The sequence below is a fragment of the Rhinolophus ferrumequinum genome, chromosome 10, assembly GCF_004115265.2.
Source record: "Rhinolophus ferrumequinum isolate MPI-CBG mRhiFer1 chromosome 10, mRhiFer1_v1.p, whole genome shotgun sequence".
Classification (NCBI taxonomy): domain Eukaryota; kingdom Metazoa; phylum Chordata; class Mammalia; order Chiroptera; family Rhinolophidae; genus Rhinolophus; species Rhinolophus ferrumequinum.
Window position 1 is genome coordinate 58930793 of NC_046293.1, and position 72089 is coordinate 59002881.

The 72089-nt window shown below is 32.6% G+C and overlaps 1 pseudogene; it reads left to right on the forward strand.

Annotated features, from left to right (window-relative positions):
* Window positions 1-39905: 39905 nt before the first annotated feature.
* On the forward strand, window positions 39906-42530 carry LOC117028840 (serine/threonine-protein phosphatase 2A regulatory subunit B'' subunit gamma-like; annotated as a pseudogene).
* The last annotated feature ends 29559 nt before the right edge of the window (window positions 42531-72089 follow it).

Genomic DNA, 72089 nt, shown 5'->3' on the forward strand with positions numbered 1-72089 from the left:
CATAAAACTTGTCAATATATATTCTCCCATTCAGAAAGCACCAAAATATATAAAGCAACTACAAACAGAACTAGAGGGAGAGAGTGACAAAAACACAATTACAGTACGGGAGCTAAATATGCCATTGATAGCTAGGAATAGATTAAGCAGAAAATCAATAATAAAATATCAGCCTTAAGTGACACATTAGACCAAATGGACATAATTGCTATTTACAGGACCTTTCCTCCTAGAACACCAGACTATATATTCTTTTCTAGTTTACATGGAACATTCTCAAGGGTAGACCATACGTTGGGACACAAAACTAACCTCAGCAAATTTAAGAAGATTGAAATTATGCCAAGCGTATTCTCTGACCACAGTGCTTTGATTGGAGATGAACTGCAAAATGAAAGCAGGGAAAAACCAAAAATATGTGGAGATTAAATAACATGCTATTAAAGAATTACTTGGTCGAAGAAGAAATAAAAGAAGCGATCACAAGATTCATAGAAACAAATGAAAATGAAAATACATCGTATCAAAATTATTGGGATACTGCAAAAGCAGTATTATGAGGGAAATTTATGTCATTACAAGCCTATCTCAAGAAACAAGAAAAATCCCAAATAAACAACCTATCATTACATCTTAAAGAACCAGAGAAAGAAGAATAAATGAAACCACAAGTTACCAGGAGGAGAAAAATAATAAAAATTAGAGCAGAACTAAATGAAATAGAGAACACAAAATAGGAAAAAGTTAATGCAACAAAGAGCTGGTTCTTTGAAAAGATTAATAAAATTAGCAAACCCCTGGCTGGACTCATTAAGGAAAAAGACAAACAAAATCAGAAATGAAATAGGGGAAGTTACCACAGATACCACAGAAATACAAAGGATCATATTAGAATACTATGAAGGACTATACGCAACCAAATTCAGTAAGCTAAAAGAAATGGACAAGTTCTTAGAAATATATGACCTTCCTAGGCTGAATCACGAAGAACTCAAAAATCTAAATAGACCAATAAACAGTAAATAAATTGAAACAATCATTTAAAACCTCCCTAAAAGCAAAGTCCAGGACCAGATGGCCTCACTAGTGGATTCTACTGAACATTCAAAGATGCTTTCATTCATTAAATTGCTTGTCTTCCCCAAGCTTTTCTAAAACGTTGAAGAAGAGGCAATACTTCATAATTCATTTTATAAGGCCAACATTACCCTGATACCAAAACATGGTAAAGATAACAAAAAAGAATATCTGTGATGAGCACATTTGCAAAAGTCCCAAACAAAATACTAGCAAATCAAATACAACAATATATTAAAAGATTATACATCACAATCAAATGAGGTTCATTTCAGGGGCACAAGGATGGTTCAACATATGCAAATCAATCAATATGATACACCACATAAACAAAATAAAGGATAAAAACCATTTGATCATATTAATAGATGCAGAAAAAGCTTGGACAAGATACAACATCCATTTATGATTAAAACACTTAACAAAATGTGTATAGAAGGAAAGCACCTCAACATAATAAAGGTCATATGTGACAAATCCTCAGCTAATATCGTAGTTAATGTTGAAAAACTGAGGGGTTTTCTTCTACGATCAACATCAAGACAGGGATGCCCCCTCTCACCACTGTTACTCAACATAATATTGGAACTTCGAGCCAGAGCAGTCAGGGAAGAGTAAGAAATAAAAGGCATCCAAATTGGGATTAAAAAAGTTAAATTGTCAGTTTTTCAGACATGATTTTTATGTAAAAAATCCTAAAGACTACCAAAAAAAACTATTAGAAACAATAAAATACAGTAACGTTGCAGGATACAAAATCAATGTACAAAAATCCATTGCATTTCTATATACTAACAATGAGATTTCAAGAAAGAAATGAAAAAAAAATCCTTTTGCAATTGTAACAAAAAGTAGAAAATACCTAGGAATAAAGTCAAAGGATGTGAAGGACATATACACTGAAAACTAGAAGACATTCTTAAAGTGAAGAAGACAAAGAAATGGAAAGATATCTTGTGTTCATGTATTATTCATGGTGGCCAAAACATGAAAACAATCAAAGTATACTTTGATAGATGATTGGATAAAGATGTGGTATATATGCTTTCATATATACATTGGGATACTACTCAGCCATAAGCAAAGATGAAATACTGCCATTTGGGACAACATGGATGGATATTGAAATTTTCATGCTAAGCAAAATAAGCCAGACAGAAAAAGTACAGAATCATAGGATTTCACTCATATGTGGGATATAAAACTGAAAAGAACAAATGAACAAGACAAATAAACTAAAACTCATAGACATAGACCACAGTTTAGTGGTTACCAGAGGGTAAGGGGGAAGGGTGGTTGTAGAAGAGGGTAAAGGGGGTCAAATATATGGTGATGAAAGGAGAACTGAATCTGGGTGGTGAACACACAATGCAATATATAGATGATGTATTATAGAATTGCAAACTTGAAACCTGTATAATTTTACTAACCAATGTGACCCCAATAAATTTAATAAAAATAAAAATAAATAGCATGTAAAAAAATCCAACATCCTTTCCTGATTAAAATATCTAAGCAAAGTAAAAAATAACGGAGAACTTCTTCAACCTGATAAAGGTTTCTTTGAAAAAACAAAAACAGAAAAAAAAAAACAGAAAAACTATAGTTAACATCATACTTAATGGTGAAACATTGAATGCTTTCCCCCAATCAGAAACGACCCAAGTATGTCTGCTCTTATCACTCATGTTGAGCAAGGTACTCGTTGATCTTGTCAGTGCTATCAAACGAACAAAAAAAATAAATAAAAATTTATGTTGGAAAATAAGAATTTAACCTATCTTTAATTATAGAAAAAATGTTCATTATATAGAAAATCTGTTGGAATCTACTAAAAAGTTACTAGAATTAATAAGTGAACTTAGCAAAGTTTCAGGAATTAATACATAAAGTCAATTAAACCTCTATATAATAGTGATAACCAAAATTCAAATTTAAAAAAAATTCCAATTACAAAAGTACCGAAAAACATGGAATACTTAAGACTCTATTTGACAAAAGATAGGAAAGATCTGAATTCTGGAAAATTACAAAATATTGCTGAAAGAAATTAAAGGAGACCTAAATTAATGGTGAGATATACCTATTGATAGATTGGAGGACTGAGTTATTTTAAGATATGTATTTTTCTGAGATTGATATATAGATTCAATGCAATTTCACTCAAATTAGTAGGAAACTTTTTGTTAGAAATTCTCAAACTGATTCTAAAATTAATATAAAAAAGCAAAGTACACATATCAATTAAAACAAGTTTGAAAATTAAAAACAAAGATGGGAAACTAAAATTTATTATAAAACTACAATAGTTAAACAGTGTAATGTTGGTACCAAGATAGATAAATAAAAAATGGAACAGAATTCAATCATTCATATGTGATCAACTGATTTTAAGCAAAGGTATAAAGGCAGTTCAGTGGAGAAAGGATAGTCTCTTAAAAATATTGCTGAAATACTTGGTTTATGTAAATTGAATGTATAAGGGGAAAAAAGACATTTATTTATTCTTGGCACCATATTCAAAATACAATTCAAAATCAATCTTAGACCTAAATGGAGAACCTAAAATTATAAGAAAAAAATGAAATTATATACTCTGTTTCTCCAAAAATAAGACCTAGCTGAACAATCAGATCTAATGTGTCTTTTGGAGCAAAAATTAATATAAGACCCAGTATTATATTATATTATATTATATTATATTATATTATATTATATTATATTATACATGGTGTTATAGTAAATAAGACCAGGTCTCGTATTATATTATTGTATAAGACTTGGTCTTATAGTAAAATAAGACCAGGTCTCATATTAATTTTTGCTCCAAAAGATGCCTTAGAGCTGATTGTCTGGCTAGGTCTCATTTTCGGGGAAACTCGGTATCTATATAAAAATATGTAAATATTCACAGCTAAAAACTGAATGCAACCCCATGTCTATAAATAGGTGGATGGGTAAATGAACTGTTGTATATGCATACAATAGAATACTAGTCAGTAATAAAAACAATGAACTATTTAAACAAACTGTAACTTGGACCTAAATCAAGGTAATTATGCTGATTGAAAGAAGCAAAAATAAAAAAGTGCACACTGTAGGATTCTGTTTAAATTTCTAGGAAATGTAAAATAGTCTATAGACACAAAGCAAATCAGAAGTTGCCTAGAGACAGTGTGTGTTAAGATTGTAAGGAAGGAAGGATAGAAGGATTAGGAAGTTTCGTGAGGAAATTTGGGGATGATGAATATGTTTATTGTCTTGATTGTGGTGATGTTTCCATGAGCATGTACACATGTCAATATTTATCAAAAATAGACTAAATATATGAAATTTATGTAAAATATGTCTCTAAAAACTGTTATAATTAGAACAAATTTGGTGTTTGGAGCATATCAGTTTTTGAACTTTAATTTTGGTATGTTAAGAAAGATAACGTTATCATTACAGAGTGAGGAATAACACATGTAAACACTTGAGAATTGCTTTCCAAATTGAGTCCAGTAAGGCAAATTCTGTTCTAATATTTAGCACTTTTAAATAGCACATTTGTGAGAAAGATTGCAGGTATCAGATGTGCTTTTAGATGATCACACCTCATATGGTATAGGCTGATCAATCTAGATAAAGTAGATAGAAGCTGAATGGGTAGATGGATGGATGGATGGTGGATGGATGGATGACTAGCTAAATCTATAGTTGAATGTAAGAATGGGGAAATAATTTATAGACAGCTGGATAAATAAATCAATAAATATCAACTGTTAGTCTAACCTTGAAGTTTATATTTTTGGGTGTTTACATAATCCAGGTTAAACCAAAATGCTTTTTCAAGTTCCATTGTCATACCAATAGGAAGAATCACTATATGGATGGATTCTTTAGTACAGAGTATTCATTTACAACTGAGAACACACAAGAGAAATGCAAATGTGATTAAGCTAACCACATACAACCCTTCTGTTTTTATCTTTTTACACATTACCTTTCCTAAAAAAAAAAAAAAAAGAAAGAAAAATAATTTAAATGATGCTATTACTTTAATCGCTTCCATTTGCATTCTGAATTTTCATTGTGCCAGTTATCCGATTCCACTTACATGATGAAATTTGTGGGCCTCATGGCTATTTTAGTGTGATGCCTTTTATAATGTAATTGAGAGAAGTCTCCAATGAATAAAATAAATGGTTTCAGAGGGTTCTTAAGCCCTCACCAGACATCAGCTAAAATGTTAAGAGTGCTTCCAAATCCCAGGGGTACTATATTTTCTAACCATGAAAGAAATGTCATTATTGTAAATTCCCAGCTTTTGTCTGAAAATCTTGTACTAGATCCCTTGAGTGCCAGTTCAGTTAATTAATTCAAACAATTTCCTCTCTAATCTCTAAAACATTTTCATATTTAAGACACTAAATGAGGTACTTAAGGGGCTCACTCATTGTTGGTCATTAATATGCCAGGGAATTAGAAAAATTACCCCTAGTCTTCAGTGACATGAATAATGTCTTTTTTTTTTTTTCCTTCCAACGGTTCTGACCTGGACAAGGTTAAAAGCATGGTTTCTCTGTAACTGAATTTGAGCAAGTCCTATTTTGCACTTGCTTTGGTTTTAACACATATATATGAATATTCTTCCTTTTCTTTCAGCAATAAATTTGATAGGTAGCTTGATAGGTTATGCCAATTTAAAGATTAAATTAGTTAATAATAACTTTGAAATTAGTGATTAGTTTAGAAGAATAACTGTGTTTTCCTTGAACCAGTACATAGGTCAATGCAGTCAGCAATGTGATGGCTCCAGTGACTCTGACACTAATTGGCGATTGTGTTACATGTTAAGATAAAGAGTCAGCATGAACAAATTCTCATGAGGTTTGCAGGAGACGAAGCTATTTGTTCTAAAACTTCCTTTTCGCTTTTTCAACGATTGGTTTAATTTCATAAAAGGCTGGTATGTGATCTTCAAGATAAAATTTCATAGCATTTCATACCATTGACTCTAGATTATCAAAATGAAACAAAACACAGAAAACAACTTTTTCTGTAAAGCAAAATCAACCATCTGTTTGTCAATATATGAGTCTAATTGTTCAGTTTCCTAAATTGACTATCTGTAGGGGGGAACAAAAAGGTGAGATAAAAAAAAAAAGAAAACCATGTTTATAATTGCTCATAATGCTTTGTGTTTATATAGCCCTTACCCAAAGTCTTCTAAATCATTTTATAGCCATAAATTTAATATTAATGTACACACACACTCCTGTAAATGTGATTTAAAGTGTTAAAGAAGAAGCTAGGTATTTGGGGTAGGGTAGCAGAATTATGTACAGCAAATTGTATATAGGATAATTGAGCCAGAAAAGATTCAATTCTTATAAATTTTAGTGCAGGAACATATCTATTACGGGTCATTCTTTTCTCTATTAATTGAAAGCAGTAATGTTTCAGCTCTAAACAAAAACTTCCTGTTATATTTTTCTCATTTGTAATTTTTAAAGGCTTAGTCATTTATACGAGTCGTGGCTCAATGTTTTCCTCATCAAAATGTTAAAATTTGAAATCTGAGATGCATCATTTCATTCTTTATTTGAAACATTTACTCACCTATATATTGTGTCTTTATAATAATCAGCATTATCATGGTGAAAATTATGTTTGGATAAAACAGTGATGTTGCTAGATGTTTTAGATATGTTGTTTAATCTTTTTCTCATTAGATAGTTGGGCTGTTTTATTTAACAATATTACATTATAAATCACAATTTTCAAAAATTGATTGTGGGAAGTATATGTTTTTGAGTCTCTTCATATATAATTTGTTTTTTGTACTTTTTCAGGCTTATGCAGATATAAGGATCTCAATTACATTTTCCATTGTCAAACAGTTTTTACATTAAAAATTATATGGTTTTAAGATTCTCTTCTTTTAGTCACTAAGAATAAAGATCAGTGCTAATATGATTTTAACAAAAACCTGGAGATGTAGTTTCCTATTAACTAAAATAAATTGAATATTTGTAAATCAAATATATGTTAAAAAACCTCATCAATGTAATCTATTTAAAGGAAAAATTTGAATAACTTTTTAAAAATAAGACATCTAATTATTTTCTGGTCAAGCTCCTATCTAAATCCAGATTTTTAAAAATATCTTTTACTAAATGTGATTCAAATAGGCATAGCCACGAGAGTCTTCCTTTAGATGGATGAGCAGTGAAGTCACAGTGTCACGAAAGCTGAAAATGTTTTGTGTTGACTTAGAGAAGGCAGACATGGGAATGATAAGGTGCCGGTTTACATCTGTGTTGCAAATATGTGCAACCTATCATTTTTCATCTTGTTTTTGCTTTGCTTCTTCCTCCTCAGTGCATGCACTGTTTTATTCTAAAAAAGACAATAAAAAAGAAAAATGGGATGTTCAAAGAGACTAACAACTGCTAAATAATGTAAGGAGTGTGAACCTAAAAACAAAAGGCCAAAAGGGAAAGGCAACAGCTTTTACTTGCGCTCCAAAAGAATAGCTGTTCGGGAAGCAACAATAAAGACTGAAACCCACATAGTGTTCCAATTAGGGGGTGAAGGCAAGGGTTTTTTCTGTAAAAGGGAAGGGGGGATAATGATGTAAATAGAAAGAAGACATTTCTGTTGGTGTTAATAAGTCAAGGAAGGGATTTCTATAGGTGCAAATAAGCTAAATTTTCCTAAGCTATATATGGCAATGCTAATTCTAAAGAATGTCTTTAATTTTCAGTCTGGCAGTTAGATGTCTGCTTTCCTGTAGCTTTGCAGACAGTTGTTTGGAATACAATATTGCTTTGGCTCAGCCAAAGGTTATTTTGCCCAGTTTAAACATTCCAAAGGTTTGTAGAGTAAGATATGCAAGGCAGTTCCTCTGGGATAGCAGCTCTGAGTCCACTTTGAAGTGACTCCATTTACATTATTTTTCATAGGAGAAAGAAATAAAATAGAAAAGATACATACAAATTCAAGATGACAGTATTTTGTAAACATTTTATCGATAGCGATCATCAAAATTTAGTTGAACACATTTTAGCATGTTACACTTCAATAATGAATTGATATTAATTAGACTAATTTCTTAAATATTTAATTTTATATTTTAATATTCTGTATGTAATGCTTATTACTTTTAATTTCAGATTAATTATTAATTATTATTTCCACTTGTCTAAAATATACAAATGTATAAGAAAAAATAAATACTTTCACTACCACTCTCTCGCCACCTCTGTTATATTATACACCAACAGCTGCATAATATAACAGAGAAGACAAAGTAAATATACTTTATCTATTGTATATTGTTCCTGATGCTAATAGATCATGCCAGAATCATTCCCAATAAAATTGTAATAATTCACAGTATCCCTAGCAATGTAGGAAAATATTTCTTTTCCCCATTTTCCTGATTTCCTAACAGTAGTAGATGACATTGATCATCATGTTTTGTTTGTTCACTTTTGTTTTTGTTTTGTTTTATCCTTTGAATGTATGAAAATAATGTCCTTTTATTATTCAATTTACTTGCTTTTTTTAGTCACTAGTGAAGTATCTTCTTTTTTCAATTTATAGATTATTTGGATTGCTTTTGTGAAACATCAAATTCCTTTCCTTTTATTTGTATATATTATATTTCTAAGATACATCATCATATGTAGTATATTTTTTTCAATGTTCTCCAGAGAAATAGAACTAATAGTATATATATGAAGAGGAGAGATTTATTTTAAGGAATTGGCTCATGTGATTATGGGAGCAGACAAGTCTGAAATTTGTAAGGCGGGTTGGCTGGCTGGAAATTGAGATAAGAATTGAATTTGAAGTATTGAGTCTGAAAACTGTGGGGCAGGCCAGCAGGCTGGAAACTCAGGCATGATTTCTATGTTACAGTCTTGAGGCATTATTCTTTTTTCTCTGGGAAATTTCAGCTTTTATAGACTTTAATGATTGGATGAAGTATACCCGCATTATGAAAGTTAATTTGTTTCTCTTAAATAGATGTTAATCACACTTACAAAATGTTAATCACACTTACAAAACACCTGTACAGTAACAGTAACATCTAGCATAGTGTTTGACAAAACAGTTGGGCCAGTTAATGCAAAAAATTAAGCATTGTATTTGTATGTCTCTCATCCATTCAGTTTGACAGCTGTGTTCACTGACTGAATCTTCCAGTTTAGTCTTCATCCATTTTTTGCATTTAGGTTGTTTTTTTGGGTTTTGCTACTGTGCATAGTGTTTCTATAGATATTCTTGTATATTTATTCTCTAATAGGTATTACCGTATTTCTAAGCTAGCTAGTACATTTCTAAAAGGAGAAGCAGAGAGTTAGGGTCCTATAACATGTCATGACCTGTTATGAACTTATTCTAATTAAGACAGCATGGTAAGGGACTGGAATAGATAAATAATTCACAGAATAGATATGAGAGCCCATGTACGTGTTGTATTTTAATGACATGCCAGATAAATTGGAATGTAAGGACTTTCAGTAAATAGAAATGAAAAAAAAATTGTTATCCATATAAAGAAAGATGAATTGAATTTTAATTTCCTGTCTTCAGGAAAAACACACTAAAAAAAAATTAAAAGATAAGTTACAACTGACAGTAGGTTCTCATGATACACAATTGAAAATAATATCAAGACAGGTAAAAATACGCTCAACGAATTAGTAAGAACACAACTCAAAAGTACCGTGAATAAGGAACATGGTTAAACATTTCCCAAAGGAAACACATGTAATGCAATGTTAAACATCATTATGATTTATGAAAATTAAATCAAAATCTCAAATCACTCCCACACAAATAACATTTTATAATCATTAAATTACTCATTTTTGTAATGTTGTATGCCTTTATCTCATCGATTGAGAGAAAATCACTATATATCAGGGATGCTCATCTTTGATTGCTATATGTTTTATACATATTTTTTTCTAGTATATTATTTGTCCTTTTCCTTTTTATTGTTTCTTATAGTTTATAATTTTGGTGGTCATTAGGATTGAGTTTTTATATTTAATGTAGCCAACATGTCTATAGTTTTCTCTGTCATCTAATGTTACCCAAATATCCAATTATTAATTATAATACAGAAAATTCACTCAAAACCACCAAGTATCTTATTAAATGATGAAATTTTGAATATATGTATTCAATAAAATCTGGTAAAAATATTCAGGATGGCAACTTCCCCCAGTATTTATTCAACACTAACTTTTTGTTCTGGGTAAGTGAAGACATATGCAGATATTATATGTAGGTAAGCTACGTTCCCATTGAATTTTTAGAAAACATCATTTCACAGATGATGTAATTACTATGTGTAAGGCACTATTTTAATTATAGCTATGTTTTGTCTTCTGGGCTTTACTTTTCAAAAACTTACTTTTATGGATCAATTGGAAATTCCAAATATACCTCAGCTATCAGCCACTTTGTTTATCTTTGAGATAGAAATAAATTGTCATTAAACTTTTATTACTGCATGTTGAAAAATGCATTACCCTCTACAGGATTCTCAAATTCCCAAGAAGGACATGTTCTTATAAACATGTATGTCTCATAAATCTTGCTTTTGCTAGATTAGTTCAATTAGGCAATCATATGCCATTACATTTGGGGTGTTCTTGTTCTCTACCACATTTGCTCAACTATAAAACTTTGCCCTTTAATTTTTATGTGCACACTCATATGCACACACATACACACATATGCACACACACGACCATGTTTAGGTCAACATGTATACAGTGTGCTGTAGGGAATTTCAGAAGACAAGGAATGATGCAAAGTATATATTATCGCAATTTAAAATGCCATATTCTGATCATTACCTTCTATTTTCCAGCTCGTTTCCTCTAATAGTCTATTTTAGACAATCCTTAAAACAAATCTGAACCTTCCTCAATCCTTAGATCCTTTCTGGTTTTGAACTGTCTATGGCCTGCTTTATACTCTTACTTCAACCCTTACTCACCTTACATCATAAGGAAAATTATGATAATAACCTCTTATGTAAAGCTCTCACATCCTTTGTAGCTTCATAGTACTCACTAGGTTAAATCACAATCCTGGGCAGAGCTAAAATTTCACTCTCTCCTCGTATATGTATTTATACAGGTAAACATAGGTGAGACAAACATGTGGATTTCATTCATCTTAAATCCATGATCAAAAACCTCATTTCATCCTTAAGTAGCTGGCAATTAGATTGCACTGAATTTAGGTGTTCGTATTTCCCCTTTCCTAGTTAATTATTTCATACTTTATCCTCTTTCCTCAAACTTCAGTACTTTATTTCCCATCATCACATCAAATTGGTGATACTGCTGGTTATTTCATTGAATCTCTCACCACAACGTCTATCTACTTTTAGTCCATTTACTTTTGCTGAACTATCCATTCTAGTACCAATCACTTTACCTACACAGTACATCTTGCCGAAGAAAGAAATCTTACCATTTGCAACAACATGGATGGATCTAGAGAACATCTTAATATTTCTTACTTATTCAAATAGTTCCAGGAAACTTTCATTTCTCCTTCATCTCTAATATTTTTGACTCTGCTAGATAATTTCTGTAAGGATAAACTTACTAACATTTTCCAACCTTAAAAATTTGCAAATCATTCCAGTTATGACCAACATGGAGTATATGGAACCATAGTTAAGTTCTTACTTTTATTGATTATAAAAGATAATCACAATATAGACACAATGGCTTCTACAGTCAGTGAAGCAAAGGAAGGAACAAAGTCAGTGATTCCTTGTGTTATTCCAGGCTTTCTCCAGCAGAACATTTTCCAGAAAATCATGGAACAAGAAATACAAGCAATAGCAGGGATTTCCAATCACAGCTGTTGTTCTGGGTGGAGGAAACAGAGATTGGAACTGTGTTGATGTTTTGGATCCTCTCTGGGTAAGGATGAAAAGAAGGGGATTTTGCAGAAAAGTAACTTCATAGATTTGCAGGATCTAACCCCATAAATCTGTGTAAGAATTCTCATAGTTTCTTGGCTAGCTCTATTGTGAACAAAATGTGTGTTCATTTTGTACACACAGAATGAAATTCTAAAAGGGCTTACCGCAGAGTAGCCATTATATATCTGAAATACCTACCAGAGATTTCAGAGGTTGCACAAGGCTGAAAATATATTGAGGTTCACACAGATCTGAAATAGAGATAACCTCTTTTCAAATGCACATGGGACATTTTCCAAAATAGATCATATACTGGCCATAAACAAAGTTTTGACAATTTTCAAAAATTGAATTTTTACAGGGTCTGTTCTCTGATTTCATTAGAACTCAATAACAAAAAATTTGCTAGAAAATGTGTGAGAATTAAACAACGATCTTCTATATAATCCGAATTTTAAAAAATCAGATTAGATATTAGAAAATACTAAAGAATACCTGAAGAATAATGAAAATACAACATGTCAAGACTTGTAAAATATAGTTGAACTAGTGCTCGGAGGGAATTCATAGCTTTGAATGAATATAGTATAAAATAAGAATTGTTTAAAATAAATAATCTATGCTTCCAATTCAGAGAGCTGGAAAAATAAATAAAATTAAGCCCAAAACAAATAGAAAGCAAAAATAAAGTAACAACAATAACAACAAATAAAGAAATGAATCAATATAAAGTAGAGAAATCTACAAAGCCATGTTGGAATATTCATAAAGCCCTAAGCCCAATTATAAGAAAAAGGAAAATATAAATTGTAAATATTGAAAGTTTAGAAAGAATAGATAAACTCACTATAAAAATATTTTAACAGAATTGTTAAAATAAGCCCAATTATAAGAAAAAGGAAAATATAAATTGTACATATTGAAAGTTTAGAAAGAATAGATAAACTCACTATAGAAATATTTTAACAGAATTGTCTCATGAAGAAATAGAAAATATAAATAATCAAATATCTACTAAAATAATTAATCCATAATTATTAACCTTCACAAAAAGAAAATTCCAGGCCACAATGGCTTCAGTAGGAAATAGATTCAAATATTAAAGGATAAATTAATAAAATTTTTGCACAAAGTTTTCCAGAGCATACAAAAAATGAGAACAATTATGAAACCAGCATAAATTTGATACCAAAATTTTAAATAGACATTAAAAGAAATGAAAATAAGATCATATACCTCTTGAGACTTGACACAAATATCATTGACAAACTATTAATAACCAGACTAAAGAGATATATAAAGAGGATAATATGAGATAACGTGAGAAAGTTACATTTATTCTAGGACTGGATATGATTTTACACTTCAAAAATCACTTAACATGATTTTTTTTTAAGTAAAGAAAATACATGATTTTCTCCACATATGCAAAAAGTGCTATCTCATATTTGTAGATGATGTGATTGTGTATGTGGAAAATCCAAAAGAATAAAAAACACTTAGAAATAATAAGTAAATTTTGTAGTATTTGTGGATATAAGGTTAATATTTTAAAATGGATTTCTACGAATTAGCAACTAAAATTGGAAAGTAAATCTTAAAATATGAATATACAATACAGTCAAATGTATTTAATATCTAACTATGAGTATAATGAAAGGTGTGCAAACTTCATACTGAATAAAACATTAATGTGAGAAATCAATGATGACCTAAACAAAAACAGGAATCTACCATTTTTTTCTTTAAAAAGACAGTATATTTAAGGTATTATTTCTACTCGAACAGCTCCATTAATACCATGCAATATCAATCAAAATTCGACATCTGAGTATGTGTGTAAATTGACCACCTGGTCAATGTTTTATATGGAAATTCAAAAGACCTAGAATTTTCCCAATATAGGTGCTGGGCTAATTTTCTGTCTCCGACTTTGCATGACAAATAAAACTAATTTGATCTGGTTCACAGATTCAACTCTTAGGAGGTAAGATGTAAAACTTTTAAATAAATATGCCTGCGAATACCTTCATGGTTTTGATATAGACAACAGTTTTTTAAACAAAACACAAAAATAAATAACAAAAGAAATATGATAAACTAGCCTTCTGTAAAATTAAGCACAACTCTTCATCAAAAGTCACCATTAAAGTAGTTAAGATAAATGTAAATTACAGGCTGGGAAAAGATACTAGCAGTACATATATCTGAAAAAGATCTCATATCCAAAATATATGAAAAATCTAATAAAATTATTTTAAAAAAAATACTTACAGACAGCTCTGTTAAAAATAGAAGTCTTGAACAGACAGTTTGCGAATGTGGATTTCAAAATGGCCAATAAAGAAACAAAATGTTCCACATCATTATTTATATGAGAATTGCCGCCACCAGAATGGCTCAGTCTGAAAAGTGACATTACTAAGTGCTGATGAGGATGTGAAGGAGATGGAATACTCTATTTTTTAGCAGGAGTTAAATTACTACAACCATTTTGGAAAACTGTTCGAATGTACCTACTAAGGCAAAACATATTTATTCCCTAACACCTGCAAGTTTATTTGAAAATATATTTTAACAAAAAGAAAGTATTAATGTCCATGAAAAGGTATGTACAGGAATCTTTGTAACAGTTTTACTAATAATTATTTCAAATTGTAATCAATCCAAACATCCATCAATAGCATAATGCGTGAATAATTTGTGATAGAATCATAAAATGAAAACTGAACATTTGTGATACTACACAATGAAAACAGATGAACCATTTCATAAAATCATTTATGAATTTATAAAAATATTCAATATACCTGTTATTAATTTTTATATTCCTGTTTTTCGTTTCTGTGCTTCAGATCAGTTTCCTGCGATGTTTCTCAGACTTGGCCTTATGCCTTCCCTCTTGAGGTGTTTTTGGAACGTTGACTTCTTCCAAATCTAACATATTGAGCAATTCAACTCCCTAAATTCCCAAACTCATATCCAGGCCCACAATTTCTTATCCAAATTCATGGAGAATCTCAAAAGAGAAAATGAAAATCCCTTTATTTAATGATGTTTACCTTCCTCAAAAAGCAGTTGTGTAACTGTCATATAATCATGGCTTAAAATAGTTTCAAAATATACTCAGCTATACACCCCATCCTTGCCATCTGCTGAGGTATGTGTGTATATTCTGGAGAGGATTCTTTCCTTTATTTTTATTCATGGAGATTCGTGAAGCAAAGCCCTCTGTAGGTTTTGCAATCGAAGGTATAATAGAACTATAACTGAATGTATATATTTGTTATATGGAATATATAAGAGGAAATATGTTGGAATCAAAAGATTAATTAGGATACTAATTTTTTTATAAACTTGAGGTATAGAATATCTAGATTATCATATACATAATAGGAGCAGAAAGAAAAGGAATAATAAGTGCTATTAAGATTAGGTGAATTCAAATGATTAGTTTTATAGAGGAATATTTACCCCACCTCTATAATTTATAGTAAGAGTCAAGAGGGGAGCGATCAGAAAGAATTAAACCGTTCCTGTTATTTTGATATCTTGCCTTCTCCAGAGATATATTTGAACCTTTTAACCTTTAAGTCATAAGTTGCAAAGATAGCATGTTAATGCCTGATGCCATATCAAAGACATCTTTTCAGGCATATCCAGAGTTCATTTTCATAAAACATCAATTTAGGTTCAGTCAGTTACATGTACTCCTGAGAGATTTCATCAGTCACAATGTGTTAAATCACATGACCACACATGAAATGATTGACATTATACAGGTAGAACACATCCAATATATAGGTTTCATTAGAAAAATTTTAAATAACCCATGAGGTCCATGTCAGATGGACCTCAAATACCAAGTATTTTAACATTATTCTACAAATAGGTTTTAACTCAGAGAATTAAATAAACAAAACATAGCATATTAAAGGGTGAAATTAAAGAGACAATTTTTCCCTCAAAAAATGTATGGCTTTATGAAATTTTCTTAGAACAAGCACCAAGTATAGAATAGTCAAACTTTTGAATGATTCAAAAATAACACTTCATTTTAAATGCTCATACATGTATCATTAAGTACAGAGTGTTCAATTACCAGAATCTATTCAAAGGAGCCAATCTCAGTGACAGTGAAGGAGAAGTCATATTGAATGGGGCTTTGCAAGAATATTCTTATGAAATTCATTTTATTATTCCTGTGTGCAAAACCCATGAAGACTGCCCCTCTAATTCCTTAATTATCTTCTCAATCTTCTGTTTTCATTACCTTTTGAGATGTCACAGAATATAGTACCTGTAAGACATATATACTCAAAATTATGAGGTCTGACAATTAAGTTTGTGAAGTTGTTGCAACAATGTTGCTAACCTTTTTTGATGTCAGAGGTATTATTCATTATGAATTTGTACCAACTGGACAAATTGTTAACCATGTTTACTATTTGGAGTGCTGAAAAGGCTGCATGAAAATAACAGACAACCTGAACTTTTCACCAACAATCCATGGTTCTCACATCACGACAATGTAACAGCTCACATGGCACTGTCTTGAGGGAGTTTTTAACCAGTAAACAAATCACTGTATTGAAACACCCTCCCTACTCACCTGATCTGGCCCCCAAGGACTTCTTTCTTTTCCCGAAGATAAAGGAAATATTGAAAGGAAGACATTCTGATGACATTCAGGACATCAAGGGTAATACGATGACAGCTCTGATGGCCATTCCAGAAAAAGAGTTTCAAAATTATTTTGAAGGGTGGACTAGGTGCTGGTTTTGGGGCATAGCTTCCCAAGGGAAGTACTTGGAAGGTGACCATAGTGATATTCAGCAATGAGATATGTAGCACTTTTTCTAGGGTGAGTTCACGAAATTAATTGTCAGACCTTGTACTTAAGAAAAGGGACATTTAGTTTAAGTATATCAAAACTATTAAAAAATCATATTGAGATTTCACAGAAACAGAAACCATACAATAAGAAGTCTTTCAGTCTTCTTCTCTTTTCGGAAGTTCCTCCATCCTCCTTTCTACAGGCCACCTACCCTCATCTATAAGGTACAAGTCTTCGGTTTTCCTTAAGATCCTCTTACATATTGTTTGAGATTGTTATGAGGTAGATGTTTGTATCAGGACTATATGACTTTATGAATCCAATGCGCATCAGAGTTTGGCAGTTTCAAGTTCTGTTCTTAAATTTTATTTGCTAAGGGAAAAAATGTAATTGGTATAACTTTGTCCAAAGGTATATAGATCTTCAGAGCAAATACCCTAAGAAATAGTTAAGGTGATGCAAAATGATGATCATTTTTAATACCCAGGACCCAAATATGTTTCATCTTAGTAGAGCTGTGAAAGGTCTAATTTTGACCTAATTTTTCTGGACCCAGAATTTTTATCCATTTTATACATACATCAGCTTAATTTATCACACCGTTCTTCCTTTGTGTAACTCTTTTCCTGAGTGTTTGTTAGAAAAGAATTGATTTTTAGATTCATGATTTTTAATCACTATCAACAATTGTTGAGCATTCTTTAATTAGCAAATTAATTATACATTGGACTTAAAACTATGGTTTACAATTACCATAATCATAATTGTATTTTGCCTCATATAGCTCTCAAATATTCCTGTGGAAAAGCATAGTTTAGTGGGTGTGTTATTACAATACAGATACAAAAATTTTTTCCTCAACTGATGTTATAATTTCAAGTCTAATTTTTTTAGTCACTAATATCGACAAAATGAGCTAGATAAAAAATAAACCCTCCCCAAAAATGTCACGTTATATAAAATGTTAATGGCATAATAGTTGCCAGGTATTTATAGTATTTGTGCTTCAAAATCTATCGGTTACTTCCATTTCTACTTAATTTTATCATTCATTTGACAAGTGCACACTAATTTATGACCTTGCAGCATTATGGGGTGACTCTTCAGGGGTTTTAGTCTTGTTTGCAATGATATAATGAGTTGTGAATGATCCCATTAAAGAGAGATGATGGAAATTTCATTATAAGATGTCAGACCCCGATAAGGAGTTGTAAATAGCAAGCCAGAAAAGGGGAGAGCAAATGGGAGATTTTATGACAGAAAACTCATCATTAATATACCTACAAAAGAATATCTGGATGTATGATATACAAAAAGCTCTGATGAGAGCTAATAGCAGTTTCCATGTATTATTGTGCCCTTTTCTTTTAATTTTTCCTCTTCCCTTTGCCCAACAATAGAGTGAAAAGAAATAGCAACTTTTTAGTGATGAAAGGAGGAAATGAGAGGAAAGCCATTACACTCCCCTGTTCCTCAGAACCTAACAACACCGAATCAGATCAGTTGGTCAAAGGAGAGATGCATGAAGTGAATGAGAGAGTACATTTTTAATTTAAATAATAATGGATAAAATGCCTGCCTTTGATTCACCTCTTCTTTCATTTCCTTCCGTTTTTTTTCTCTATTTTTGTAGTATCTCAGATGATGTTTGAAAGTGTAACAAACTAAACTTCCCTGTTTGTTAAATGCAAATGACTCCATGAAGAATTTTACTCTTTCATGACCTACCTGCTTCAGCTAACCCCTTGTATACTCTAACCAGTTTTCAAAAATCAGATATATGAACTTTAAGCCCCTGAGTAAGAAAGAACCTTGCAACCTGGGGAGACCATTTTTGACAACTTGATCATAAATATAGGACAAGGGTAGTTATTCCCAGAGTGCAAAAGAATGTCTCCAGTACACTGGGGACACTTTGATGATCTCCTCCTGGGCTGTACCTGGTACCTCAGATGTGAGATATTATGATCAGTTTATCCGTTTTGCCACATCAGACTTCTATGTTGCCAGAGCAGCCAATAAGCACATCAGAACTTCTCTTTCAAGCTCTCCTTGAGACTTATGGTAAGCAATAAGGGAAATCTTCCAGAAGGGATCCATACTTCTTGAATCATGGGGAAGAATCTGAATATAAAAATTTATATTATTTGTGTCAAGACTTTAGCTTGACACAAATAATTACAGAGATCATAAACCTAAGATCAATATGCCAAATCTATGTTTGGTACAGCGTTTTTAAAATTTTTAGCAAATATTTTAAGACAAGGATATTTTGCATAAAAAAATCAGATTTGGAGATTATCATGAAACTGTTTGTGCTCTTAACAGGCCTACACTCCTATTGTCAAGAATCAAAAGGAACTGAGTATACCTGTGCCCTTTGTATGGTCAATTGCTCTCTTGTTTGTCATAGTCCCTATACTGGCATTATATAATTTTTTTTACAAAGTATATTTATAGGTATATTAATCATGGTTCTCCAGAGAATCAGAACTGATATATAAGTAAAGAGATTTATTGTAAGAAATGCAATTATGGAGGCTGAGAAATCCCAAAATCTTCAGTTGACAAACTAGAGACCCGGGACAGCCAATGCTGTAAATTTCAGTCTTAAAGTTGGCAGGCTCAAAATCCAAGAAAAGCTGACTATTCAGTTTGAGTCTTACACCGCACATAGAACAGTGTTTGACCAAATGTCTGGACACCATAATTAACCATCACAGTAGGTCTAATCCCGAGGTTACAGTCTCATAAATCTTTGGAGGTATGACTGGCAATAGACTCATTCAAGAACACAAGAGTGACTCAGGCTAAATCTCAATTCTCGAAGAGCTTGTGTTCTATAATAACTATAGCGTAAACGGTAAATTAATAAGTATAATAATGTGTAAGTAATAAACTTTCTAAACCCATTGGGCCTTATTACAGTTTTACAAGCCAAATCTCTGAAAAGTGTGGCATGCCAACCTCACAGTGTGTAGTGTTAGTCATCGTGTTTGTTGTTGTTGTTTTGCTTAGGGACTGCTTGCTTGCTCCATAGCCAGTCTTTGGCAACTCTGATAGAAATCTTGTAAATGCCATATTTGAAAGTGTCAGAATATAAAATGATCATATCTAAGTCAGTACCTAACACTGAGGGTCCTTCCAGAATTTATATCCAGTAGAATTTCCAAATCCTGCAGTTACAACATGGACAGCAAGGACTCCTGTCAAAACCTAATCATCAACAAATAACAGCAACACTTTCTGCTCTGATCCTCCAGAAAAATGGGGGGAAAAAGAGTGGACCCAGCTCATCTTCTACCAAAAATATCATGTCAGAATAATAGAGTTTATATATCCAAATAAATGCATTCATCTAAGAATGCCTGGAGAGGAAACTCTGTGACAATATGAACTGTAAGTTTACAGTTAAGATTAGCGAAAGCAAATTAAAACAATTTTCCCAAAAAATTTATTGAACCTAAAATTTTAATCTGAAAATATATATTTCACAGAAACACTAGGTGATTTCTGTCTTCTTGTGTTAAGAGTATAAAGTATTTAGTTTTAAGTATTTTTTCATCAAAATTAAGTGTATGAATTGGAAAGAAATCAAAGAATAGAAATGTTAAATTATTTTACCTATTAAATTTATTTTTGCCTAGGGAAGTTTATGGAAATACTTAGTTTATTTTTTTCATCAATATAACTAAAAAATATCTCTAATATCCAGATTATATTAAGTTATATTGAGATATAGTGGTTTTAAAATCTCATATTTTTGAAGTGTGTTTAATATGCTTAATAATTTTTGTCTTTATTGCTCATAGTTTTTTTCAAGATCTAAGCGCTATTGTCCAAAGTGCCTGGATTAATTAAAATCTCTTTTGTTTTTGTTGTACTTGTTTCCAATAAATTATATCTAACATACATATTCACCATAAGAAAATTTTTATTTTTATTTTTATTTGAGCCAAGCATCATGAGTCATTTCCATCCAAAATGACATTAGAAAAATTATTAAAATAAGAAAGACAGTCATTTTATGTAAGTGTAAAGCATTAGTCATATTTAGAAATACTTGCATTGTTATGTTCCAACTTGAGAGAAACCTGGTGAGATTCCATGTTCCTCAAAGTAACGAGGTTTATACTTAGAGAAGATGAAACTTGTGAGTTTAAAAATTATTGTGTTCCATGTTTCTTACTGCACTTAAATAGTGGATGTATTGAAAACCATGATCCAAAAAAAATTGGATTCCTAGCTTATCAGGCCACAAACACAGCTTTTGGGAGTGGATATTCTTGTCCCCCACTGTTAATTAATGTCAATTTGAACATCGTGGTAGAAACCTTAACATACACTTGTATCCATTGTTCTCTCCTGAGCACGTGGAAGATGATACTTGCTTGTTTTTATTTATGTAGGATCAAATAACTGGTTCTGGTCAATGCAATATATGTAAAAATAGTGTGTCCTTCTGGGCCACAATGCTTGACAATATAAGAGCCTCCCTCCAGAAGCCACAGAGGCCACATACCTGACATGGTTCAATTTCAAGGTAACAGAGCTTTTCTATCCTGCACATCTGAGTTACTATGTATAGCAGAGGCCCCCATTGACCCAAGGTGGACATGTTATGTAAGCAAGAACTAAATCTTTGTTGGGTTAAACCACTGGTAGTCAGGGTATAAATTGTTAATTGTTACTGTGGAATTATTTCATCTATATTAATACAAGCATATTTGCTATATTAGCAGTGTTTAAGCATTTAATAAATAGCAAAAGAAATAGCTTCTCCTGTTGAACATTAAAGATAACTGTCTACTTTTTCCATGAAAATCCAAATATTCTATGTGGATGTCGATTTCTCTTTTGCACCATGTTATCTGTTTTCTAAAAATTAGTCTCATAATGATTTCTAAGAGAGTGGCCTCTTTAGTCAATGCTATTTTGAATTTATTTATTAGTTTATTTGGGGTCTTTGGGGTTTTATGTTTTATTTTGTTTTTATATCAAATGGGAAGAAATGTTCATTGCTGTTGTTATTTAAATAATTTTATCTACCTATTTGGCAGTAAATGTATGTTGTGTACCCAGAGCATTATCTTGTAAAAGATTTTTTCAATGGTTAGCCTTTTAATAGAGTCACTGTCCCTTATTGTGTTTTATGGATAGCTTTACCATGAACAGTCTGACCATCTAGAAGATCTAGATTCTGAATCTTATCTCTCTTCAATATAAACTACTTTTCTTTTAGAGTTTTCCTTTTTTCAGGGGATTCCTTTTCTCCTAGATTCAATGCACCATAGATGGTCATCTTGTTCCTTTCTCTATGTGTATCTGAGTCTCCAGGCTTAGCCGCCTGTTTCTGTGTCTATCTTTTTCCTTTTAGTCCTTTATGCTATTACCTAATGATAATATATTTTGTAGATTATATGATTATTGATAGTTTCAAAACAATGTTTCTTATCAGAGAATAAATGATGCCTGCCTGGTTATAGTTGTTCTAGATCATTTTAGATAAACCAAGATGGCAGCACATCTACTTGTTAATCAATAAAACAATGCAAATTTATCTCTTTTCTGGGCTGTGATATTTCTCAATAGCTTGTTTCAGCTACAAAAGAAAAATATTTTATTCCCTGTTTTCTAGGACTGTATGCTTACTCAAGTTAAAAATGACAACTTCTTGAAATATTTCTGAAATCTAAGTAAACCTAAAAGGAAAGGATATTATGCATTCACAATGATTAACTAATACTATCCTGATATCATTTATTTACATTCCTCCAGGGAGCCCTTAAATTTGACATTTCATCATAAAACAAGGCAATATATGTGTAAAGCAAGCTTTGTGTTTGAATCAAAGCAATATATTTTGAAAGCTGTTTTAAAGTTGTTTATAAAACAATGTGGTTATATGGCATAGTTTCTATTCTTAGAAAATGAAATTAAGTAACAATAGAAGAAAGGATTTGGCAGTTAAGGAGTTCTTGTTGGAAACAGACAGTTATAGTTTAAGCTTAATATCATTTATCAAATTAAATTGATTAATTATTTCACTTCTTTCTGTCTTATTTTACTAAGGAGAGTACTTTAACTTAGAATAAGAGTGTCAATTAGGACAAGTCATGAAAGATTGTCAAAATTTTATTAAGTCAAGTTAAAATGAAGTTGCAGCTAAAATGGTAACTTAGTCTGAATTTATTTCCTTGTAGGAAATGATCTAGTCATGCAGTCACAGCATTTTAGTGCTTTAGGAGAAAACTGAGAGATCATCTGGAAAACCTTTCACTGAGGCATTGAGGAGATGGAGGTTCAGAAAAGTAAAATGATCTACCATGCCATAAAACTATTGACTAACTTTTAGGCTTTGGAAACTGTAGTACTTTTTTAAATTACTTTCTCTTTGTATTTTGTAATTTATTAGTCATCCTCAGATGTTTTTCCAACAGTTGCATACTGTTGGAAATCGGTGTTTTAGTTCTAAGACAATTGTGTATGCAGTTATGTTTATTTTAAATTCTAATGCAATTTTAATAGTATTATCTTAACAGCTGGGAAAAGACCTAATCATTGTTTCTCTTTTCTACTAAGCTCAGAGAAATTATCTCCTAGAAAATTGATGCCTGGTTCCTGTGACTGAGGTGCCTAGGGATTAAAGGTTTCTCGAAAGCTTCTCTGCCCCAACATTGCTTTTGTACTGCCGTTTTTGAAAACACACGCTCTGGAGGGAGTTGGGCAATAGAGTACATGCAATGTAGGTTTTCCTCTAGGTATTCAGGAAATGATTTTCCTAAAGTTGCGTAGATATCCTTTTTTACAATGAAACTTCGGTAGTTGGCATGAACTGGGTAATAATTAAGGTCATTGTTTTCAATACTATTCTAAGTATTGTTCTGCATTTTACCTCTTTCATATTTTTTACTTTGGACTTTCATATGTTACTTAATTCGAATAGGTAGTTTACAGCTTCAAATAGTACTTTGAACATCACTAACTTCAGGCATTTGTTTGGTCTTTACATTATATGCAAGGTTTAAGGAAACACTGGTCACTTGACCCAAATCTTTGTGGTAACTACAAATGTATAGAGAATATGGGAAAGATGGTGAGTGTTTTAAGAAGAATGGAAGTGGTGCAATGTTTAGGGGAATATTCAAGTTACTGGGAAGTATGTTCAGCAATCTGGCGTTTTAAGTTCTTGTCAGCCTGTCTTCATGATTTTGTATATACTATATAAAGCTTCTACAAATTTCTAATAGGCAGCAATAAGAATCCCAACCACCAGTGCAAGGAATGCAAATAAGATTCATGATTTATTGAAAGCAGGATTAAAGCAATTTAACTGAATCTGTTATCCTGTGGATGTTAATAGGAGAAATGCTGAGAGGTGAAGATTGAGGGACAAAAGGAAAAAAGGATTATGATCATCTTAAAATTAAATGGGAAAGGAAAATATAAAATAAATTAAAATATTAATTTGTAATAGATGTTGGAAAAACGTTATAGCTGCACAAATAGTATTCTGCTTGGGGAACTAAGTAAAACCTCATAAATACTCATCATATAGACCTTTCTCTCATTTATTACCCACATCTAAGCAATCCCTAAGCCCAATTGATTCTTCTTTCTTAAATATTGATTCACATTGTCACTCACCACCAACAATATTCCCAGGACTGCTGACCTAATTCCCACTGCTGCAGATCCTTATCAACTCCTGCCTTCAAACTTATCTCACTGCTTTTACCCTGCTCTCCAAACCATTGTTCATATTGCCTCAACATGCATTGTTGTTTATTAATATCCAAGAGTTATTCTTCACATAAAGGTCAGTGATTCTCAAATTTTAGTGTCCATGAGATTCACCTAAGAATCTTATATTCTGGATGAGACTAAAGATTCAAAATTATGTGTTATATAAACAAAGTAACATTTAAGTTTGATATTGACAGACAAATCGGTGTTTGCTGGGTAGAAAAAAACAAACATGGAAGGCTATTCTAGGCATAAAACATATTCTTTGAAAGAAAAGAGATTTTTTAAAAATTAGAATTTTAATAGGCCTATAACAGATTTTTTACCTCTAACCATAATTAGCAAACATCTAATAAAACTTTATACATACATATGTGTGTATGTATATTTTTTATAAAGCAACAAATTAAAGAAATTGATTTAAATTATTTAACTAATGCAAGAAGACTGACCGTACCTGGGGACATCTTACAACATGTCATATATTTTAAAAGATTTGTCATTATCTGAAATACATTTTACCTCATTTTAAATAGATAACCTCAAAACAATATTAATTGGGACTTCTGGTGTGACTGTCACCTGACCAATTTCCCTGTGTAAACGACTATAAAAGTGAATCAATTATAAGTTATGAAATGGCTGTTTTCAGATTTTGAAAAAGAAGCAGCGCAGGATTTTGATCCCCGATAGAAGTGAAACAAATGAGGCAAGTGTTGGATGGGTCCTCCATGAGTGTCTCCCATTTATGCACATTCTGTCAATAGAGATACTGACAACTTTTGTGCCAATCCTTCTTTTCATGTACATTTGTATAACAAACAGCCTTGGAATAGAGAGACAGTATTTCTCTTCTGGGCAAAGGTTGGGCAGGTTTGCTTATAAACCCAATATAAAAGATTGGGGTTTGCTAGGCTTAGGGTTCTTCAGCTGTAAAACTCACTATGTGGGTAGCCTCTGCCTCTATCCACCTTTAGATCACACCTGTACGACTTGGGAGGTAAGGGGAACTCACATGAACATAAAGTTCATTATGCCTTCTGTACCATGAATAATAAAGTCCTTTGTCTTTGACCTAAGAATCTAGTGTCTTCCACCAGCTATCATGAAACTATGGCAGGTTAACTGATTAGCTTGCAAGTAGGGTGAATCTGAGACTCAACACAATTTTGGACAGTAAGTCCGACACTTACTCTGGCTTTCTGTCAAAGTCCTATCCACACATTTGTACAAGGAAGGCAAGATCAGAGCATGTTAACTTTAACATGAGAGAAAGATATTAAGTTTAGAAGCTATTGAATGATCTGGGATTTGTGAATAAAGTAGCCGAAAGAGAAGACTTCTTAAAAAATAGTTCCAAAAATTTTGTAGGGATTCCCTTGAAATTCCTATCATAAACCAAGCTGCTCATATTCATAACAAGGCTCCGAGAAGCCAAAGCAAGAACAGTTTACCACATAAACAACATTTGCCACAGAAAGGACTATTGGAAACTTTTACACTATACAACTACTAGAGCTCACATGTAGTTGTGAAATACTTGGTATTCTACTAATGAGTGTAGAGAGATCCCTGCATGCCAAAACTTCTGTATATACCCCAGAAATACAGGACCTTGAGAATAGGGCTAATCTATACATAGAATAAGGACTACTCTAGATCCATCCTAATGTAGCTTAAAAACATGCCTGCATATGATCAAGTTGATCTGCAAGTAAATTAATTTAATACTCTAATTTACCAAAACACCAAAAGCTTACAATACAAAAATTATAGCATCCATCGTTTCTGAAAATTTATTGGACAATGGCAGAAGCAGAAAGTATGAACCATGAGCAGGATAAAAATCATTAAATAGAAACAAGTTAGAAATGTCAGAGATTTTATTTTATTGTTTTATTTAATTTTTCAAAGATTTTTATTAAAATATAAGTTACAGTATTATATTAGTTTCAGGTGTACACGATAGTTATTCAACATTTACATACCTAAAGAAGTGATCACCATGATAAGTCCAGCAACCATCTGACACCATACCATGCTATCACAACATTATTGACTATATTCCCTAGACTGCACTTACATACAATGGCTTATTTGTTTTATACCTGGAAATTTGAACCTCTTATTCTTCTTTATCCCCCCCCCTTTATAAAATTATTCCATTACAATTTACATTTGACATTCAATATTATTTTATGTGATTTTCAGATGTACAACATAGTGGTTAGACATTTATATAATTTAGGAAGTGATGCCCATGTCTAATACCCACCTGGCACTATATATAGTTACTACCATATTATTGACTGTATTCCCTGTGCTTTAATTTACTTCCCCATGATTATTTTGTACCTACCAATTTTCTTAATCCCTTTACCTTTCCTACCCTGCTACCCGATGCTCCTCCCATCTGTCACTGCGATAAATATAGTACCCATCTGACACCATATATAGATATTACAATATTATTGACTATGTTTTTTATGTGATACCCTATATCCCATGACTACTGTGTAACAACTAATTTGTACTTCTTAATCCTGTCCCCTTTTTACCAACCCCCAACCCCCCTGGCAATCATCAAAATGTTCTCTGTATCTAACAGTATGTTTGCATTTATTTTGTTCTTTAGATTTCACTAATAAGTGAAACCATATGACATTTGTCTTTTTTCTGACTGATTTACTACACTCAGCATGATACACTCCAGTTCCATTCATGTTGTTTCAGATAGCAATATTTCATTCATTTTTTATGGCTGAGTGGTATTCCATTGTATATATGTACTACCTCTTTTTCGTCCATTCATCTATTCAGGAATACCCAGGTTGCCTTCATGTCTTGGATATTGTGAATAATACTTCAATGAACATATGGATGCACACATTTTCTCAAAGTAGTGTTTTGCGTTTCTTTGGATATATACCCAGAAGTGGGATTACTAGATCCTTCTTTGCCTCTGGTTATAGCCTTTGTTTTAAAATTTATTTGGTCTGGTATAAGTATTGCTACCCCAGCGGTTTTGTTGTTGTTGTTGTTGTTTTTCATTTCCATTTTCATAAAATATTTTTTCCATCCCTTTTCTTTCAGTCTGTGTATGTCTTTTGATCTGAAGTGAGTCTCTTGTAGGCAGCCTATGTAAGGGTCTTGTTTTATTCTCCATTCACACATCCTATGTCTTTTGATTCAAACATTTAATCCATTTACATTTAAAGTAATTGTTGATAGACATGCAGTTACTGCTATTTTATTATTAATATTTTTTATTTTGTTTTTTTCCCACCTCAAAGAAGTCCCTCTAAGATTCCTTGTAATTCTGGTTTTATTTTTGTGAACATCTTTAGCTTTTTCTTGTCTGGGAAGCTCTTTATGTGTCCTTCGATTATAAATGATAGCTTTGCTGGGTAGAGTAATCATGGTTGTAGGTCTTTGCTTTTCATCACTCTTCATCAATATTTCCTTCCACTCTCTTCTTGCCTGAAAAAGTTTCTGTTGAGAAATCAGCTGACAGTCTTATGGGAGCTCCCTTGTAGGTAACTAACTGCTTTGCTTTTGTTGCTTTTAAAATTCTTTCCTTGTCTTTAACTTTTGGCATTTTTATTATGAAGCGTCTTGGTGTGGGCCTCTTGGTGTTCATCTTATTTGGGACTCTATATGCTTCTTAGGCTTGAATATCCATCTTCTGCCCTAAATTAGGGATGTTTTTCATCATTATTTCTTCAAGTAGATTTTCCATTTTTTGCTCTCTTTCTCCTCCTTCTGGTATCCCTATGAGGCGAATGTTGGTACACTTGATGTTTTTTCCAGAGGTCCCTTAAACTCTGCTCATTTTTTGGGATTCTTTTTTCTTTTTGCTCTTCTGATTGCGTTTTCTGCTAACATTTCTACTAAATAACTGATTTGATCCTCTGCTTCATCTAATCTACTGTTGATTCCCTCTAATGTATTCTTCATTTAAGTTGCTATATTCTTTACTTCTGACTTTTTTTTAATGTTTTCTATCTCCATTTTTTACGTTTTATGTTTCTTTGTTGAAGGTCACCCTGAGATCATAGATCAACCTTATAACGTGATTTGGAACTTGTTTTCTGGTAGATTGTTTGTCTCTATTTTGTTTAGTTCTTTTCTGGAGCTTTGTTCTGTTTTTTCACTTGGGACATATTTCTTTGTCTCCCCATTTTGACGGCCTTCCTGTGTTGTTTCTATGTACCAAGTACAACTTCCATGTCTCCAGGTATTAGTAGGTGGTCTTATGTAGTAAGTGTCCTGTGGGGATGGTAGTTCAGTCTCCCTGGTCACCAGAGTCGGATGCTCCAGGTGTGTCTCTTATGTGGGTTGCACGTGCCCTCCTCTTGTAGTTGAGCCTTGGTTGCTGTTTCCACATCAATTGCAGGGATTGACCCTCAGGCTGATTAGTTGTGAAGACTGGCCGTGATTACAGTGTGAGGAGTTGTGGTTCAGGGGCTGACCCTATGGAGCAGGATTTGCTTTTGCTCGACTCTGATGCATGCCCAATCAGCCCTTTCTGTGTATTATCCCTGGAAGAGGCTGGGCGATGCTCCAGCTTGGTCTGAAGCTGGCCACTGGGGTGCCAGCCTCCTGGAAGGAGATTCACTGCAGGCCAAGTTAAGCCACAGACTGTGCCCTGCCCAGGCCACCTGTCATGAGCCACAAAGCAATCTACAGATGGTTGCTTCCCCCACTGTGCTTGGAGGTGGCTTAAGAAGCCAAGCCACAAACTGAGGCCGGCTTTCAGCTAGTGTCCGGCTGAGTGCTGCTCAGCCAGATGTATGGGACACACCAAAGCCAGATGCTGCTTGTTTGGGAATTGTGAGCCTTTGAGAGATTTTAGAATAGTCTGCAGCATGAATCAAGGCAGACCATTTGTATGGAAAAGTGGCTTGGGTGACCCTGCAAGTTCAGTGGTTGGGGTCGCAGAATCACCAGGGTGAGATGAATGAACTGTGTTAGCCAGATTGATGGAAACTCAGATTGGGGGCTGCCTACATCTGCTAGCTGGAACGGGGAAGGGATCCACAAAGAACCAATGGCTTCTGCCAGTTCCTTTGTCCAGGAGAAAGCTGCCCCTCCAGCCCTCACCTTAAAGACTGACACTTCATTTCCTCCCTGTATTTCCCTGGTACATTGCAAGCTGCTGCCCCAGTGCTGAACATGAGAATGAATGAGTCCATCAGTGAGTAAGTCTGTGCACAGGCCTTTTAAGAGGAGCACCTGGGACTCCAGGTGCCCTCCAACTCACTCAGTCATAGACTCTGCTGATTTTCACAACTAGAAGTTTTGGGGACTTCTCTCCCCTGCAATGAAACCCTGGGCTAGGGAGCCTGGTGTGTGGCTTGGACCTCTCACTCCTTTGGGTCAGGACCTCTGCAGCCAAGGTATCCCTCCTGATTTTTAATGGTCTCATATATGTGTGGGACAAGCCTGTTTCTCTGCTACTAGTCTCAAGGTGACTTCTTTATGTCCTTAGTTATAGGGCTTTGGTTCAGCTAGACTTCAGGTGATTCTGAATGATTATTGTTCTGTAGTTTAGTTGTAATTTTGATGTGGTCGTGAGAGGAGGTAAGCACAGCATTTACGTACTCTGCCATCTTGATTGGAAATTCCAATGATTTTAGAATTATTAAATTACTTAAATACCTTATTAAAAATATATTCAAAGATTTAAAGGAAAACCTGAACATAATTGGATACCGTCAGGAATAGAAACAAAATATAAGTGAAAGATATAATGAAGAGTCAATGGGAAATTCTAGAGATTTAAAATGTGTCATATTTTGCCATTATTATGCGCTCCTGTGTATAATGCGCACACATGTTTTTGACTCAAACTTTCAGGAAAAAAATTTTGTTTTAATTTTTAATTCAAAGTTTTATTTGTTTACATTTAGGTTACTTGTTTTTTGTATTATAAAGGAATTTAGCATTTACTTTTTAACATATTATGGTACAAGAAATTTTATGTAACAAATAATTACAAAACACAAGAACAGATACAAGGTACCAGAAATTTTACATATCAGTAATAAATTTGCAATATGTGTGCATCATAGAAGACCAAGAACTCTTGGTCATTGCAAGTTCGTTGTAAGTTCAGCAAAACCAATGATCTATTCCAGGGTATTATTTTGCATATGCATATCATTATTGATTTCTAGAGTAACACTTTTAACTCATAAGCATAAATAAAAGAATGAAAAACATTTATATAGATACAGAATTAGTACTACCCATGTATAATGTGCATCTTTATTTTTCCCTCACAAATTTGGATTAAAAAAATCTACATTATCCATGACAAAATTGGGTAATCTCTTAAATGACAAATCACGTGATGCACTTAATAGCAGATTAGAATCTTCAAATGAAAAGATGAGTCAACTTTATGCAAGGGAAAGAGAAATTATACAAATTAAACATAAATTTTAAACCAGTTTTGAAAAAAAATGAGTTAATTTCTTTAACAAATATCTGCTTATTTGAAAATATTATTTAGTTAGTGGTTACTAGAACATTTTTGAAAACCAGAAAAGTAATGAATTTTATCATAAACTTTTGTATATCTACTACCATGATTTTAAGATGTATGTTTAATAATTTATTTTAATTTTTGAGAAATAAAATATAACTGATAAAGATGTGGTTACTTTTATATTCATTCACATATCCCTATTCCTCCCAAGAGGCAAATACTACCATTCATTTGGTTGCATGAGATATATATGTGTGTATATATATATATCATATATATACACATATATATATATGATATATATATATATGATATATATCATATATATATATCATATATATACCAATACATGACATTTTTTGTATGTCTGATAAATTATATAATTATGTTACATTGCAAATATATTTTTGCAACCCACTTTTACTTTATATTATTTTTGAATATCTGTTCTCTGAAATGCATCAATTTTTACTGCTATATAGTATACCAGGTTTTGTTTAAAGAGTCCCTACTGAAAGATTTAGAATTTTTTTTATTAAATTATATCGTAAAAACTTTTCAGAGTTTCTGTAATTTTTCACGAATCCAAACAATGCAAAAATGAACATCATTAAACACATTTACTTGTAAACTTGTGTGGTTTTATGAGGAATAAAATGACTTCTACCTTTCAGAAGAAAATTACATTCCAGTAATAAACATGAGAGTCCTTTTTCTTAAAAATTAGAAATGACTACACTTAGGGAAGCTGTTACGTTAGCTCTGGTAGAGTCTTCCTGAATGGAAATCACAAATAATTGGTAGATTTACCAATTCCACCAAAGGATGAATGCTTTCTTCACTAAATTATGTCTTTCTACTAAAACATATTACTTTTTAGGAGTCACATTTTTTTTGAAAATGGTATTGGCTGAATAATGCACTTTCATTCCCATTCTGTTTATGTTTTTGCAGTGGTAAAATAGAGTCCATTTTCCTGATAAAAGAAAGGTAAAAACATAGAATTTACTTTTCTAACATTGAAATTACAGTCATTACTATAAAAAAAACCACAATAATAAACATGCATAATTTTGTGAGAAACAAATCTTACTCTCATCTCCCTCCAGTAAATATCTACAGCCCGAGGTATGTATGCTACTCTTAAAAAAAAGAAAAGAAAAAAAGACGGGTATAAGCACGTGTTGCAGGAATGACATATCCTGACATATACACATAGATTATGAAGGAAACAGACCAATAAATAACATTCCATAAAGTACAGTTAAAATTCTAGAATTCTAAATTTATGTGTGTGGTGGGAATATCTAGTCATTTAATATGGGATATTTTTAAAATTTATTGGGGTGACATTGGTTAATTAAATTATATAGATTTCAAGTGTACAATTCTATGATACATCATCTGTATATTACATTGTGTGTTCACCACCCAAAATCTCCTTCTGCCACCATATATTTAACTCACCTTTATACTTTTCTACCTCCCCCTTATCCCTTTCCTTCTGGTTACCACTATACTGTTGTCTGTGTCTATGAATTTTGGTGTGTTTTTTTTGTTCATTGGTTGCTTTCAATTTTATATCCCACATATAAGTGACATCCCATGGTTCTATTTTTGTCTTGTTTTAGCCAAACCATACTTGGAACAACTCTCAAAATAAAAATCTAAGATTCTAGAAACTAGCTATGCCTATGAAAATTTTCTTACCTACACTTTCTGAAAATCAGAATAGGTTTTGATGACTCAGAATAGGAACTCTAACAACAGTTCATTTATTAGTCTGAACTTTTTTCCCATAGGATAAGAAAAAGTATTCCCAAAGAAGTACATTTTCCATTTAAACAGTTTCTTTAAATGTGAAAGTGAAATTACGTTTTTGGACATGGTGGGATAACTAGTACTAATATGCACTCCAATCATACCTTAATAAAACAATGTACAAGATAAATGAACAAACTATTTTATACATTGGTCAGCAGGAGACAAAGGATTATTATCCCTGAGAGAAGGGAAGCAATATGGCTTCTTTTCTTTCAGAGAGAGAGAGAGAGAGAGAGAGAGAGAGAGAGAGAGAGAGAGAGAGAGAACAGAAGTTGAGCATGGTGCTTTCACTGAACTGAAGAGATGGAACTCAGAACTTGGGTGTAGGGAGGCTCAGAAAGCTGAAATTTATAGGTACGATACTGGAAGGGAGAAAACTACATTATGAAAGAGCTCTGTATAGGGAAACCTTGATTCTTTGGAGGCTAAAGTACGTATGGATTGTTTGAGATTGCACAAGACTAGGCAAAGAGCAATTATAAAATTATAAAAGGAACGATTTCTGGAGCTCATCAATACCTGAGAGACATTTGAGTTCTGATGATCCAGAACAGAGAGAATGAAAGGTTTGTTTAATATATAAGAAATATCAGTGTGATCTGTTAAATTAATAGAATAAAGAAGAAAAATCATATGATTACATTAATAGATGCAGGCATTACAAGCATTACATCAAAATTCAATACAAGCATTACATCAAAATTCAAAACCCATTCATGAGAAACTTCCTGAGCCTGATGAAGAGCGTCTACAAAAATCATGCAACTAATGTCATACACAATGGTGGAACATAAAATGTTCTACTTCTAAGATCAGAATCAAGATAAGACAACTGACAACTTATGTTCAACACTGTACTGGAAGTCCTACAAAAGGAAATGAGTCAAGAAAATGAAATCTATACAGATTGGCAAGGAAGAAGCAAAATTGTTTCTATTTGCAGTTATTTACATAGAATATCACAAAGAAACTCAAAGAGAATTAGTGGAGCTAATGAGTGAATTTAGCTGTATGTCCAAAAAGAGCAATATCCAATTGGAAAATAATTTTACAAACATACCAATTTCAATACCATCAAAAATGTAAAAAAAAAAAAATGTTTAGGAAGTTGTTTAAGAACATATATGCAAAATACATGTAGGTACACTGAAAATTATAAAACATTGCTGAGAGAATAAAGAGGACCTAAATATATTAAAAAGTAGTCCATGTTTATGAATTGAAAAATTCAGTACAAAGATGTCAGTTATTTCCAAATTGATTTATAAATTCAATTTTATCTTAATGAAAATGCTAGTAGTTTTATTTTATTGAAGACATTAAAAAGCTGATCCTAAAACTTATGTGTAAATACAAAATACCTAGAATGGCTAAAATGATTTTGATAAGTGGAACGAAAGAGAAAGATATTTGCCCGATTTCCAAATTTATTACAAAACTGCAGTAATCAAGACAGTGTAATACTGGCATAAATATATACATACAGAAATATGTACATACAGAATAGAGTCCAGTAGTAGAAGCATGTAAATATGTTTAATTCTTTTTTTACAAACACATCCAGTAATTGAATGGGGGAAAGAAGTCTTTTCATTAGTACTGGAACAATTAGTTATCTGTAACAGAAAACAAAATAGAACCTTTACTTTGAACAAACACACAAAACTCTTGAGATTATTTTTAGGCCAAAATATAAAATTAAATGTTTAAAATATATTGAAAAGTAATATAGGAAAAATCTTCCTGGCCAGGGAATAGACAGATTTCTTAGACAAGATAAAAAGAAAAGCAAACTTCAAGAAAGATAAAATTTATAAATTGAACTTAATTAAGTAAAGTCCCTTTGTTCTTCAAAGACACTTTCATAAAAATGAATGGATAATATTTTCAAATGTATATATCTGACAACTTATAACCAGGATATATTAAGGCATTCTACTACTCAGTCTCAATTAAAAAACCCAATTACAAATGTGCAAAATGTTTGCAAAAACACTGCATAAAAGATATGCAACTGACCAATAAGCAAATTAAGCTATGCTCAGTATAATTAGTTATTATGGAAATTAAAACTACAACTAGATACAATCCCACTATAATGGCTAAATTTAAGTGATGAGCAATATTAAGTTTTGCAAAGCTGTGGATGGATCAACTGATCCATATCACTAGTATGAATGTAAAAATGTACAATCACTTTACAAAATAGTTTGCTAGTATTTTGTAAAGTTAAATATACATTTATAGTCTGATCCAGCAATACCATGTTTTGGTATTTAGACAAGAGATATGAAAATATACATTAACAGACACAGTTGTTTTTTTTTTAATTGAAGTTTATTAGGGTGACAATCGTTAGTAAAGTTAAATAGGGTTCAGGTGCACAATTCTGTAATACCTCAGCTATATATCACATTGTGTGTTCACCACCCAGAGTCAGTTCTTCCATCACCATATATTTGATCCCTTTTACCCTCATCTACCACCCTCCTGCCCGCTTCCCCTCTGGTAACCACTAAACTATTGTTTCTGTCTATGAGTTTTTGTTTTTTCTTTTGTTTGTCTTGTTCCTTTATTGTTTTCAGTTTTATATCCCACATATCAGTGAAATCATATGGTTCTCGACTTTTTCTGTCTGATTTATTTCGCTTAGCATGATAATCTCAAGATCCATCTATGTTGTCACAAATGGCACTATTTCATCTTTTTTTTATAGCAAAATAATATTCTATTGTGTATATAAACAACATCTTCTTTATCCAATCATCTATTGAAGGACACTTTGGTTGTTTCCATGTCTTGGCCACCAAAAATAAAGCTGCAATGAACATCAGAGCACATATGTATTTATGGATAAATGTTTTCAGGTTTTTGGAGGAGAATCATAGAGCCACGTGCAAAAGAATGAAACTAGATTGCTATCTGTCACTGTGTACCAAAATTAATTCAAAAGGGATCAAAGACCTAAACATAAGACCTGAAACAATAAATTGCATAGAGGAAAACATAGGAGCTAAACTTATGGGCCTTGGGTTCAAAGAGGATTTTATGAATTTTACTTCAAAGGAAAGGGAAGTAAAAGCTGAAATAAATGAATGGGACTATATAAACTAAAAAGCCTCTGCACAGCAAAAGAAACCATCGACAAAAAGAGGCAACCAACTGAACGGGAGGGAGAAGATTTTTGCAAACAACGCCTCTGATAAGGGGCTAATATCCAAAATATATAAGGAACTCATACATCAAAAAAACCAAGAACCCAATTGAAAAACGGGCAGAGGACCTGAAGAGACTTTTCTCCAAAGAGGACATACAAATGGCAAATAGACATATGAAACAATGCTCAACATCACTAATCATCAGAGAAATGCAAATCAAAACCACAATGAGATATCATCTCACACCAGAATGGCTATCATCAACAAGACAAATAGTAGCAAGTGTAAGAGAGGATATGGAGAAACAGACACACTTCTTTATGAATGTTTATAGGCTTTATAATAGCCTCAAATTAGAAACCATATAAACATTAATCAAAAGGTGTTTGAATAAATAAATATTGATACCTTCATACAATAGAATACTACTCAAAAAAAAAAATAAGTAAATAAACTACTGATACGTGTAACAGTCAAAATAAACCGGAAATTCTAAAACAATCTTTATTAGAAAACTAAAATTGTGTTTCAATATCTAAGTTGGACTTGATTAAATTATGAGTTTGCATATATTTTTTTACTTAATGCCTTTTTCAGTTCATTACTGCATTTAATTTATCAGGGAAGATGTGGCAACAAATCCAATGAAAAGGATCAGACCAATATAATTATGAAAAAAAGAATTGATACAGATTTCAAATAACTAGTTTTTTTTTTAAATCTTCAGTTTATTTACTCATATTCTTCATTAAACATGAGATAGCCAGAGTTGTCCATGATATTCTGAAACCAGCTTTAGAGCAAAGAGGGCTGCAAAATGTTAAAACACACACACACATTAAAATGATAATTACCAGCTTTTTAAAAACAGTGCAGTGAGGTTTCAATTGGGTCTACGGTTTTGCTCTATACAATGGCACTTAAACCACCTCAAAAGCACTGATGACTGTATTTAATATACTAATGAATTTTGAGAGCAAAAGTGTTTAAATTAACCAAGCAGATTACCCGCTACAGTCACCTAGGACATTTCTTAAAATATAAAAGTATGGTATCTATTGACCTATTTACCCATGCTTTCTTTTCTTATTTAAGTTTGGCAAGTACAATAAAGTGAAGCGTCACAAGATGGACATTTTCTTACAAAATTAGGATATGATCACCACGAAATTAATAGTGACCCATACTCTTGAAAGTTAAAATGTTAGGTATTGCTATGAAATAACTCAGTAATAGAAACAATTCAAGTGTAGGTTTAAAGTAACGTCTATTGAAAAAGATTATAAACATTAGATCTTTTTCTGCTTTTCTATTGACTTGTTATTTATATACTATATTTTAACCACATTATCCTGGAATCTATCAATTTGGAATTTGCAGAAGCAGTCATATTACAAAATTTAAAACATTAAACAATTTTATGAAAATAATTGTATTAAACAGTTAGTTAAAATTAACATGCTTATGAGAGAAATTTAATAAAATGTATAAAAAATTGGTTGCTTTTCTCAATGTGGATTTAATAAGCCGACATGGACCAGTTAAAGGATATATGCAGTTTAAATATTAACAAGTATTCTCATGTAATAAGACCAAAAAAAATCTGAAAGTTACTAAAATGTTTGTATTCATGTTATAATTTTAAATTTTCTAAGGCTGTAATGGTTACCATCGTGGGAAAAATGGAGGTTTTACCCCCAACCCCCACCCCGACCTCATCTCTAGTTCAATCCATTATTTGCAAAGCAGTTGGCATTGTTAACTTTAGTTCCCAGGGAATATTAATTTTTGTCTATCCTTCTTACACAGGCTTATTCTTTATATGGATTAGTATGATGCTGGCTAGAAGGCATTTTGAGAGCCCAAGAGGATATGGCTGTATTGTTTATCGGAGTTTTATGATTATTCACAAAAGCATTGTGAAAACCACATATTCAAGTACAATTTGGTTCTTGCTACCTGTGCACCTAACTTCTTATGTGATGTAAATGCATTGGCAGTGTGGCTTCCAAAATTATTTCTAGACCTCAGTGTTTATAATCATTAGTCTACTAGGAGACTTTTCGTTTCTGGGAAGAATTGTATAGCTGGATATGATAAAATAAGGAATGACTCAAATAAAGACTAGTATGAACCAATGAAATTCTTTAGAACTCCCATTTAACCCAACATTATTATTTTGGCACCAGGTGACACTGATAGTAAGGAAGCAAAAAAATAAACTTATTTTTGAGATGTAAAGCACTACCATATTATCACATTTTCTTTGACTTTTCTAGCTCTTATGCAATGGTCTAAATGTTTGTGTCCCCCCAAAATTCATATGTTGACATCCTAGCTTTCAAAGGTGATGGTATAAGTAGGTGTGGCCTTTGGGAGGTGATTAAAACATGAGGGTAGAGCCCTCATAAGTGGGATTAATCTCTGTAGAAAAGTTTGCTGAGATATCCCTTGCCCTTTTCACCATGTGAGGACACATTGAAAAGGTGCTGGCTATGAATCAAGAGGGCCTTCACCAGAACGCAACAGTATTTCTACAGACCTTGAGTTTCTTCAGATATTGTCAAACTTGTATTTTACCACCTGCCAAATTTGAGCTAACCCTAATGGTCCCTCAGGAATTCCTTCTTACTGAAAATATAGACCAGAACACATGGCAACCATGGTCAATGGTAACTGGTGTCAGTAATATTTATTGAGTACTTGGTAACTTCCAAGTTGTGATTTTAAATTAAGGTTTTAAACAGAAAATTACATGGTTAGAACTGGGTTTTACTTTTTAAGACTTTATTTTTTATAATAGTTTTTTATTGGCAAAAAAAAAGTGAATGTAGTACAGATTATTCCCATCCCCCATATCTAGCTTCTATTACTAACATCTTACATTCGCATGGTACATTTATTATCATCAATGAACCAACATTGATACATTATTAGCAAAAGTCCATTCTTTATTCGGATCCTTTGTTTTCACCTAATATTCTTTTTCTGTTCCAGGAACCCATCCAGCGATGTATATTTAGTTTTCATGTCTCCTTAGGCTATTTTAGGCTGTGCTATTTTATACAAAGTTTTCTTGTTTTACATGATTTTGACAGTTTGGAATATTAATGGTCAGTAATTTTGTAGGATGACACTCTGTTGGAATTTTTTGATGTTACTCTCATGATTAATCTAGGTTTATGGTATTTAGGGAGGAGGATCACAGAGGCAAAGTGCCATTTTGCCATATATCAAGAGAATATGCTATCAACATGATTTATAACCATTGATATTGACCTTGATCACCTAGCTGAGGTAATATTTGTCAGGTTTCTCCCCTTTAAAGTTATTCATCTCCACTTTCTATTCTGTAGGCTTTGGATGGAAGTCACTAAATATAGTCTATACTTAAGAAGTGAGAAATTATGCTTCTTCTCCTTTAGGGTAGAGTACCTCTGTGAATTATTTGCAGTTCTGCACTGAAGATTTGTCTTTTCTCCATTTATTAAATTATCCAATCATTTATTTATATCAGTATAAAACACTCTTCCTGTCTTTATGTTAGTTTTAAATTATATTATTTTCCTTTTTCTTGAAAACCTTCTTTTAATATTTTTTGCGGGTAAGGTCTGCTGTGGATGAATTCCATCAGTTTTGGTTTATCTGAGAAAGTATTTCTCCTTCACTTTTGATGGATAATTTTGCTAGATAAAGAATAACATGGATTTCCACTCATTTCCTAGATGGCAGTTGAGTGGCCTTCCCAGCCTTTACAGAGCTGGGCAGTGTTTGACATCTGAGTTGGTAGCGGGTAGAGCAGTTAGTAAACAGCAAATGCGGGAGCTGCTGATCGGAAGTCAGTCATGGATTTGCCAGTTCTTAACTGTTGGGGGTGGGAGGTTAAGAATGCCCAACACTGGTCCAACCAAAAAAAAAAAAAAAAAAAAAAGTGAACAAGAATTTAAAGGTAAAGAAATGGATTTATTTACCAAATACTACTCAGAATGGAAAGGAGGTAGGAAGAAATCACTAATGAATTGTATAAGACCTTTACCCCATTTTATTATAGGCTGCCAGCTGAAGATGAAGTCTTAGTGCAGAAACTAAGAGAGGAGTCCAGAGCCATCTTTCTGCAAAGGAAAAGTAGAGAACTGTTAGATAATGAAGAATTACAGAACTTATGGTTTTTGCATGACAAGCACCAGACACTACCTATGAATGGAGAGGAAGCGATGATTAATTATGAAACTTTTATGAAGGTTTGTGAAAAAAACTGGACCAAAGTGCCAGTCATTTTTCACATCAAAAGTTTTTGCTAAACTCCCTCATGCAAATTCTTATGGAAAAATTTCTACCATGCAGTTCTTTAGTTATATCAAGAAAAGTTTGATGAACATATAAACTCAGTTTATATGATGTTGCAGGACAAAGGTTCCTTTGGGAAGCTGATTTAGAAAACTTTCAGCTTTCTCTACTTTGTCACCATTAGATGGGCTGGAAAAACTCTTTGTACTCCTTTTATGTTTGTATAGCAGTCAGGAAATTCTTCTTCTTTTTAGAACCTCTAAGAACTGGGAAGATAAAAATTCAAGTTATTTTAACATGGAGCTTCCTAGATTATTTATTGGAATTAAGGGATAAGGAACTGTCCAAGGAGAGTCAAGAAACAAATTGGTTTTCTGCTGCTTCTGCCCTAAGGATGCATAACCTTATTAGAACCTTGATAGGGATCACAGTGGTATGCTCAGTAAAGAAGAACTCTCCAACCACAGAACAATCATGACCAAGATCTTCTTAGACCAAGTTTTCCCGAAGTGTCTTACTTATGATGGAGAAAAGGTAGTAAAAATTTAGGCTTCCACAATCTCCAAAAACCTTTTTCTTGAAGTGATATGGCATTTTCCAAACTAATGGTACTTAAGAAATGGTCATATTATTAGAACAGAATCAAGGTTCTAGGTTTTATCACTTAGGTTTAATGACAGTTTTCTAAATAACAGCATTTGTCAGACAAAGGCAAAGGGGGAAAGGGCACAAAAACTATTTTGTGACTCCCACAGCTGTCTATGCTAGTTAGTGAGGAGCTTATACTAATAACTTCTGGTGAATAAAGAAAATCAGAAGCTACAACTATGCATAGAGTTAGACCATGATGCAGCTACATCTTTCTACCTTTTTATGCAGAAAGAAATTCTTAATATTAGCCTAAAAATCTCTTTTCCTAGAATATAATTTTTTTTTCTAAGTGAAGCTCTCCCAAGTATTTGACTTCTTTTCACTATGCAAAAAGTAATCTGTGACTAGATTTAAAACTTTTAAACAGTATTACAAAACACTTATTTAAATATGCTGTTCTATTCATTCCAGATAAACTTTTTTTTTCCCAAAATGACCGCAGTGAAATGAAGGTATAACTTTAGTAGCAATTTATGATAGCTTAGTCACTGTCCTGTCCATTTCAAAAGCATAATGAAAGAAAATTGTAGTTTACCACAGCAAATCTCATAAAATGAAGTGTGTCCCCAAAACTGTCCTGTACAGATTAACTGCTACATAGAATCCCTAGAAACTGACATTGAGCATACAAATGGATTTCTCATTTCATATTAAAAATAACTTTCCACCTTTGATAACAAAATAGCTTCAAATCATCAAATATTTACTTGAAAAATTAATTCCAAATAAGGCCTCCAAAGCATGACATTTTCTTTTCTATAGGACCTACCTGGATCTTGTTCTTGCATTAGAAAACTGAAGAGAACCTGCAGCTCTGCAATATATTTTCATATTGCTTGGTGTCAAGAACAAAGGATATCCGAATGTCTTTTCCCTTAAATATTTCTCTGAGGTAAGTCTTATTACTGTAAACGAGTCATTATTCCTTAAGATATGTTATACCATTTGGTTTATATTACCTACTCAGTGACAATTTTATCTAACTCACTCTAAATTTAACAAAGGGTTTAAATTTAACAAAAGGGTTTACATAACAAATGTCCCAAGGAAATCAAGTCTGTTTTTAGTTTTGTTTTTTCTATTTTTTAAAAATATAAATGGACTAAATCAATCCTGGTTTCATTAGACATAGAATACTACTAAAAAAGAGTGTAAATGTATGTCAGGGTCTATACTAGCCAGTGGAGATACCAACATGCATGAGGAATTCTGTGCTCTTGGTGATCAAAAAGAAGTATGTAAAATCCTGAAGAAGCTTTAAGGAAACAGTTCAGAAATGGTAGCTCCTTTCCACAGGAGTTTTATAGACTGTGGTAGTTATAGAGTCATTTAATTGTTGTGCTGTCAAAAATAAATATAATTTAAAACTGGAAAAAGAGAATAATAGGTAAGTATGTTTTTCAATACTTTAAATATTTTATTGAATATATATATATTTTTTGTATGTTTTCTGACTAGAAGTTCAATGTAATTCTGATCCTTGTTCCCCTATAGGTAAGGTGATTTTGTTTGTTTGTTTGGTTGGTTGGTTTTCCCCTCTGATTTCTTTCAAGAGTTTGTCTTTGGTTTTCTGCAGTTTGAACATGAAATGCCTCTGTGTAGGTGTTTTTTGTTTGTTTGTTTTGTTTGTTGGTTTTTTTGTTTTGTTCTGTTTTTTTCTGCTTGGTGTTCTCTAAGTTTCCTGGGTCTATGGTTTTGTGTCTATTATTGTGAAAAATTCTTGGGCATTATTATTTCAGATATCTCTTCTGTTCTCTTTTTTATGCTTCCGGTATTACTATTACACATACAGAAATTGTCCCACAATTCTTGAATATTCAATTCTCTTTTATTTTTTCATTCTGTTTTCTCCTTGCATTTAAAAATAACAATAATAATAGGAAAAAAAATTGAAAAACATCTCCAAAATTCAAAGTTGGCATAAGTAATTTAGTGTGTTATTAAGAAAATATAACACACACAAAAAAAACAAACAAAAAAAAAACAAAAAAAAAAAAACCAATAGTGATGAATCTGTTATTAAAATTGATGGCAAAGACATATACCTACAAAAGATAATGACACTTCTTTTTCTGACATAACGTACGTTGGCAAGTTTCTACTTTTATATATCTGTTCCTTCATTCAACAAAATACTATTGGGCATGTACTAAAGTGCAGGTAATGTGCTCAGGCTAAGGATAAAAATATAAAAATTCAATCCCTGTCCCCAACTTTGAATCACTCAAATCTGAAAAAGGAGAGACTTTTTTTTAAGTAATAAAAATAATAAAAATGTGAAAATTAAATCAAGTATCTATTGTAGAACATAGGAAAAAGATCACTTAAGAGTGCTAGGGAATTCAGAGACAACTTAGCAGAAAAGACAGCTGTTGAATTTCTTGAATGAATCAGAATTTTGTCACATGGACAAAATGGTAAGAAGATATTATACTCATAGGATTTGGGTTTGTTAAGAATAAATGAAAAATTGTAGCATAATTATGAGCTATAAATTATCTAGGATTTCTGGACCATAGAATATGACTCAAGTTATATAAAGTGAATCAGACATGTGAAGTGTCTAAGTCAATCAGGGCTTTCTAGACAGCGTTTTTGAGGAATTCCGCATGAGTGTTACTGAATACAAGTACATTACTGGAGACTCCCGTGATGGGGTCCTAGTATAATAATTTTTGTAAGAGGATCAAAGTTTCTTGAAGAAAACTTTGACGTTAACTTGAAGAAAGTTAAAGACGTGACATTTTTGATCCACTAAGAAAACTAGTTATCAAACAAGAGGGATAATGATCAATAGAACATGATATCTATCTTTCAAAACTTTGAGAGATTTTAGGGAATTCTGTTAATAAATATCCTATACTCCAAAACACCTCTGAAATACTTTCTACTCAAGTCTTCCTTGCTCCAGAAAAAAATCTTAGCTTGAAGCAAGTATTCCCTTCATTGTAGAGGAAAACACCACCTCTCTTCAAACCCTCTCCTCACCAGATACGGCCGACTCCTGAATAATTGTCAGTTTCAGAACAGAATGGCCACCAAAAAGTGGCAAGCCTACACTGATGGCACCTGATGACAGAACTTGTGGAACAAAAATGCGCACTTCTAAATAGTAAGCTGCTTCTAAATAGTAAGCTGCATATGTAACAGAGGGCAGTTATTATGCCCAACAAAGCACAACAGGCTAAAAGCTCAAAGAGTTTTCTGACAAGCTGAAGTGTGAAGTACAAAAGTATTCAGGATCTCTTGCAGGAGATTAATTGAAAAAGGAGACTGATTGAATTAACTTACTTGACCGAAAATAATAATCCAGAAAACCCTATGTAACACTATAAAAAGGCAATATTTTGAAGCAAATTAATTTTTGTGATTATCTGAATACATTTTTAAAGAAAACTGCCAGCAAGATGTAACTCTTACAACTAGTTCATTTCAGTGAAACTTTTTTCCATATCTATAATTTAATCTAATGAACAAAAACCCTCCTGTTCTTCATGCATATTCACTGATGCATCTGAATGTGGAAAATCCATTTTGATATTTTAATGATAAAATCAAATGTATGCAGTATACACAGCAGATTGGGTTGATCCATTTTATTCTATACAGATGTTGGGCACCAATTTGGACGTATTTCTTTTTTGTAATACAGAGTAATATAATTTTATAGTTCATCTCTACACATTCCATTAAACCATAAAATAATAACAATTTAATTAAATCATCAAAGAATATATTGTGATCATTTCAATTATGTTTTAACAATTTCATTAATAGAATTAGTCTTAGATAACAAACATGATTGCACCCTTGTAAGATAAGAGATTTAATTGGCTTATTTCCATAATTGTAGCTATTCTATTTAACTTTTCCTTTTTCTGTTTTAAAAATGTAGTTGTTTTATTTTCACAGAATAAGTGTTTTGAATTATATATGAGATATAAAATTATGTTAAAACATAAGCATTGGTTTTCATTCATTCCTAACCTCAAACCCAATGTCCCCCACCTCCCTTACTTTTAATTACTGATCCATGCTGGTAATACACATTTTGCCTGTGGCATTCCTAGGCAATTCAGCTGTGTCTACCTTTGGAGTTTTGATCTTTAAGGGGAAAAAAGGAAAGTATTTCTCCTTACGTGAATATTAAATGAATAAAATTAGGTTATAACTTTCTAAACGTGGTATTTTGAATTTAATTTTTAAATTACATTATTGGTTCTGCTAGCTCTAGAAATTTAGGATTTAAGTGTGGGGCATTCTGATTGCTAGAGAAGACAAAACCCCTTATTAGAAACTGGCTGGCTCCAGTGTCACTGGAGGTTTTTAGTAATGCTCTCTGAAATGAATGTTGAGTCAATGACCAGGAAGAGTAGTAGGGATCCAGGAAATGGCTTCTAGAGAGTGCTTCATCTATAAACATTAAAAGAGACCTGAAGGAAGTGACTAACGTTGTATGAGAACATCATATTAAAAAGTATAACTCAGGAACCCTAGCAATAGATTGGTGCTAGGGAATATGTGGTATACTATATATCCCAAAATGGTGAGATTGGGACCAAAAACCGCATCTTTCCTTCCCACTTTCTAAGTGAAGGTATATCTTTTCTTAAATACTACCTCTGGAAACCAAGTGAAAATATCATATAGTTTCCCCTTTGTAACATTATCCTAACATGCCCCACCAAAACTCTATCTTTCTAAATGCTTCAGAGCTTGACAAATAGTAATACTAATACAAACACATATGTTTTGAGCTTTTACAATGTCCCCGGAAACTGTTTCAAGTAGTTTACTTAGTAAATGTAATCTTAAAAATAAGCCCAAGTAATGGTTAATGACTCACTTTAAGGGAGACCTATTCTTGACTGACTAGGCTAGGACCCCTGGTTAGTTTTTTCACTCCCCTTATATCATTATATTCACCACACTTTGTTTTTAATCACTAGTTTTATTTCTTTTACCCTTATATTTTATATACAGCGTGGGTAGGTGCAGTGTCTCTTCTAGTCATTATGTAATCCCAGCTCATAACATCACTGTACTCATAACAGATATTTGAAAGTATTGGGTTATTTTATAAAGGGAGGTTTGAGTTAGCAGCTAGAAAATTAGTACATTCTTTTTCAAGAACTCTAAGTTAAAGAAAATGATTAGATGCTATAAGTGAACCCTGTGGTGACCCTTTAAAATGTGTGAGATTTAATCATTTTAAAGTATGAAAACAAAGTCGTTAAAATGTCTCAATTCCAGTAAAATATCTGAACAATAAAGATTTAGTGACTTTGGAGCTCCCTTCTTTAGCCAGATGTTTGAAAATAAATACATGGGTAATTGCAAATGAATTAACACATGGATCATCTCCTCCAATAGAATTCCACAGGGCTTTTTTCTGCCTGCAAGGGAAACCAGCATGTCTTAAAAACTTAAAATGTTCTCTGATCTTGTCTCAAGTGGTGGCTCAGATCCCTAAAGTCTGTTATGCCAGTCAACCTTTATGAACGTGGGTTTCAGCTCTGAAGTATGCCATTTTGAATACTTTACCAGCCGACTGTGCTTTGTGTAAACCATCATTATCCATACCCTGTCCTACTTCTCTTTCTGCTCTTCATTCTTGATGGGTTACATTCCCTGTGGTGGCGGAGGAACAAAGCGCTTGCTTGAATGGGTCTTTTCCCTCTCTGGTTTCTGTTTTCTGCTTTCATCATTTCCAGCTGTTTCCTAATATTTCTCCTGTATTTATGAAAAAGACCAAACCCTGAGAGGTACACAAAATAATTCAAGGGATATTTCTCTGAATTTAAAAAGCCAGATGTTCCAGGAAACCCTTCTACTGGGAAGTATGACAAAAAGGTTTTCATGTGTACAAGTTTGATTTGTAGCTTTGGATAACAGTAAATACAACTTGGCCCATGGCTCAAAAAAGCATTTTTTCCATTGTTATAAGAATATGCAAATTACAACCTCAACTTTATTATTAAATAATTGTTAGTATACTGTGCATCAGATATAATTTTTATTATATATTGTAATAAACTTATTTCAGTGGTTTGCGGAGATGTTATATACTTAATAAGGGTGACCTGAAGAAATTAGCTCACACATAAGTCCTACTGAGGGGAAAGCAAAGGGAAATCAAAATTACTAATTCTACATATTTAACTTGTATATGGTACTAATGAATTAAAAACAAATTATTTAATTTAAAAGTACATTAACTCATCAACAGTAAGCCAACAACACATTTCATGATCAAAAAATATATTTCTGAATAATTAAAAGGAATACTAGGTTAATATGATTGATGGTTAATAAGATTATTTGCATTTTAAAAACTATATAAAATGAATATTATTGCTTATGAGATCCTAATTAACCCCTTTGTATTTGAGAAGTTTTTCTCTCTGTGTTTCCTAATGGACTGTTGGGTTTATAAATGAGTCAGTTTCAACATTTTATTCTTAGCAATCTTAAAGTCATCAAAATGTGTGCACGTATCTTGCAATTATAATTTTGAAATATATGTGCTATTAATATGTGTTATAATAAGTACTTATAGGCATGTGTTATGTGCTTAGTATTATAAACAGTTTACTCATATTAAATCATTTTGTCTTCATAATAACCTTATATAATATGTACAACTCTTATTACTGGTTTATAGATAAGAAAACTGAGATACAAGAGGTTACGTAATTTGAGGTCACTCAACTAGTATGAATGGAGCTGAGATTCAAATCAAGGATTGTAGTTCAAGGCAATATGCACGTAATCAGTATTCTATAATACAAGCTGTACATAAATGACATGAATCAAACACATGAGAGACATTTTGTAATTAAATTAACTGGGGTAACATTGATTAATAGGATTATATAATTTTCAGGTGTACAACTTTATATACAACATCTGTGTACTCCTTGTGCGCTCTCCTTCTGTCATCATATATCTGACCCCCTTTACCGTCTTGGTCGTTCTCCATCCTCCTTCCTGTCTGATAACCACATTCAGTTGTTTGTATCTACGAGTTTGTTTTGTTTGTTCATTTGTTGCTTTCTGTTTTATATCCCACACATGAATGAAATCATATGGTTCTTTTCTTTTTTCGTCTGACTTATTTCACTTAGCATGATTCGCTCAAGATCCATCCATGTTGTCACAAATGGTAGTATTTCATCTTTTCTTATGGCTGAGTAGTATCCCATTGTATATATGTACCACATCTTTATCCAATCATTGGTCATAGGACACTTAGGCTGTTTCCATGTCTTGGCTATTGTGAATAATGCTGCAATGCACATTTTCCCAATTTTGTGGGTAGATACCAAGAAGAAAGATTGCTGAGTCATATACCATGTTTCCCAAAAAATAAGACCTAACCAGAAATTAAGCCCTAGCATGATTTTTCAGAATGACATCCCCTGAACATAAGCCCTAATGTGTCTTTTGGAGCAAAACTTAGTATAAAACCCGGTCTTATTTTGGGGGAAACGTGGTGGTAGCTCTATTCTTAATTTTTTGAGGAACCTCCATACTGTTTTCCATAATGGCTGTGCCGATTTATATCTCACCAGCAGTGTATGACAGTTCCCTTTTTTCTAAGTCCTCTCCAATACTTATTTCTTGTCTTATTGATAATAGCCATTCTAAAAGGTGTGAGGTGATACCTCATTGTGGTTTTGATTTGCATTTTCCTAATAACTAGTGAAGTTGAATATCTTTTCATACATCTGTTGGCCATCTGTATGCCTTCCTCAGAAAAGTGTCTATTCCAGTCCTCTGCCCATGTTTAATTGGATTGTTTCTATTCTTGTTGTTGAGTTTAAGTTTTTTTATATATTTTTTTTGTATATTAGCATCTTATCAGAGGTATCCTTTGCAAATATCTTCTTCCATTTGATTGGTTGCCTTTTTGTTTTGTTGATGGTTTCTTTAGCCGTGCATAAGCTTTTTAGTTTGATGTAGACCCCATTCACTTATTTTTGCTATTATTTCTCTTGCCTTTGGCGTCAAGTTCACAAAAATCCCTCTGTGACCAAGGTCCATAAGTTTAAGGAATATGATAGTTTTTAAAATGTATTTTGGTTGTCTCAAAATATATTAAGCATCAGGGAGTCTTCTTTTTTTAAATGTTTACATCTTCTCCTAAGCTAACCACTAATCCATAACAAATATTTCTTTCAACTGAAAAACATTTATTAGTATGCCTTTAAAGAAAACTATTTCTAAACCTGTAGGAAAATGTGCAGTACTTGTTTTTAGTGTTAATATATTTTTGCTTACAGGAAATGCTTTTAGGAAATTGTTTAATTCTTGCCCTTAGAATCATTTTTTTTTCCTAAAGTATAAGCTATAATGAAATAAATATGAAAATATTGCTTATAGTCTTAGGTAAATCATTTCCTAACATTTGCCGTACTGTATACTATCTGAATGATAGCAGGTATATCAATAATAAAAGTAAGACTAAATAATTTCAAATAGGGATATGCCATTTCTGTTTTATACTGCTGCAGAATATATCATCAAAAACTTAGTGGCTTTAAAGAACAGAAATTCTTTATTTCTCAGGTTTCACACTGTGTCTCATCGGAGTGTCAGAATGCTGAAAAGTTAAACATGGCTTTACACCTGGCCTTACATACATGGTTGGCAGTTGGGATTGCCTCCAGTTGGGAGATCAACGAGAATCATTGTCAGTGGTTTTAGTAATCCTGCACAGGGGCCTCTCTTTGACTTCTTAGACTTCCTCACATCATAATTGTTTAGTTCCAAGAAGGAGCATTCCAAGTATATAAACGCCAACATGTAACCTCTTATCCAGCTTTCACATTCATCAGACTTCCTCATGTTCCTTGGCCACAGTATCACATGACCAAACCCAGAATCAATGTGGGTGGGGATTACAAGTGGGCATGGATATATGGAAATATGGTTTACTGAGTGCCATTAAAGTAGTAACCACCACATTCTATATATACATAAAAAAAGTAGTATTAATCCCCACCCAGTTTGTCATCTCTGCGTCAGTCAGTGGCAAGTTCAGCGGAAAATCTAGCCCCTAACATCTTTGCAGACTCAAAGCTAGCATTATACAGATAGTCTCAGCATGACAGTATTGTAGGGTATTTATTTTTCTCATTGAATCCTTTGCATGTTGTATTTTAGGGATGAACTTGGAACTCCCCAGTTTCCCTTAAAATCTAATACATCCCCTCTCCGTTGTTTGAATTGACAAGGATTTCACCTTTATTCTCTTCTGACATTTTATCAGATTATCTTTAAAAATTTTCCCTCTTTTGTATTTAAGCCTAACTCTGGAACCTAAGTCTAGTTACCTATGTGCTGACCTCTATAGAAAAGTATCACAAATAATGGATATTGCTTTACTAGAATTGTAGCAAAAATTCAGTCATAAATTCATGTGAAGGATCCTATTATCTAATGAGGGATCTGACAAGTCATGATGATTTTTTAAGAACAAATTTTAACACGTATGTGTTTCCTAGATTCTATGACTTACTAAACTGGCTGCACGTTCAGTGTTCATCTACAAACATCTGGGTAAATATCCCAAACCTGTACTTCCCTTGTCCCTTATTTTATTGTTATACCACAGCTCTCATCTATCCCCTGCTTGTTTTAATCAGTTTTGACAAATTGGTGCGTATCCTGACTTTAACTATATTCCAAATAAGAATAAGGACATATTTATAAACCCCCAAAGTTCATGCATATCCCTTACCAGTTAATTCTCACCTATTACATTCTCAGGAAACCATCTATCTGATTTCTATCACTATGGATGTTGGTAAATGTTTAGAAACTGTCTATTAAAAAATACATTTTGTAAAGTTTGCCAATTTTGATAGTGTAAATACTACTACTGTGGCACCATGGCTGATTTTTAGGCTACCAAGGTTACATCACTGAGTGCAGAGTTGGGAAGAAACATGCATTAGTGCACCATTAAACACCTTTCAAATACAACATAAATTAAATAAATAATAAATAAATAAAATCAGCATAGGTAAGAAATGATAAAGTTTGAGTGTTTATAATACATTACTCAATTTTAAGTCTATATAATTCAATGTTTAATAGTTGCTGTGTTCACCTGGCTCACAGAAATGCTGAAAATTTCACAGCAGACTATGGTGAGCTGATAAGAGACAGCTCCACTCCAGCACTAACAAGATTTGTCTGTTCTGTGAAATAAATGTCATATAAATGGAATTATTGTGGGTGGGTTTTTTTTGTGCTTTTTTTGCATGTGGTTTCTTTTGCACAAACAGTGTGTTTGAGATTCATGCATATTATTACATGTATCAGTAGTTTATTGCTGAATAATATTCCACTGTTAATAGGAACAGTTTGTTTAATCGTTTACCGCTGGATAGACATTTGTATTGTTTTCAGGTTTGGCTCTTATTAATAAAGCTACAATCACTTGTGTAGAGTTTTGTGTAGACTTATATTTTTATTTCTCTTTGATAAACTGCCAGGTTTGTAATTACTGGATCATAGGGTAAGTGTATGTTCAGCTTTATAAGAAACTGCCTAAATGTCTTCTAAGCAGTTTTACAATTTTATTCTTATACCAACAATGAATGAGAGTTTAAGTTGAATCTCATCCTTGCCAACACTTGGTATTGCCAACCTTTGTATTTTATCCATTCTAGTGGGTATCTAGTGGTATTTCATTGTGGTTTAATTGGATTTGTACTAATAAATAATTTCTTTGAATAGTTTTGCATGTACTTACTAGTAACTTTTATATTTGTTATATTAAAATAACTTTTTGATACTTTTTTCGCATTACACATCCTTTACAAGTTTATGTGCTGTATTTGTCCTATTTCCACAGCCATTGCTCAGTAATTCTATGGGGCAAAGAAATGCCATATGGCTGGTTGCATGAATAAAGAGAACAAATTGAAATGGTTACCCTCCAGAGGTCCCTTCAGAAGCATGTACTAGACTCAATTATATGAACTGAACTGAGAGCCCAAAGGCTTACTAGCCAGATGGGAGCACACATTGGGGATACCTAGATTGGTCACACTCAGTGATGTAGGCCTTCCTTGGGAGGCCCCTACAATTGTAAACATGTTCTCTTCCCATTGGCATCATCTGTGCCCAGGACTATACTTCTTGTGTGGAAGTCAGACATTAACTTGCCTCCATCTAGAAAATACAGTGATTTTGTTCTTAGATGTAGTAGTGAGAATTCTTCATTTGTTTACGAAGACAACACTAGTAGATCACTTGGCCATCAAAGGCTACTATAGAAATCTCACCAAAATGAGGCTACACTTGGTTACTCGAGGGATCTTTCCGAAAGGAAAACTGACTTGTTATTTAAAAACAATCTGTAGGCAATTATCTTTACTCCAATTAGAAAACTCTCCAATTAGGGAAAGGTGGTTCAAACTTTGTTTCTAAAGTGTAATCAGTGACTCCATCTTGGATCTGAAAGGCATTCACATCTGTGTCAACTCACTGTCCAGTGTTGTTATAGGTAACAAAATTGCCCTAGATTTCCTTCTTGCAGGCTAAGGTAGAGTTTTTGTAATCAATAATATATCCTGTTAAATCTTGGGCTTTAATGCATGGGCGAGGTGGATAAGGTCATACAGAAATTTAAAGAGAAAGCCATCTAGCATTCTTAGGTAGATAATGATGACTTATGGTAATTGTTCTGCTGGTTGTGGCCTAGACGCTTGAAGTCAGTCGTGCATACAGGTTTCATCCTGCTGCTCATCCTGTAGATAGGTGTTTTAATTAAATGCTAGATTTGGTCTCATCTTCTGTTGGTCAGATTAATCACCAGAAAATTCATGAATAGCCAACAGATATAGAAACAAGGGGTGGATATACTTGAGGGAATCAATTTTCCCAGGGTCTCTTGCACATCTCTATATCTTGCAAGTAGAGGAACTGACTGCCCGTAGTCCTAGGCTAACTTTACAAGGTTATTTGTATTGCGTATGGTATTGGAAGATAGACGTAATATTTTCTTCTGAAGCAAAGGCAGGCATTCTTACTGTCCAGTATAAAAATAATAATAATAATAAAGTTTCCTACTGAAGCAAAGGACCTGCCTATTGCCCACTGTAAAAGATTTGAATTCCCTAAGCTTAGAGATCCTCTCCTGTAATATAATTCACTGCATATATGGGTGCCAACTGTCCGTCTTTATGTTACTTTGTAGGAACTGGGGCACAGGGAACCGATGCAAAAATGCTCATAGTCCAGCTACTCTTTTTGTTGTGATAAACTGTCCTTTATCCCTGACCCATATCTGTGGCAGGCTAACTTGTTAGCTTGTAAGACGAGTAAAATCTCAGACCATTCCATTTTCTGACAGTGTCTACATCCAGCAATATCCAGATAAAAGAATGGCCAAAACTGTATTATCTGTTAAAGATCAGACTCTGAAAACAAAGTATCTATTAAAAAGAGAACAGATTTAAAATGTGTTATAGTATATCTATACAATGGATACTATAGAGCTAGAACTACGTGGCTATGAGATATAAAGAACTGATATCCCCAACAACATGGTGCTGTGATAGAAGCCAGACACAAAGGAGGACATATAGTATGATCCATCTACATTGCACACAAGAATGAGTAAAATTTATCAATAGTAAAAGATGTCGGCGTAGTGTTTATGGGGTGGGGATAGGAGATTAAGTATTGGGTCAGAAGGAGCATGAGGCAAGATTCTGGAGAAGCAGAAAATTATCTTTTTGTTCTGAGATACAGTTTCATAGACATATACACATGGGGAAATTCATTGACTATGATTAAGAATAGTGTACTATTTTTATGTTTTGCTGTTATTTATGGTACAGCTTAATTAAAATATGTTAAAAATATTTAAACTTTAGAATAACTTTTAAATTAACTCTGGCCTGTAATATTGATGAAATACTTAATATTCCAGGAAACTTGAGAGAAATTATTTTGCTGAGTTAAACATGGTATCTCTTGTCTGACAATATCTCTGATCCTCCCTCCTCAAAAAAAAAAAAAGAAATTATGAAATTCCAAGTAATAGTTTGCCAAGACTTCATTGGTAGGCAATTTAAATTAGTTTAAATAAAGAAAATGATTCTTTAGAGCAACTATAATATAGAATTTCTAAGATATTTATGTCTATCTTGTCTCCCTGATTATCTATTACTTATTTAATTGTCTATATTAACTACACTTGAAGTTAATTTTAGCTTAGTTCCAAAAGTGATTTCATTGTCAAAGCTTAGATTCAGTGCATTATTTTTGAACTGTCCTTCATGTATCTACTGTCCAAGAGTGATATTGAAAACTTAGATATAGGTTCGAATACTTTTTTCCAGTAAAAGGAACCAGAGCTCCTTGGAGAAGTGTCTAATTCTAGGACTGAAGTAAGGGATATATAAGATGACCCTGGAGTAACTTTAATGCCTTAAAGTAGGGAAGTGTTTAAAAGAAAAAAATAAAAGATTCACAATGATGGGTATATTAGTCCGCTGTGGCTGCCATAAAAAATACCACAGACTGAGTTATACACCAGAAATTTATTTTCTCACAGTCCTTGAGCCTGGAAGTTGAAGATCTAGGTGTCTTCGGGGTTGGTTTCTGGTGAGTCCTCTCTTCTTGGGTTATAGACAGCCAACGTGTCACTGTGTCCTCACATGGCCTCCCCTCTGTATGTATGCGGAGAAAGAGAGAGTGTGCTGTAGACAGAGAGAGTGTGTAGACAGAGACAGTCAGATAGAGTGCTTTCCGGTATCTCGTCCTGTTCTTATAAAGATACCATCCTATTAGGTTAGAGATTCAACATATGAATTTGGGGAGACACAATTCAGTCCATGAAAAAGAGATACAGAAACCAACGGAATGGGTTCCCAAAGGCCAAAGGTGGAACAAATTGAGCAACAAAATGAGATAGTATTGGACTCAAAGTTTAAAATAAATATCGGTGAATCCATATGATGTAATAACTAACTAGCTAGCTAACTAACTAACTAACTAAATAAATAAATAAATAGATGTGGAGTGTTGGCAATTCTAATGATTTATATAGAGGAATTCTGAACAATTTATGTAGATACTCTGCCTACAGGAAGAGGAGTATACTCTTCACTCCTGATGTGTGGACTATGCATGGTGACTTCCTTCCAAAGATTACAGCATGGGGGAGGGAAGGAGTGGCCTTAGAGTGGAGAAAACCGACAAACAGAATCTCAGTAATGTGATCAACATCAAAATCAACAGTGATAAGTCATGTTGCTACGATGTTCTCTCGATATGATGCAATGAAAATGGTACTTTACCTCTGTGATCCCCCTCCCCAAAACATGTAACCCTACTCTAGTCATGAGAAAAATATTAGACAAGTTCCAGTAGAGGGACATTTTACAAAATACCTAACCAGTACTCTTTGAAACTGTCAAGGTCATCGAAAACAAGGAAATCTGAGAAACTCAGAGCCAGGAGACCCTAACGAAGCATGACAACTAAATCTAATATGGTATACTGGATGTGACCCTGAAACATTAAAAATGATATTAGGTAAAACTAAAGCTATCTCAATAAACTGTGGACCTTAGTTAATAATAATGTATCAATATTAGCTCAACTGTGACAAATATACAATACTAATTAATTATCCAGGAAACCACATATGAGTACAGGAATGGGAACTCTGTACTATTTTTGCATCTTTTTTGTAAGTCTAAACCTATTCAAAATAAAAGGTTTATTTTGATAAGGAAAAAATTGCTGTGCATTGAGAGAGAGAGAGGTAGGAGGGAGGGATGGTTTATCTGACTTCTGAGATACATGACTATTACCAGTTTTAAACTTTTTTCAGTTTTCCATTTTTTTTTATGTTGTTTTATCTCTTACCTTTTCCATTACTCTTTAATAACATTTTCAAGCCCCTTAGGGACACAATCATTATCTAATTAATTTGTATGTAGTGATAAGTCATCCATGGATCATTTTCCTCTTAGCAACTCTTCATTATTGGTGTTTAAATACTATTTCATATTGTGTTTGTAGACAATATTCTCTATAAGGAAAAGAAATCAACTGGGTTCAAAATAGACTGCAGGATTTTGTGGTAATAAGTACCACAATTTTATATACATTTTATAGAATTATTAAAGTGATTAATAACTCTTCCTAAGAATTCAAATAAAAATGACTTGAAATTTAATGTCTGAAAATATTGTTCCAGCAAACAAAATATTAGGTCATGACCACAATACTTTATAAATTGGGAACTTAAAAAAAAAAACAAAAAACTTTTAAATTGTTGTTGTTTAATTTGAAAAAACAAAGCAAAACAAAAAAACCCACTCATATAAGTCTGATTTTAATTTATCAAATTTGCAGAAAGGCAGTAATTATTTAATTAACAATTTTGTCAAATATGCACATTATTAAAAAGTCCATTATTTATTCCACTGACCTATAAGAAATAGATATTTCAATTGATAAAATAGAGAAATAGAGAGAACAATGACCTTGATAAAGCATAATGCCAAGTCTACTACAATTTGAGATCATAGGAAAAATAGGATGGTACATTATGTAACGACCAATATTTTGACAATTATTTCTTTAAGTAAAATGCTCATAGAAATATCATAGAGAAGAAATCTATATGTCAAATAAGATTATAAATTCAAGTAACATTGTGATCATGTCTCTAGATGTTTACAATAAAAAATTGAACATTGGGTATGAATACAAATATTCCTGAGAACGTTTTATAATAGAAAAATAAATTTAGTATTAACAATCTTGATGGATTCATTAGTTATACCAATTTCTATCACTACCTATGTCAGCTGGAAATCAGGACATAAATAAACTAAAATGTTAATAAGTTTTAAAATTTTAAATTACATTTGTAACCCAAATGTTTCATTAATCCTTTTGGTAATTCTGTGAGTCAGGAATGAAAGCATATAGTCTAATATATCTTTTCCTTACTAGAATTCAGCAACATGGAACTAAATGATCTACCTTATTTAATAAGGTTACATGTATATTGATTATTAAGCTTCAAAAGAGTGTGAATACATACCTGGAAATAAAGTTTTGATCTGATTTCCATCGAAAGGAAGGTATACCTGCATTTGGCCTGTCTAGTCTTTAGAAAGTTAATCATTTAATAAAAAAACATAATCATATCAAAAAATAGTTTTTACTTTTCCAAACAAATATTTGTGATCTATTTTGATGAAAAGAGATTGCTATATCAATCACATTAATATGTATTTTGTATATCCAATCCAAATATCAAGTATTGAAACAGAATTTCAAAGGAAAGAATATAGAAGCATGAAGAGATACTTGATTGGTATTCCAGATTACTCAGAATTGGATTTTTTTCTTTATCTGTCATTGTAGTATTATTTTACTTCAGAATCTGTTGTCGGAATGAAAGTAGGTATCCAACAAAATATAATGAAGTTCGTAGATAGAAATTACATTTCAATAATCATTCCAGAGCTGCTAGTAGACACACCACTGAGTTTTTATTTTTTAATCTTATGAGACCCATAAAGGGCAGCCTTTGTTTAATAGCAACTTTGACATTTATTACTTTGCTTCTAACAATTTTTTTCTCTTCGATTTATGAAGTCAAAAGTGCATCATATCTTTTCTTGAATATAGTGTTATCACTAATATTCTAACTTGGTCTTATTTCCTCTGCTTTACATGCACAGGGTTCTAATACGATGTCTTTGAATAATGGACAGAATACTTGTGTCTGTATATCTGGTGTTTCTTAATGACGGCACAAAGCTTTTCTGTTCAGTGGGAGATAAGCTAAAGGTCTCAAACAAAAAAAAAAAAAAAAAAGTAGGTATATGTATGACACCTCCCCACCCCCATTTATGTGTTCTTGTGTATGTGTAATTAAATGTGTGTATCTAATTTCACGGTGAGAAAACATGCAAACATATCATCCATACCAGACCTACTGATTACTAAAATAATTAAATCATCTGATTTTTTTTTTTTCCGGTTGTAAGATACTAGTTTGTTACACTTTCTGAGAATATTTCTTCTTTCAAATAATTATTCAATAAACTTTACATACTGTATTTTTTAAACATGATCTCAAGGTTTTATTATCTTAATTAGGAAAAAAAAAAGATGAAGCTTAGAACTAAATGACTTGGCCTTTTTTCTCCTTGTCTCCTTCCATTTCAAAGCATTCATATCTATTAATGGCCACACAACCTCAGAACAATCCCCTTTGTAGTTTGGCCTTCTGTACAATCTGCTCAGTCTGACAACCATACCTATTCTTTCAGTTATAACACGGCTTTCTTTGGACACAATGAAAATCACTGCACTTCTTGTCCCATGTCATATTATAAGACTGGCGCTTGCCATATTTGAATAGAATACTTAGTGTGTTTTAGCAATGTTCACTATGTTTCTAGGAGAAATCTGGCATGAAAAGCTATTTACTATTTTGTCAGACAAAAATAAGATGAAGTCCCTTGATACAGTTTTTGTACTACATTAGATTGCCTCAATTTGAAATTAATCTAAATAAATTTAGTTGGCAGAGTAAAACACATATGTATAATATCTGAGATTCACATATTGCTTTTATTTTGAGGAGCTCAAATATGTTTATAGTCTGTCAGATGTTCAATATTATTTGGTATTTTAAAATATTGTTATATAGGAGTAAAGAAATGTAGGTAGATATAAGTCAATTGATTGCTCTAATCATTTAGAAATCCAATTGCTAATTCAACAAAATTTTATTGAGCACCTGAACATGTTAGACAATTTTCTAAGTATAGGAATAGAATTGTGAGTTAACTTGACAAAAGTTCCTACCTTACATAGTAGGAGACAGACAGAGACAAAAAATAAACAAAATAATTACTGTAATTTCATTATTCCAAGAGTTCTCTGTTTGTTGACTTTCCTCTACAAAATTTAATTACACTTTTTTTTTAAGTTTTCAAAATTATTAGCCAAATATATATAGTCAAGTAAATAAGTTCCACAGGAAAGTTTAATGGTGGAAAACCGGAAAAAGTAGAATTAATGAAATCATGGAGATTCAAGCATTCAATCCAATGCCATCATCAAATGATATTCTTGCATTTTAGATATTTCATAGATTTTATTCAATAATGGATTTATTCAACCTACGAACCTATAAATGAAAAAGTATAGACTTCTCCATAAACTTCAGTAATATGATTTTTGCCTCATCTATAAAATTTTATGTCATGATTCACTTCATATCTTAGCTCATGTATTTCAATTATTGACTTCAAAATATATATATTTTAAGGTCTCATGAAGACAAGTATTCTATGAGATCTAAGTTATTTTTAAACCAGAAAAATTTAGTTTCTCAATGTTCCTTTTACACATGACTAGTAGAATCTTCCATGGTTATTCAAATGATAATTCTTCCTATTTGCTTTGGTATAGTGGATAATAAACTGAAATTTAGGAAACTTGAAGTAAGACATTATGTTATCCTGGCTTTGGCTTTTCCTCAGTTACATAAGGTCATCATCGTAGGTGATTTGGAATATCCTTTCCCAAATCACCCGAACTTTGACCACATTGAAATCCCCAAAATGAACAACTTCAAGCTAAATTTAAAAAGTGTCTTCAAGATGCACACAAGCAGAAATCGAGAAATTTGGAAGGAAAATTTGCTTGAGTAGAGCGATTACGAAAAAATCCCAAAATAGCAAAGAGCAGAATTACTAATGAATTTTTCCTCAACTGTGGGCTTAATAAATGCCATCCAAAGTTTGGAAATCTCATAAAAAGGGCATCACAATCTGCATGTGTGTTTACTAATAAAAGTCTTACCTTTCTGAGCTAAGGCTCTGATTCCTGCTCTAGTTCTTACTCCTTTCAAACATCTACTTTCTTGCCCTCATTGGACAGCAAGCCAGGTTATCGCAGTGGCATTTGCAACTGAGGGTTATTCAAGGGAAAGGCACTTTTTTTTTTCCCTGAATTGCTTTTTTTAAATTAAATTTATTGGGGGGGAAAGGCATTTTTGTGTTTATAATTCAAGGATCAATTGTAAAGTTGTCTTCATCAGAATTTTATTTGTTGACATGATCTAGTAGTTTAAGGAAACACTAAAAAATATCAGAATAATATGACATAATGATGTAGATATTCAAATCTAGATCTGAGAGGGTTAGAGAAAAATTTACTAAGTTCAGGGATGAAAAAATTTGAAGAAAAATATGCTGTTTAGTGCAAGGTAATTCTATAAAAGCATGATATTTTCTAATAAAATAATTTTGGTTTTGTTTATTGTCAGAGAAAATGCAAAAGACTGGTATAATCCAAAAAGATTATTTGATGTCTTTCATTGAAAAACTATGTAGGTGCTTTCCAGGGTACCTCTCTGGATTATGTTCCCCTTTCATTGTGTTTAATCTACTTTTACAACTCTGTAAATTACAGAAAACTGGAAATAATACAAATTAGTTGTGTTCACAGGAAAGCAAATTAGATTTGTCCAAAGTGTACTAATTATTGCCCTATGGAAAGACCTGTTTGCACTACATGTATTCCTTTATTTATTTATTTTTTTTGCCTACATACATGTGATATTTTAATTCTCCTTTTGCATTTTATGGATCTTCTCATTAATTGAGTAAAATAGCATCTTTTACATATGTTTATTTTATACTGTTACAAGAGTCATGATTTTACCATTTTAACATATTTAATCAGTAGAAGTAGTCAAGTATTTATGTTTACAAGATCAGATCAGAAAGGATAATAAGACATTTTAGTTTATCTTTCACTTATTGTTTTTGCTTGAGAGTTCAGAAATGTGTGGAGTACTTGATACCATTTCACATAATGTTTCCTTGCTATATATAGTTCATGCACACATCTATTTCATAGTTCAAGTGTGGTTTATATGACATTGTGAGAATGTTCTCTACAATGTTAATGATAAAGATGTCCTATAACCCTGAAAGATACATTTACGATTAGACACCATTTATTTTTTTCTACAAAGGCTCAGAAATCAAATCTAAAAATATATTAGTTTTGCTTGTAATTTGAAAAATAAATCAATTTTAATAGGAAACAGATTTTTTTAAATGACTGATTCTCTTTATCTTTTTGTCCTGAATACATTTTTTTCATTATTTACATACATCCAGTTGCTAATTGCCTGACTTTTAGTTCTGATGTGACATGCCTACATAAAATTCCCTGGCTTCATGCATGAACTAATGTACCTATGTTTACTAGGAAGGTTGTTCTCAGTTCCAGTAGGTGCATATGAGCAAAATAAATATGCAAGGCATTACAGAACAAAATAACTCAAATTGGCTTTATTAGCTTCATAGTCTAGCCACAAACCAACAAAGCAAATTCCCTGTTAAGTTTTTCATAACCTGCTTCAGCCTCTACTAACTCTTTTCAGTGGGGAAGTAAACATTCATGTAACGGGCCATAAAATGGTCAATTAATTCATAACTACTGGCCTGGTAGGTATTTTCTCTATTTAAATTATAAATAGGTATAAATTATACACATTTATAATTTTGAGTTTGTATTTCCTTAATTTGTAAATAGCCAATGAAATATATTTAAACAATTTAGGTATCCTAGGTGTCCTCTGTGTTATTTTTTCTGCATTTGCATATGAAAACAATATATGTTAATTTTTTATTGATACATAACATTATATTAGTTCCAGGTGTACAATATAATAATTCCATATTTGTGTACATTACAAAGTGATCACTGCAATCAATCTAGTTACCATCTGTGACCATACAACTGACCTCCTTCATGCATTTCATCATCCCTCCAACTCCCTTCTCTGATAACCACCAATCTGTTCTCTGTATTTATGAATTTTGTTTTGATTTGTTTCTTCTTTTTGTTTAGATTCATATGGTGTTTGTCTTTCTCTGTCTGACTTATTTCACTTGGCATAATGCCCTCAAAGTCCATTCACGTTGTCACAAATGCCAATATTTCCTCCTTTTACTCCTGAGTAGTATCTCATTTTGTATATATGCCACCTCTTCTTTATCCATTCATCAATCAGTTGGCACATAGGCCATTTCCAGTCTTGGCTATTGTATATAGTGCTGCAATAAACAAGTGTTGCATATATTTTTCTTTAATTAATGTTATATGATTTATTTGAATAAATACCCAGAGGTGGAATAGCTGGATTATATGGTAGGTTTATTTTTAATTTTTTGAAGAATCTCCATATTGTTTCATATAGTGGCTATGCCAATTTACATTCCCAACAGTACATGAGAGTTTCTTTTTTTCACATCCTCTCTAACACTTGTTATTTCTTGTCCTTTTAATAATAGCCATTCTAACAAGTGTGAGGTAATATGTTACTGTGGTTTTGATTTGCATTTCCTTTGATAATTAGTGATGCTGAACATCTTTTCATGTGCACGTTGGCTATCATTATGTGTTCTTTGGAAAAATGTGTATTTAGATCTTCTGATCATGTTTTAATCAGATTTTATTTTTTGTTATTGAGTGTTTTTTTCATAATTTGGATATTAACTCCTTATCAGATACATGATTTGCAAATAAATTCTCCCTTTCCATAGGTTGATTTTTAATTTTGTTGATGGTTTTCTTTGATGTGCAGAACCTTTTTAGTTTGATATTGTCCTACTTGCTTACTTTTCTTTTGTTGCATTTGCATTTGGAGTCAGCTCCAAAAATTCAGTGCCAACACTGATGTCAAAGAACTTACTGCTTATGTGTTTTTCTAGTTGTATGGTTTCAGGTCTAAAACTAGAGATGATGTGTGAATAAAATATATGCAAACATATTATATTTAAATTCCCTTGGTATTTTAGGTTGGCTTATCCTGGTACCAGTATCTGAGGCCTATGTGGGAGAGGATCTCTTTTATCTTTTCACCCTATTCCTATTAAAACACATAAATAAGGAAACTCATCCAACATCCCGAGCCTGTGAAAGGGATTTCAGCCATTTCTTCCCTTCTTACTTATTTCCAAGAAAGGACTAACTAATTATAGAGGACATTACAATAACTGCAAGGTGTGATCAAACGATACGGTGAATGTTTAAATAAAAATTTAAAAATACAGAAGACACATTGCCATTAATCCACCTCAAAATACTCCCTCTCATTTTGAACATACGTATCCCATTATTCTTGCCACTTTCTGAAGCAGTTCTAGAAGTCCTCTTTCGTGAGTGTCTTTAGTTGCACTGTCGTGGCTGCCTCCATGTCCTGAATCCATTCAAAACGTTTACCTTTCATGGTCATTTTAACTTTGGGAAGAACCAGAAATCTCACGGTGCCAGATCTGGTGAACAAGGAGGGTGAGGACACACCGTAGTGTTGTTTTTTGACAGAAATTGCCATATACCAGAAGTGATGTGTGACATGGAGTGTTGTCATGATGGAAGATGATTTACGGCACACTTTAAAACACACGTTCTCTCAACCGTAGCTCATACCTGACTGACTGCACCAAACAAGTTGAAACTTGTCACACATTGTTACTAAGGTTCGATGCACTGCTTCCCATATTGAAGATCCCTGTCTTTCAGTTGGATGGCACTCAGCAGCAGCATTCACTGTATTTTGTGATCAGAACTGCTTCAGAAACAGATGGGATAAGTAAGTGTGTTCAAAGTGAGGGGGAGTATTTTCAGGGGATTAATGGCAGTGTGTCTTTTACTGTAATTTTTTTTTTTTAATTTAAACATTCACCGTATTGTTTGATCTTATCTTGTATGCTTTACAATTGAGGGTGCGTGGTTACTTTTTCTTTAAGCCTGAAACATATTCTAACATGTCTTTTTGTGTTATCTGACTTATGAGTTGTTTGTGAATATAATCTCCTGTCTTAAGGAAAAGTAATTTCCTTATTAAGCCTATGCATAACTTGTATTTGTGTGATGATTGACACTTATTCATGAACCCGTTAAGCAAATACCTGGGCAGTTTGGAATAGAAATTGATTGATATTCATAAGGTGGATCATACAATCTATCCAATTATTGAGACCCTTCTCAAAGTGAGGGTTATTTTTGCATATTCACATGGGACACAAATATTCTCACATCGTGGATCAATTCCAAGACATCAATCCACATACGTATTCTTGAAAATTTTTCTCACCAGCCAAAAATTGCATTGATTCCAAGAACCTGATAATTATTAAGCCATTGACTTTTCTGGGTTATAAAAATCAAGGGGCAAAATGGCTTGAATTGCAATTTGGGATCACCTAAAATGTAATTTCTTTGTTGGAGTCCAACTCAAAGAGCAAAGTCAATTGGAGCAGAGCATCCAATTTTTACACATTGTACGTTGCCTTCAAAATTAAGGAATCACAAGTTTTGTGAGTTTTTATTGGTGGCATGGAGATAGTGCAAAGACTTATCTTTTACTATGGAGAGTATATGTCATCATTTCCAAGTATACTTGTTCCTCAACTTTAATTGGTTGTCCGAATCCTATATTTTTGTGAGATTACTTTTCCAGTCATTGGCAGATATTTGTCTTCTCAAGTGAACTTGGTGTTATCTCTATTTCTGGTTCTACAGATTCTTTCAGTACGATGTCCTATATTAAGGTGAGAAAAATCTAAGGCAATGGAAACCAAATTGTGACACAGAGCAAGAGAGATGATGTTGTCATAAGTCAAGATGTTTCAGGTGTACTCTTTCCATGAAAAGTCATAACAATCTGAGGTTCTTTATTAACTGGGATGGAGAGAAAGGGAGTGCTTACCAGATCTGTAATTGTACACCAACTAGGATGTGCTGACTAGCTTTAATCCAGAGAACATAGAGGGGAAAAACGTTTGCAGTAGAAGTAGCCAGCAGATTATGTTTATAATAATCAAGGTCCTTATGTTTTTTTTAAACTTCTAAAGAGTTTAGAAATTCCACTGCTATAGCTTCAGGTCCAAGATGTAAGCACTAATCTCTGAAGTTACGGTTTCTTTTGATTGACGCTTTTTGTCATGAGGCATTCTGGAACCCTCTCTACTTGTTCATGTTTACTACAGCAGTTCATATTTCATGAGCCAGGGTGTCAAGATAGGGCTTTGACTTCTGCTACTTGTTACATATACAGATAAATAGAGAGACACATATATAGATACATAGAGTTTTGCATTCAATATCCAGAAACTAGGAAAGTAATTATGGGAAGACATCAAGGTTTACACTCAGACCGTTTTGAGTGTAAATTAAAATGTCAAATTAAAATGTCTTTAATCATCTGACATCACTATGATTGTCAAACCATACTTTTCCAGGGATTGGTTTTAGCTCATATCCAGTATTGAGCAGTTACTGGGAATATCTCAATTTTCCTTCCCAAAGTACAGTTGCTTGTCATAATTTCCCTTGGGAAACTACTGAGGAAAAGATTCACATGATGCACATGTCATGTTATTTTGAGATCATATTTTAAAACTACTTGGGCTTCACTTTATTAGAAAAGTATTATGTCTGTAAACTACATATTTAGAAATTGGGTGAAGGGCTATAATCCTTTGTTGTAGTTGGTCAAGTCAGGTCTATGTTTTCATATTTTTTGTTTTCTGCAATGCATACTTAATAGTAACTTAGTGGTTTGCCTAACTATGTTAGTCCTAGGACCACAAGACCAAAGACTTCTTCAGGTCAGTTGATTCTGATTAACAAATAAATCCTACTTCTCATTATGGAAACAAAACTCACTTTGCAGTCAGCACTAAAATGCCATTACTTCAGTGTGAATCCAGTATTCTCAAGTACTTCAGTGTGATCCCAGCATTCCCAAGTTGCTTCAGTATGAACCCAGCACTCCCAAATAAATCAGAGGACTCATTTAAAGAATCTCTCAACAGCATCCCTAGTCTATCAACATTGGCCCCTGTTTTTCAAAGATGTAACTTCTACATTCACTAATATGTTTCTTATTATTTAGTTGGTAGGTATGACTCTGGACTCTCTTACAATAATGTTTGAAAGTGTGGAAACAGATTGCATTTAACAATTCCACTAAAACATTCTTATCTAAATCACTAAGTTCCATCCTGTACATTTGCCAAAGAATTCTGGCTACTTGAATTAATTTTATCAATTGTTTATATTTATGATTTATCTGGGTTTTTATGTATTTATAGATCTGGGTTTTCATCAGTCAACAAATTGGGACATGTGTATGTCTTCCAGCTCCTTCTGCAAGTACGCTAAATATAGTATATCTGATAGAAATCCCATGCTGATAAATTCACTTTTTTCTAACATTGTACATTTCCATTATTGGTTGAATACCCCCAACATTAATTTTTTCATGAATTCTCATGATTTTAATTTCTATATCTTTTATCAAAATATATTTTGTCTTTTCAAGTGTATATTACTTTCCAATGTTTAACATTGTAATTATCCCTCCCACTTCTCCCAGGTAACACAAGTATAACTTTAATTAAATGGAGATTACCAAGGGTGACCAGTTTTAGTTATGAAGAGAATTGACCACTCCTTTCAAAATATAAGCCTCTTCAAACTTGGAAGGATACAAGGAAAAAGGGGGTGCTTCAGCTGCCAAATAAGACTTAGTAAAATTTGAGGGTTCATAAATTATCAAAATATCTCCATCCCATATTTTTCCAATCAATGTGACCATATCATGTTAGTGACCGGGAGAGTCTGTGGATTTAAATTTCTTTGAAATTCAACAATGCACAGGATCAAAATGTGAGTCTGATTTTGTCTGCCTAAGAACTCTGGCTTCAAGAAAAAAAGGTATAGTCCAGTAATATAGTTTCTGAATGTTAGTATATGACTTGAGCCAAGACTATGGAAGTTTGGACTTGTATTTTTTTCAATTTTCCATAGTTTTTAGAGGTGGGAAAAAACAAAGACCTCCACATTTATTGAAATGCATCTTTATCTTTACTTACTCTATAGCAACAATTCCTACCTTCTCCCAAAGCTTTGCATTCAGTTTGTGTTTCCTCCAGATGACCACATGTGAAAATAGGATTCATTTTTCATCCTATTAACTGAAAGTCTCTCTGATGTTTTAACCATTAAGAGTAGCAATATTTTCACTGTCCTCAGTCCTAAAATTTCCAGAAAATAAATCATAGAATATCTTCCATGACTGTCTGCAAATAATCGAGGTGGCATTTTCTATATCAATCTGGGTACACAGGTTCAAACAATAGAAAGCAAGTTAATAAAAAGAAGTTTTTAAGAGGATTTTGGTTGAGTCTCAGAATTGTTTCAGGTGTCTGAGGAACTGGTTTGGAGTGTACTCTGTGAAAACAGGGCCTGAAATCAGAATACAAAAATATATAGACACTACATGCTCACGCCACCAGCAAAACCATTGGTACTTGATGTTGCCACAATTAATGCTACCATTGTTGCCTCTAGATATAAACCTGATAGAACGATTTTGCAATACTACCCAGATTATTGTCAGATTCAAAGCAATCCCCATCAGGATCCCAATGACTTGTTTGCATAAGTAGAAAAACCCATTTTAAAATTCATATGGATGCTCAAGGAATCTTGACTAGCCAAAAAATCTTGAAAGATAACAAAACTGGAAGACTCATACTTTGTGATTTTAAACTTAATACAAATATATCGTCATCAAAACAATGAGGTACTGGCATAAAGACAGAAATATAAACCAATAGAATAGTATAGAATAGAGATCTCAGAAATAATCCCTTGTATGTATGGTCAAATGATTTTTGATAAGGGTACCAAAACCATTCAGTGGGGGAAAAGACACTCTTTTTAAGGAATGGTGCTGGGGAAACTGTCTATACATATGCAAAAGAATGAATCTGGACCCTTATCTAATACCGTGTACCAAACTTAACTCAAAATGTATTAAACACTTAAATGTGAGACCAAAAGCAATAAAAGGCTTAGGAAAACACGTAGGACAAAAGCTTCATGATAGTGGGTTTGTCAGTGATTTCTTGGATATGACACTAAAGCCACAGGCAACAAAAGGAAAAAGCAACAGTTGGATTTCATTGTCATTTTTAAAATTGAGTACAACAAAAGACAATATCAACAATTAAAAACCAAACACGGAATGGGAAAATTATCTGTAAATCATATATTTGATGAGGGATTAATATCGACAATATGCAGATAACTCCAAAAACTGAAAAACAACAACAACGAAAGAAACAAACAACTGCATTGAAAAACGGACAATGGACTTGAATAGACATTTTCAAATAAGATATACAAATGGCCAATAAACATATGAAAGATGCTCAACATCACTAATCATTAGGGAGATTCAAATCAAAGTTACAGTGAAAGATTCCCTCAAACCATTAGGATGGCTGCTATCAAAAAAATAGCAAACAACTAGTATTGGTGAGGATGTGCTGAAATTGGAATCCTTATGCCACATTGGCAGGAGTATAAAATGGTACAGCAAATGTGGAGAACAGTATGGTTTCCCTCAAAAAATTAAAAATAAAATTATCATATGATGCAGCAATTCCAGTTATGGGCATATACCCAAAATAATTGAAAAGAGAGTTGCAAAGAGATATTGGTAGAGCCATGTTCATAACAGAATTATTCCCAATTACTAAAACATGGAAACAACCCAAGTGCCATTGACAGATGAACGAATAAGCAAAATGTGGTATACACATACAATGGAATATTATTCAGCCTTCAAAAGGAAGGAAATTTTGCAATATCTTAAAAGAGGAAGAAGCTAGAGGACATTATCCTAAGTGAAATCAGCCACTCACAAAAGGACAAATACTTAATGATTCCACTTATGTTAGATGCTCAGAGTAATCAAAATCATGATACAGAAAGCAAAATGGTGGTTTCCAGGGGCTAAGAGGAAGGGGGAATGGGAAGTTATTATTTAATGGGAATAGAGTTTCAATTTTACAAGATGGCAGAGTTATGCGGATGATTGGTGGTGATGCTTACACAACATTATGAATGTATTTAATACCACTGACCTGTATGCTTTAAAATGGTTATGATGACAAATTTTATGTGTATGTATATTTTATTACAAAATGTTAAGAAGTAAAGGAATATTATTTATGAGTCTATGCCCACAAATTTGATAACTTAGCTGAAAATAATTAATTTTTACAGGCACAATTTACCAAAACTCACAAAAGGAGAAATAGATAATCTAAATAGGTCTATATGTATTAAAGAAATTGAATTGAGGACCAGGTCCAGCTGGGTTCTCTGATAAATTCTAACATTTAAATAAATGATACTAGTTTTTCAGTCTCTTCCAGAAAATAAAATCTGAGTTATACTTCATAACTCATTCTATGAGCCACTAATCTAATACCTTACACAAACACATTACAAGGAAAAAATGTGTGTGTGTGAGTGTGTGTGTGTGTGTTTGTGTTAGGTTGGTGCAAAAGTAATTGCGGTTTTTGCAATTATTTTTAACCTTTAAACCACAATTACTTTTGCACCAACCTAATATATATATGAAACAATATTTTTCATAAACATTGATGCAAAAATCCTCAATAAAATATCAGCAAATTGAATCCAGTGTTGCATAAAAAGAATTATAAACCTCAACCAAGTGGGTTTTATTCCAGGTATGCAAGTGTAGTTCAAAATTCAAAAATTAGTTAATGTAATTCATCACATCAAGAGACTAAAGATAGAGATGAAAAGCATAATATTGTACCAATAGATGTAGAAAAAGCATTTGGGAAATTCCAACATCCATTCATGGTGAAAACTCTCAGGAAGCTAGAAATAGAAGGAAACTTCCTCAAATTAATAGATAACATCTACAAAAAAATCCTATAGTTTACATCATATGTAGTGGTGTGAAACTAGACCTTTTCCTCTAAGATCAGGAAAAAAAGTAATGATTTCTGCTGTCACCATTACTATTCAACATTTTACTGGAAGTCCTAGCTAATGTAATAAGACAAGATAGAAATAAAAGGTATACAGACTGGAAAAGAAGAAATAAAACTATCTTTGTTTACAGATGACATGGATGTCTGTGTATAAAATTCTGAAGAATCAACAAATATTTTCTAGTAGTAATAACGATTATAGTGAGGTTTCAGGATACAAGGTTAATATACAAAAGTCCATTGCTTTCCTATCACCATCAGTGAGCAGTTACAATTTGAAATTTTAAAAAAATACAATACCACTACATTAACACTAAAAATATGAAATACCTATATGTAAGCCTAACAAAATATTTACAAGATCTATATGAACACAACTATAAAACTCTGATAAAAGAAATCAGAGATCTAAATAATTGGAAAGATATTCCATGTTTATGGATAGGAAAACTCAGTGCTGTTAAGATGTCAGTTCTTCCCAAATTGATCTCTAAGTTCAATGGAATTCCATTCAAAATATCAGCTAGTATTTTGTAGATATGAAACAGATTGACTCTAAAGTTTACATGGAAAGATAAAAAGACCTAGAATAACCAAGAGAATACTGATGAAGAACAAAGTCAGGGGAATGACACTACCCAACTGTAACACCTACCATAAAGCTACAGTGATGAAGACAGTGTGGTACTGTTTTAAGAATAAGCAAATAGGTCAACAGGACAGAATGTTGAGCCCAGAAATAGACCTATTTAAATATATTCAAAGGAGAAAGAATGATCTTTTCAACAAATGATGCTGGAATCCCTGGACATTCTCATGAAAGATAAAAATAGCAACATTGAACTTACATCTTTAAAAAAAAAATTAACTCAATGTGAATCATAAACCTAATTATAAAATGCAAACTATTGTAACTTTAGAAGATAATATAGCAGAAAATCTAGGGAACTTTGGGTTTGGCAACACATTTTTAAATACAGCAAAGCATGATTCATGAACATAAAATTTTATAAGTTGGACTTCATTAAAATGAAAAACTTCTGCTCTACAGAAAAGCATTAAGGGAATAAAAGTACATGCTACACATTAGAAGACATTATTTGAGAAACATATCTGATAATAGACATGTATTCAAAATATACAAAGAACTTGTAAAACTCAACAATAAGAAAACAAGCAATTTGATTAAAAAGTGGGCAAAAATATATGAATGGACATGTCATCAAAGATTTACAGAAGGCAAATATGTACATGAAAAGATACTCAGTATTGTATGTCTTAAAGGAATTAAAGATTAAAACTACTGCATATATATTAGAATGACCCAAATCCAAAACACTGACAAGACCTAATGCTAGTGAGGATGTGGTGCCAACAGGAACTCTCATTCATTTCTGGTGGGAATGCAAAATAGTACATCCACTTTGGAAGACAATTTGATAGTTTCTTACAAAATTGACCATATTTTTTTACCATATCCAGCAATTACCATGATCCAGCAATTGCACTCTTAGATATTTACCCAAATGAGTTGAAAACTGATGCTCACATAAAAACCTACACATAAATGTTTATAGCAGCTTTATTCAAAATTACCAAAACTTGGAAGCAACCAGATGTCCTCCAATAGGGAAATGGATAAATATACCATAGTACATCCATACAATAAAATATTATTTAGCAATAAAAATAAATGAGCTATCAAGCCACAAAAAAGACATGAAGAAACCTTACATACATATTGCTTACTGAAAGAAGCCAGCTGAAAAGGCTACTTACTCAATGATTCCAATTAGAGGACATTATGGAAAAGACAAAACTATGGAGACAGACAGTGTTTAGCAGGGGTTTATGGGGTCAAGAAGGGTAGGAGAGATGAATAGGTGATCCGTGGAGGATTTTCAGGGCAGTGAAAATATCGATGTCATACTGTGATGGTGGACACATGATGTTATATATACATTTGGCAAAACCCATAGGACTGTATGACACAAAGAGTGAACCCTAATGTAAACTATGAACTTTAGTTAATAATGATATATCACTATTGGTCCATCAATTGTAACAAATATGCCACATTAATGCAAGATGTTAATAATAGGGACACTATGAAGCATAGGAAAGAGAGTATATGGAACTCTGTACT